Source organism: Pinus tabuliformis, chromosome 8 (genome assembly GCF_031772625.1).
Source record: "Pinus tabuliformis cultivar Carrire ecotype Pingquan chromosome 8, CPIR1, whole genome shotgun sequence".
In the NCBI taxonomy this organism is placed as follows: Eukaryota; Viridiplantae; Streptophyta; class Pinopsida; order Pinales; family Pinaceae; genus Pinus; species Pinus tabuliformis.
The window spans coordinates 117096522-117168610 of record NC_142294.1 but is presented as its reverse complement, the minus strand read 5'-3'; the positions used below and the strand labels follow the sequence as shown (position 1 = coordinate 117168610).

At 38.3% G+C, this 72089-nt stretch overlaps 1 protein-coding gene across 1 annotated transcript; it reads right to left on the bottom strand.

The window, feature by feature from the left end:
* Positions 1-13484: 13484 nt before the first annotated feature.
* LOC149234401 (dicarboxylate transporter 2.1, chloroplastic-like) lies at positions 13485-53453 on the bottom strand. The gene is made up of 4 exons (XM_089371834.1): positions 52386-53453; positions 34889-35202; positions 14007-14455; positions 13485-13869 (listed from the first exon to the last, which is right to left on the bottom strand). Exons 1-4 carry the CDS (start codon positions 53211-53213, stop codon positions 13754-13756), a joined length of 1707 nt encoding a protein of 568 aa, XP_089227960.1. The 5' UTR covers positions 53214-53453; the 3' UTR covers positions 13485-13753.
* Between the last annotated feature and the right edge of the window lie 18636 nt (positions 53454-72089).

The window sequence follows — 72089 nt, the reverse complement described above, 5'->3', positions numbered from 1 at the left end:
AAAGGCGGAGAAGGTGCAGAGTCGCAATGTCTGTGAACTTTGGCATAGAAGACTTGGCCATTTTCATCATGGCACTTTGAAGATTATGCAGCAGATAACCGCAGGCCTCCCCAAAGGAGCACTAGAGCAACAGGATACATGCAAAGGGCGTACCTTGGGGAAGTACACAAAATCCATTTTCCATGATAAGGACAACAAGGCACATGTAGTCCTTGAAAAGATCCACTCTGATGTCTGTGGACCTTTCTCGACAACCTCCACTGTTAGGAACAAATATTTTGTCATTTTTATTAATGGCTTCTCAAGAAAGTGTTGGATCTTCTTCATGCACAAGAAGGATCAGACATTCTACAAGTTCGTAGAATTCAAGGAACTGGTTGAGAAAGAAATAGGAAATAAGGTGAAGGCTCTCAAGAGCGATAGTGGAGGTGAGTATGTGTTGAATGAATTTAAAAATTTATGTGCAAAAGAAGGCATTTGATGAGAGTTGATAAAAGTGCACAACCCATACCAGAACGGGGTGGTTGAGAGAAAAAATCATAGCATTATGGGAGCAGCGAGAGAGATGTTGCATGATCAAGGCCTACCTTTGCATTTGTGGGCCAAGGCATGCAACACAATGGTCTATTTGCAAAACTAGAGTCCTCATCCAATTATGGGCATGATTACACCGGAGGATGATTTCTCAGGGAGAAAGTCGAATGTGTCGCACTTCAATATTTTTGGAGCCTTTGTTTATTTCCATGTCTCCAAAGAATCAAGGAAGAAGCTAGAGCCGACAACAAAATTGGGGGTATTTTTGGATTATACAGAAATTCCCCACAACTACCATGTGTACTTTTCATCCCTTAGAATGGCAGTTGTGCGAAGGGATCTAAAAATTGATGAAGACAAATCTATGCGGTTCTCTCTTGAGAGGGAGCTTCAAATCCCACCAGAAGAGCAACTTTTAGCTCCAAAGGAGGAACCTCAAGAAGTTGTGGAGAAACCACAAGTTGAGGAGAAGAGAGTGGAGACAGACACTCAAGCAGAACCATCCAGAGAAGGTAGGAAAAGGACCAAGGAAATTGAGAGACTTGTGCAAGATGCGAGGGAGAATGTGTGTTCTCCTTCAAATTAGCTCAAGCAGAGAAGGTCACCAAATCGGTACACTTGCTACATGGCTCTAATGACTGATCTTGTAGAGACTGAGCCATCCTCTTTCAAGGAAGTAGTAGAGAAACTTGTAGGGGTTGATGCAATAATGGAGGAGTATGAATCCATTGTAAACAATAGAGTTTGAGAAGTGGTCCCAAGACCAGCAGACAAGTCATTTATGGGTTCAAAATGGATCTTCAAAGTAAAGAATGCAACAGACGAAAGCATAGAAAAGTACAAGGCCAGATTCGTGGCCAAGGGGTACTCTCAAAGTGAGGGGATTGAGTATGAGGATACCTTTGCTCCTGTAGCAATGTACTCATCCATCAAATAAATTCTTGCTACGACTGCTCAGATGGGGTGGAAGATCCACTAGATGGATGTGAAAACAACATTCCTCAATGGAGTTATTGAGGAGGAGGTGTATATCGAGCAACCAAAGGGCTTTGAGACTTTTGATCAGGAGTCTCATGTGTTCAAAATCAAGTGAGCATTGTATGGTCTCAAGCAATCACCCTGTGTTTGGTACACCAGGATCAATAGCAATCTCACCAGTTTGGGCTTCACCAAAAGTGAAGCGGATGCAAACCTCTATCATATTTTGGCAAAAGATAAATTGTTGATTATTGTCTTATATGTTTATGACTTAATTTTAACTGGTGATGAGACACTGATTAGATCTTGCAAGGAGGACCTTGCAAGAGAGTTTGAAATGAAAAACATGGGTCTCATGCACTACTTCCTCAAATTGGAAGTATGGCAAGGTGATGGGGAATTGTTTGTCTCTCAAGGAAAGTATGTCGACAAGATACTTCAGAGGTTCAGCATGGAGAGTTGCAAACCCATGGAGACACCTCTAGAGACCAACTCGAGGAAAGAGGATGCCACTCCAAGTGAGGAAGTGGATGCTACTGTTTAACGGTAGTTGGTGGGTTTGCTAATGTATCATGTGAACACACAACCAAATATGTGCTATGCAGTCAACTAGTTGAGCCAAACTATGGTTAGGCCAACCAAACTATTTTGGAGGACAACTAACCATGTTCTACGGTACCTCAGAGGCACTACCCAGTTTGGACGATGGTACAGACAGACAGAAGGAGTTAAGTTGTGTGGCTTCACAGATGCAGATTGGGCGAGGAGTCCATCAGACCGAAAGAGTACATCAGGTGGAATTTTCAGTGGTGGGTCCACAGAGGTTTCTTGGTACAATAGGGAGAAAATATTTGTGGCACTCAGCTCAGCAGAAGAAGAATACATGGTTCCAAGTCAAACAGCATGTGAGGTGATCTAGATGAGAAATATTCATGTGGGACTGTTTGGTCAGATGATGGATCCAACTGTGATAATCATAGTTGCATCAACCTCTTTGAAAATCTTGTTTTTCACAATTGATCCAAGCATATAGATATCTGGTATCACCATTTACGGGATTGTGTGTAGAGGCGGATAATGTTGTTGCAGTACATTCCGACAAAGGAACAAGATGCTGACATTTTGACAAAGGCCTTGTCAAGAGGGAAGTTCGAGTTCCATAGGTGCAGGATAGGGGTGGTTGATAATCCCTTTCTTGTTGAGAGGGATTGTTGAAAATGCAGCAAGAAAATGTCAATTTGACTTTTCTTGGTCAAACTAGTGAAAATTCAAATTTCCATTCAACAAAAATCTTGGAAGTAGTTAACTGAGGTGATATGGCACTTGTCACTCAGTTAACTCAGTTAATTCGAGTTGGGGAAGCTTGAGTTCAGTTCATTATGATTTATTTCTCATTTGTATCAATATATTTCAATTAAATTGAGTTATGGTCAGTTAAACTAGTTCTAAATATTGGAGGAACTAGTGGAGGTCAAGTTGTGGAAGTGTAACTTCAACCACAATCAGTGATCAACCAGTTAACTAATCAATCAGCTCAAAATAATTGATGCATGCAAAGAATTCGAGTTACCTTGATGAGATGGATATTCCAAGGTAGTGTACTATTAGTTGTAGACTATTCCGAAGTGTACAGGTGATGCATGCAGTTAGAAGATGAGCCAATCCAATTGAGGGAATTTCCCAAATAATAGGGGCTAATTTCCTTAACTAACAACGCAATGAAATAGAGTTTGGAGGACTTGAAAATTGACTAAGTGTTGGCCAGAGTCAATCAATTAGGCAGAGGGATAGACTATACACTTGCAGGTTGTGCTCAGGCTTGAGAAGCATATGTATTTCATCTATATTCTTTGATTAATGCAATACATATAGGAAGGGGTTTTGAGTAGTGGTTTTCCCCTAGATAAATCTTTGTGCATGTGTGATAATTATTCTTGCATGTTTATGATTTTTGTTCTCGATCGTGAATTGAATTCCGAAGAATACTAGAGTAGATTTGAGTCTTGTTTGTTAGTAAATTTCATAAGTAGTTTTAGATATAGACAATAATTTCTACAAATACCATGTAGAAATTCGAGCTCTGATACCATGTAGAAATTATTGCATAGATCTAAAACTGCTCATAAAATTGACTAAAACACAAGACTCAAATCTACTTTGTTATTCTTCGAAATTCAATTCATGATCGAGAACACAAATCATAAACATGCAAGAAGAATTACCACACATGCACAAAGATTTATCTAAGGGAAAGCAACTGCTCAAAACCCCTTCCTATATGTATTGCATTAATCAAAGAATAGAGATGAAATACATATGTTGCTCAAGCTTGAGCACAACCTACAAGTGTATAGTCTATCCCTCTACCTCACTGACTGACTCTGGCCAACACTTAGCCAATTTTCAAGCCCTCCAAGCTCCTATTTCCTTGCGTTGTTCCTTGAGGAAATTAGCCCCTATTGTTTAGGAGATTATCTCAATTGGATTGCACTATTCCTCTAGGCTCATCCTCTGACTGCATACACCACCTATACACTTCGGAATAGTCTACAACTGATAGTACACTTCCTTGGAATCTCCATCTCAATTGGGTAACTCGAATTCTCTGCATGCATTAGTTATTTTGGGTTGATTGATTAGTTAACTAGTTGATCATTGAGTGTGGTTGAAGTTACACTTCCACAACTTGACCTCCACTAGTTCCTCCAACAGTTAGAACTAGTTTAACTAACCATAACTCGATTTAACTGAAATTGATTTCTACAAATTAGCAATCAATCATAATGAATTGAACTCAAGCTTCCCCAACTCGAATTAACTGAGTGACAAGTGCCATGTCACCTCAATTAACTACCTCCAATATTTCTGCTGAAATGGAAATTTGAATATTCTCTAGTTTGACCAAGGGCTTCATCCTTCTTCCTTTCTAACGAAATTTGAAACTTTTATTCATAGTATCTGGTAATTTTCTAAAGGGTTTATAGAGTGGGGTTTTGGAAGTTAAAACCCTTAACTCAAATGTAATAAATTGATTCTATCATTTTATTTTGCCTTGGCTTCTAATAGTCCACTGTTGAAAACAAAGTTTCTTATATAAAAATTTATTGAATTCTTTAGGGTTTTAACCCTACAGGAATACATGTACTTTTTATTTCTTATTATTTACTTTTATCCAGCTTAGGGTCTCGTTTTAGAATTAAATCCCTAACATGTTACAACTTCTTTATCCATAGTGACAGTGGGCTTTCAATCTTAGATTATGTCTTTGTGTTAGTTTTTGTAGCATCAGACAGGTGTTCTACTCTCAACTTTGGTCAGAGAGGCTAAGAAACACAAAATCTCCAAAACCCAGAAAAGGTTTTGGGAGAAAACACCTAGAAACAACTCAATTAAATTAATTGACCAATAATTAAAAATTGCCCAAGTCTAACTGAGGGAAATCAATTAATTAGAGGGAATTAATTGAGAAAAGTGAGAATGTTCTAGAAACTCACACGGATTAAGTTCGAGATGATCTTAGTTGTTGATGGGGATCTAATCATGGTCGTTGGTTCACCAACGAGAGATTATAAGAGTAGGTTGATGGGGATGGAGATAGACACATCGAGTGAGTGGGTGATCTAGGCAGATTGAATTTCCCAAAGTGCAAAGATTCAATCGGAAAGAGAATTTGAGTCAGAGATCAGTAACAGAGATTGAGGAACGACAACAGGGTGTTCCAGTGGAGATTCCCAGTGCCAGAAGAGTCAGTTGAGAGAGGTAAAGTTATTCCATAGGAGGTTGAGTAGGGGCTTGAGCAGAGCCTCAAGGAGGCAGTTTGATTCAACCATAGGATAGATCGATTCAGTAGCTTAGTGTTAGGAAAAATCTTCCAAAGGGCTAGTGCATGTTTCTCAGTGGCAGAGACAGTCAGCAAAGGTAGGGAGAAGTTATTCCAGGTAGTGTGAGTTTCAACGTGCGTAGTGCCTTCACAGAGGTTTATGCAAAGGCAGATTGGGAGTTGATTGTGAGGTTAGATTAGGCCAGAATTGCTTGTGGAGAGAGAGAGAGAGAGAGAGAGAGAAAATTGTCTCAAATATTTTCCGATGATTTCTTAGTAGAGGATTGCCAGTTTGGTATCCAGTTTATTGTACTCGTATTTTGTTGTTGAATAATAATAATAAAACCCTCATATGTTGCATCAGTTTTCCCACATTAGGTTTTTCCAGGGACATTTGTCCAAAAATAACGGTGTCAATTTTATTGTATGTATGCTCTATTTTCTCAGTTCTAGTTTTATTTCCGCAATGCATTTTAATTTTGGTGAAAATTGCAGTTGTGATTTTATTCATTGTTTGTCGTAGTAGCAAATAAACTAAACATAATAATATTCAGTTAAAATAACAATTTCTAGTAGTTGCAATAGATCGAAAATTTCACATGGTATCAGAGCAGAGTTAAACAAATCGAAGGCTCAGTGACGAGGGAAAAAAATTGCAGCGTCTTAGGGAGTCTCTAGGGAAAATTTCAAGATCTACGTAGAGACTAGCCAGGGGTGCGTATTAGCAGAGGCAGGGGTTTGATTTTCAGTTTGCAGGAAGCAGAAAATTCAAAAGGCCTCAGTTGCGGTAATTTGCAGGCAATGATGTTGCCAAAAAGTAGTTTTTGCGAGCAAATCAATAATTTCGTTGAGCAGATCTAGGCGCAGTTGGTTTGCAACAGGATTCAACAGTAGTAAATCAACATTGGGTGGAAGAGAAAAGCACACACAAACAGGAATTTCAAACTTTTCCTTGAGGGTTTCCAGATTCAAATTTCTAGAGGAAATATGAGATTTCCATAGAAGAAGGCAGTAGCAACAGACATATTTGCACATTCTAGAAGGGAGTGTGTGTAGCAGTGCAGGAAGCCAAGCAAGAAAGGGAGGAGATTCCTGTTTATTTTCCTAGATTTGAGCTTTGCATAAATGGCCTCAACAGGGCTTCGAGATCAAGATAGGCTAGATGAAGCCTTTAACTATTGTATCTGGAAAGCCAAAATGACTTTCATGCTAGATGAGCATGGTCTGAAGATGTATGCCAAAAGAGTTATAGCCATACCTATAGATCCATAGTAGCTAGAGAACTTCAATAAGGAGATGGCCAAGGTGAAGTGAATGATCCTCGATGGAGTTCAAGATCATATAGTCTCACATCTAGCTGGCAAGAATACTGCCAAAGAAATGTGAGATGCAGTGGCAACACTTTTTAGAATCCTTCCCAAAATCAGAAGATGTTTTTGAAATAGAACTTGAGGACCACCGAGATGCATAGGGTGAGGGAGTCACTCCTTATCTCACTAGAAACCAGAATTTCTAAGATGAGCTTGCAACAATTGAAGAGATATCTCTTGAGAGAGCTACTGCTTACAGCTCTCAACGGTTTAACCAAGGAAAGGGAAACTTTCATCGAATCCTATTACTTGACGAGGTCAACTACCTAGATGGGATCAATTGTCGGCCAATTTCACTCACGAACAAAGGAGACTTGCTCTGGTCGAGAGTAATATCAGCAGTAGCAATAGCAAAGAACCAAAGAGTGTGAAGGGCGAGAAGAATGTAGCCCTTGCATTGAAGGGGAAGGCAAAGAAAGGTCCTAGTCAGAAACAAAGCTCAATGGGAGAAGAAAAAAGGAAGAAACATTTGTCGAAGATCAAGTGCTTCAGAGGTGTTGAGTTTGGTCACTATAGTACCTAGTGTCCCAAGAAAAAGGAAAAGGAGGGAGAAGAAGGAATAGGCAGCAGCTTCAGCAGAGATCAATAATTTTTCCAACAGGTTGGAGGACAAATTCGCTTTGCTATCTTGAACTCTACTTCTTGGGCAAGATCGATGGAGGATAGCATCAGACAGATGTTTCTTCACGGATCATTACCCTCGCTACAGGGGCCCACAGTTTTTAGTAACATATGGATCAATGTCAGCATGGCCCAATCAGATCTTGAGGGGCAGAGCAGAGCTATTAGTCGTAAGTTATTGAGGAGTGCAAAGAGTTAATCAATAGATAATGCAGAAGCTAGTTGCAGTGAGAGACTCAGGAGATAGTTGCAGTGAGAGACTCAGGAGATAGTTGCAGAGCTAGTCCAGGGATACAATTGATTCAGAGTTTGGTTCTCAATTGCAGTAGTTGCAGCAGCAGCAACAGCATGAGATTAGTTGCGGTGCAAAGCAAAGTTGGCAGCAATGGAGGCACAAAGCAGTGCCAACACAACATAGATGCAAGGTGGTTGAGCTATAGAGTGGAAGATGAATTAGAGGATGCGCAGTGGCTTGGTGGGCAGTGGCAAACTATCACAATTGCTAGACATCGGCAACGTTAGAGAGAGGTTAAGGGTAAAAGACAGTAGAAAACTTTCCTCGCTAATAAGGAGTGTTAGTTTTTTAAAGCATCGGACAGGTGTTATGGTCTCGACATTGGTAAAAGGGGCTAAGAAACGCAAGATCTCCAAAACCCATAAAGGTTTTGGGAGAAAACACCTAGAGACAACTCAATTGAATTAATTGATCGATAATTAAAAATTGTCGAACTTAGAGAAATCGATTAATTAAAGGGAATTAATTGAGAAAATTGAGAATGCTTTAAAAAATTACATGGATTGAGTTTTAGATGATCTTAGCCATTGATGGGGATCTAATCATAGTCGTTGGTTCACTAACAAGAGATTATAAGAGCGGGACGATCGGGGTGGAGATAGACACATCGAGTGGGAGGTCTAGGCAAATCGAATTTCCCAGAGTGCAGAGATTTAGTTGGGGAGAGAATTTGAGCCAAAGATCAGTAGCAGAGATTGATGAGCAAGGGTGATCTGGTGGATATTTCTAGTGCTGGAAGAGTCCGCTGAGAGAGGTCAAGTTATTCGACGGGAGGTTGAACAAGGGCTTGTGCAGAGCCTCAAGGAGGGAGTTCAATTCAACTAGAGAGATCGATTTAGTAGTTGAGTGCCAGGAAAATTCTTCCAGAGGGCCAACAAATCTTTCTCAATCACAGAGACAAACATCAAAGGCATAGAGAATCTATTCTAGCTAGTGCAAGTTTCAGCGTGCGCATTGTCTGTGCAGAGGTAGATTGGGAGCTAATTATGAGGCTGGAATTGCTTATGGAGAGAGAGAGAAAATTCTCTCAAATATTTTGCTAGTGATTTCTTATGAGAGGATTGCCAATTTGCCATCCAATTTATTGTCCTCAAATTTTGTTGCTTAATAATAATAATAAAACCCTCATCTATTGCAATGGTTTTGCCACATTGGGTTTTCCCGGTGACATTTGTCCAAAAATAATGGTGTCAATTTTATTGTATGCTCTATTTTCTCAGTTCCAGTGTTATTTTTGCAGTGCATTTTAATTTTGGTGAAAATTGCAATTGTGATTTTATTTGTTGTTTGTCGTAATAGTAAATAAATTGCACAATAATATTCAGTTAGAAAAATAATTTCCAATTGCTGCAATAGATTGAAATTTTCACACTATGGGTATAAAATCAATTTTTTGTAGGGTTTATATTTCCCAAATAAATTTTATCATAGTGATTACTCTTTTCACTGCAACTTGTTTTAATTACAAATTTTCAGTTGTTTGCAAAGATACAACATGGTATCCTAACTATAATTCCTCTTTTAAGTAACTTGGTAATTAATCTTTTGCTTATTTATTCCCTCAGTTTTTTATTTCTTATTGTATTACAAGATCTTAATTAAATTTTGTTTTTATTGAACATTTGTAGGTATAATAAAACCCTAACAAATTTTGAAAAAACTTCCTTCAATAATATAACTTGGAGCTTTCCGAGCACTTTATGGATTTATGACTTCCTCTCTTCAGGGCAAGTGTCCTTACTCCTAGTTACTACTTTAAGTGTTCAAGAATTTTTCGTCAAAGACAAGATACTAGGGTTCTAATTTTTTGTATTTAATTTTGGTGAAAATTGCACTTGTGATTTTATTTGTTGTTTGTCATAAAAGTAAATAAATTGCACAATAATATTCAATTAGAAAATTAATTTCCAGTAGCTGCAATAGATTGAAATTTTCACATTGTGGATATAAAATCAATTTTTTGTACGGTTTATATTTCCCAAATAAATTTTATAATTTTCACATTGTAGATATAAAATCATTTTTTGTAGGGTTTATATTTCCCAAATAAATTTTATCACAATGATTACTCTTTTCACTGCAACTTGTTTTAATCACAAATTTTCATTTGTTTGCAGAGATACGACATGGTATCCTAAGTATAATTCCTCTTTTAAGTAACTTGGTAATTAATCTTTTACTTATTTAGTCCCTCAGTTTATGTATAATTCCTCTTTAAGTAACTTGGTAATTAATCTTTTACTTATTTATTCCCTCAGTTTTTTATTTCTTATTGTATTACCAGATCTTAATTAAATTTTGTTTTTATTGAAGATTCGTAGGTATAATAAAACCCTAACAAATTTTTATTCTTATTGTATTACCAGATCTTAATTAAATTTTGTTTTTAATGAACATTCGTAGGTATAATAAAACCCTAACAAATTTTGAAAAAACTTCCTTCGATAATATAACCAGAGCTTTCTGAGTGCTCTATGGATTTATGACTTCCTCTCTTCAAGGCAAGTATCCTTAGTCTAGTTACTACTCGCTTTATGGATTTATGACTTCCTCTCTTCAAGGCAAGTATCCTTACTCTAGTTACTACTCGCTTTATGGATTTATGACTTCCTCTCTTCAAGGCAAGTATCCTTACTCCTAGTTACTACTCGCTTTATGGATTTATGACTTCTATGACTTCCTATAATTCCTCTTTTAAGTAACTTGGTAATTAATCTTTTACTTATTTATTCCCTTAGTTTTTCATTTCTTATTGTATTACCACATCTTAATTAAATTTTGTTTTTATTGAACATTCGTAGGTATAATAAAACCCTAACAAATTTTGAAAAAAAATCCTTCGATAATGTAACCGAATCTTTCTTAGCGCTTTATGGATTTATGACTTGCTCTCTTTAAGGCAAGTATCCTTACTCGGCAAGTAGCCTTACTCCTAGTTACTACTCACTTTATGGATTTATGACTTCTATGACTTCCTCTCTTTAAGGCAAGTGTCCTTACTCTTAGTTATTTTTTCGTGAAAGACAAGAAACTAGGGTTCTAATTTTTTTGTATTTAGTTATTAGAATATTTTTCAGAATGCTTCTAGGGTTCTAATTTTTTTGTATTTAGTTATTAGAATATTTTTCAAAAAGCTTCCTAGAAAGAAGTTCATAACTTAAAGGCTTATATGCTTTACATGTAATCGTTAAACATGGGAAAAAATAAAGTAAAAATTGATTAAAAAACAAGAGTAAATAATATCAACAAGGATATAGGGAAGAAATCAATTTTAAAATTAAAAAATAAAAGAATAAATAAATAAAAAGTGAAATAATAATAATAATGTAACAAATATATTCACAATATAAAATATTAATAATAAGTTATATAATAAAGATTCATAATATAAAATAAAATTTAAATAAGTAAACAATTTCATAATATAAAATAAAATTTAAATAAGTAAACAATATTTCAAATGGGTTATAAGTTATATAATAAAGATTCATAATATAAAATAAAATTTAAATAAGTAAACAATTTCATAATATAAAATAAAATTTAAATAAGTAAACAATATTTCAAATGGGTTTATTTCTTGTGGTAAGGAGAAATGATTATTATCTTCCTCATTTAAGTTTATTTTCCTCGTGTTGAGCTCATATTAAGCTCATATTGTGTACGCTCATTTAAGTTTATTTTCCTCGTGTTGAGCTCATATTAAGCTCATATTGTGTACGCTCATATTTTGTACAATATTGTGTACATTCATATTAAGCTCATATTTTGTACATTATTGTAACGGTTTTGAAACTTGTTTTTGTACATTTCTTAAGAGAATATTTTACCTCTTAAAAAAATTAAGACAATTAAGTTAATAATAAATCAATTATAAAAAATAAAATTAAAAATCCATAAAAAACACCAACAAACATAAATCTCGAAAATCTAAAATGACAAGCATAATGTTTCTATAAGAGACTTACCCCACACAAAAAAACTTACTTGGGATGCCATTTCAATGGTTTTGAGTAATTGGGAGTCACACCTTGCTAAGATAAAGGCCATCATACTTGTAATACAGTGGTTGGCCTTCATGACTTCGCTTCCCTATCACGCCTTTCAAAGAAGTGGTCAAATCTGGTTAACACCGTAGTCTGTTTAATGCAACTATCATGCTTTGATTTCTTGGAACATTATCCTGAAGTCCAGGACGAGTACGATTGATAATAATAGCTGTCTTGTGCTCCTTAACTGACTTGTATGGGCCTCCTAGTGTCTCGTCAATATGGGCAAGGCCAAAATAACTAGGACTGCAACAGACCCTTTTGCAATTGAGTCTCAAGGTCCTTTAACTAATTTTAGGAGACACGGGGAAAAATCGTTCTGATACACTTCTTGCTGGAATCTATCAATCTTCACAGAAGTCCCACGAACATATGGGAGCGAAACTTTATGCCCAGCCTTGGTTTCACTACCTTGCTCAGACCCCAAGAGTTTTCCGAGCCTTCCAAAAGGTCTTTTTAACGTGCCATTCCTCTTACCCCTATTCAAACATCAGGCGTTGTTTCCCTTGGTTTAAATGCTCATTACCTAAGATTCTTACGACGAGTTGCAAGGGTCTTGATTATCTGGAACGGGTACTAATGGAAATCTGCATGAAAGCGTTACACTGTATGGGTTTTCATATGGTATCCTTGATAGGTTAAACAACCATCTGATTTCTTGGAGATAAGAACATCTAAAAATGGAAGGAATTGTTGTACTCTAATTTCATAGGAAATGGAATATGATCTGACTGGCCATTCAAATACTCAACAAATTTGCTGAGGTCATCTAGCCTAAAAATCAAGGTTAAGGGTAGGGGATTCAAGGGCCTTGCCCTCAAAATGTACCAGGAAAAGATTTGCCGTCTTGAAAATTAAAAAAAATGTTGATCTAAGACAAATCTCAATTAATTTGGTTGTCTCAAATTCTGTTAAGTGTTCAATCCTAAAATCCAATATGCCTTAGAAGATAAGCATATTAAAATCAATGACAAAATGGCATATTTTTACACGAGAACTCCCGTAAGTTTAAAAGACCAAAGCAAGCTCGTTTGATCTCCATACCAGTTTTAACAAAATATAGAACGTTATAAATAAAGAATCCAACCATGTTAAAGCCAGGAAGAAATCCTGGCAGAGAGAATGGTGCCAATATGCTAGGCGAAGTTACCACCAAGCATGTATTACAACCAAGCTACCACGAAACTGATATTGGATCTCAACCAACAGAAAATAGACACATGGTAAACAGGAGTAATGAATGGATGTTGAACATGGCAAACAACAAGAGTTGATTGCAATTGGTAGTTATGTTGACACTTGGAAAGTAGTTCTGCTTTTCATTATGAAATTATGAAAATATAAACAAACGATGGGTAACCTTAAGTGGTTGTGTTGTAAATTACAGGCAGGAAGTCTTCGAGTCAACTCCACGGACTGGCTGCATCTGTGTTATTATGGACCTCAATCGATATCCCTGCTGGGTTAGGTGTACTAAATCTATGCTGCCCGCTTTACACTGGGTAAGCATCCTCAGAAAGAGTGAAGTATCCAGAGGCTTCCCAGGGATATTTTCCATGAAAATAGAAATAAACAAAAAAAGGATATGGTTGAGAACTGACTCTTGTAGTTAGTGGCTATCCAAAAGTAATATATAACATCAATCAACCTCTGAATAAGAGAGAAGATGATTGGTCTACAATTCCGTGTTGGTGTTTGTTTGTGATGCCATTCTTTTAAATAGTTATTCTTTCATTCCCTTCACTTATTCTTGTAAGATTGGAATACAAACTATAGTTAACAACAACATAACAATACCCTTAACAATCGAGCACGCGTATAAGAATGCTTCATCGTTTCGAATGTAACATGCCTCTCCCATTTGTCTTTACATGATATTGAGAAACAAAATTGCCATCTGCTTTAGATAAATGCTGTGAAAACTCGCATGGAGCTCTTCAAGAAATAAATGTATATAAAAAGCGTAAGTATTGAGACTTTCAGTCAATTAATATAATTGAACTTGTTTAAAAATAAATAATCTGGATTCTGAACCATGCCTTAGAGAAAGCCTACAAGTGCTATCCTCCCCCAATCTCTCCTGTGGTTAATAGAGGCCTAAAAATTTCCACCAGAAAATTCCAACAACGGACCATATTATAGCATTGATTATAGCACCAATAAATCCCATTTTGAAAACATCCGGTAGTTCAACAAATCCCGCTGCAAACAACATAAAATATTTGTATCAGTACAGACAAGAAAATAATGAGAGAATTGTAAATTGTTGAGTAAAAGAAAGGGAAAAGAGAGAAGTATAAGAGGACACTTTTATATAAAAGGACTAAAAGGAACATTACCTCCATAGTAGACAGCTGCCTGACCACTGCTGTAGTGTGTAAGAGCCCCAAAGAGATTTGTGTTATAAGCCAAAGCAAGTGCTGCAAGAACCCCAGGCACCCCAGCTGCTAAATGCATAGCTAGAAAGGCAGAATACAAAGCTCCAACATGCCCTGTCTGGCTTGCAAACAGATAATGTATCAAGAAGTACGATGCCTGAAGGATGCCAAATGCTGCTGGCCAGCTTAAGGAGAATGATGCAAGAGATTTAGCAACACAACCTGACATCCACTGCACAATGCCGAGGTTTGTGAGCTGGCTCGCCATGCCTACAAGAACTGCAAACCATGCTAGAGTGTCCCAAGCAGACTTCTCACTCAAACAGTCATCCCAATCCAAAACACCCAAAAGTAATAGAATAGAGAGACCAAGCATTGCTGCCACAACGCTTGCAATCCCAAGTGCATCCCTGCAAAATATGATAATTTATTAGCACTCAGACGGGCGCACAGCTTTCCAAGGGCATAACAACTAGTGTGTTGCATTGCATTATTTGGAACATGCATTACATCCAAAATTATCTACTCGCCAAGGAGAACAAAAACCCGGCAGCCAGCATTAGATTAGGAAGATGGAAGAAACCCAGTTGCCAACAGGCGAGGTTGAGCCAAGTTCCCCATCATAGCCCATGTTTCAGAAAAAATTTATCTTCAATGGTTTTGGAGATTCTAATTTTGACCAATTTCCTAATTGTTTGACCAAGGAGTAGATCCTGGAATTGGAGTTTTTTTTGTAGAGTATTCTACACTAGTGTGAGTGGGATAGTTCCACCGCCAACTTCTCACTCATTCTTAGTCCTCAAAATGGAGTTGACTTAAAGAGGGTTGTGATCGCAATCCAACGGATCAGTAAGTTTTAGAGCAAATGTAAAGTCTCTCATCTCAACTATTTCATTTATAAAAATTCTTAAAAAACTCTCCTCCTTTTCCAATGTTTTTATTTCTGTTTTATTTATACTAGTTTGCTATAATTTCCATATCATTTTAGCTAGTAAAGCCTTAGAGAGAAAGTTCATAAATTTAAATCTTCACCAAGGAATAGATATATTTGGTTTTTCTTGAGTTACTTTGCATATTTTACATCAGCATATTTAGTTTTAACTTTTATGTATGCAAATCTACAAATACATATTGTTCTAAATTTCCAGATTGCAGATTTCACCAAAAAGGTACTTTGCAAGTCTCCAAATACCAAGTAAGTATCTTATTGCACCTTGTTGTAGCTCAAATTAATTTATATTGATTATTTTTTGCATCTAAAACTAAATTTCAAGTAATTTCTGTCCTAAAATTCATTATTAACAGCTGAAATAACTGTTTGGCTTATTTACCCAATGGGTTTTGACCCCAGGACCTCCAAAAGAGAATTTCTAGCTAGCTAGAAATTTAATTTTATTGTTGTACAAGACTTAAATTCGCCTTAACGGGCCAAATTTTAGTTTTTCAAAATTCCCACTCTTAGATCTGACATCCAGGAGTGTTCTTGCACTTTTGGGCAACAATTCAGGGGTTTTGCTTGCTGATTTCTGCATTTTTGCACAAATTACAGACTTGTCAAAAAAGGGCAACAAGCAAATTTTATGAGGAAACTCCCCTAACTAATCATTTAAACTCGGAAATATTTATATATTTGGTTAAGATATTTTAGATAGAACAAAATCCATTACTCATACGCTATATTTAACAAGTATTTTGAGTCTCAACTTGCTAATAGGAGTTATATATGTGAATTTACAAACCTGTTAAAACAGGGCAGCAAGCATTCCTATTCAAAAACTTGTCTAACTAGGTATTCATTTATAGAATAAACATTTTTTTCTGGTAAGCATAGTTTTGGTACACTAATTTCCATCATTTAATTTCTCAGTTCTATTGATTTTCAGTGTACTTGTGCGCTAGTTTAGCTAATATTGTGTTGTAAATTTATATATCAAGCTTGTTATTGCTTGAAATGTACACCTAAGGCGCAACGCTCAGAATAGGGGCTGGCACTCTAATCCCTATTCTGAGCGTTGCACCTAAGGTGCAACGCTCAGAATAGGGGCTGTCACTCTAATCCCTATTCTGAGCGTTGCACCTTAGGCGTACACTTTAGGCAACAACAAAGCCAACAAGACAACAAGTACAAAATCCCTACCCATCCAGTCCTAAAGGAAGAGCTGACAAAGAGAGGCTTGCCATCGTGACCCTGCCTACAGCACTTGAATATTGGCATTATTCTTTGTATTCTTCGCCTTCATTTCTTTTCCTAGTTGAAAAAATCATTTCAATTCCTAGGGTTATTTGTGACATCACCTTGCTTCGTATTGTCTAAACTTTTAACCCTAGTGATCTGTAGGGGAGCCCCACTAGAAGTTGGAGAAGAGTTGGCCTAAAGAGGTAAGGTAGGCTGTTGAGGTGACGGTGGGTGATCTATCCAGTATCCACTCAGATTATGGCGTGGTTTGGAGCTTTTTCCATTTTAACGCACAATTCATAAAGAAAACATTGACCTAACTATCCTTAACATAAGTGAGGTAACTTGGTTATATGTCCTCATCTAGTTAGACATTTAAAGGTGAGTTTTATGAGAAGTATTATTGTGCCCCAAACATTAGGTATGGTCCGCTATAGTAGGAAGATACAAAAATAAACTAAATTTCTTGAGAATATTCTTTTAATGAATTCCCATGGAACATTGTCCCAAATGATTGTTGATTTCACTTGATCTTGAGAGGATTTGTCAGCTGGTGTTATCACAGCAGCGGAGGCCCCTTGGGAGTTGAACTTCATTCCATTCAGCAACACTCCAAGAGGTCATTATACACAATCCAAAGAGCAGTTTTGACCTTCATGATGCAGTGTTGCCCCTCCAAAGATGAGTGTTGGACTATGAGATGGTTCCACATGGTACTTTCCTTTTGTGAGTACCCCCAGATGATGAAACCCTCATCCACTGAAGGCTTGGTGTTGAATTTATTAATGATGTGCCTAGATGGACCCAAGACGCCCCCAAGTTGCCCTTGACACTGTTTGATAGGGTTGCTTGTTTTGGAGCCTGGATGATGACGGTTATCCTTGAGATGATAAGGGTGGCTTACGCACAACTGATGAACCCCAATGCTTGAGCATGATGATGCCATGTCACCCCCTTTGCCCTTAAAAGGGTGACGTCGGGCACCTTGGTGATGATGTCATGGTTTTTGAGGCACTTTTGGAGGCATCCCATGGAATTTGAGATATTTCTTGGAGTATGGAGCACTCATTGACCTATTAGTCATTTTCTTGTGGCATTTAGAGCACTTATGGAGGATGATATTATAGTGGAAGTGTTAATTTTAGGTATGTTCTATGCTTAGAGCAATTTATTTTAATTTTCATAGTTAGCTCAATAGCTTTTCTAGATTAGCAATCACATCAGCATTAAAGTAAATTGCAGATAGAACATAAACATAAATCGCAGAAGACAAGCCAAGACAAGAGGACACAAGATGTGGGTCTAGCCATGGACAAACCCCAATGTGGGGAAACCCTTGATCAATTCTTATATGTTCTTCAATAGTTCAGCACAGAGAGAGAGAGAGAAAGATAGTACATTTACAACAAAAGTCAACACTTTGACTTATCTAGATAATAGCATAGATCATCTCTAAGAAGATGATACATGAGATCAATTGAACACATGTTGCTTCAACTGATTCTCCAAGGTGTCCAAGGTGACTCCTTCACCTATCATCGTGCTGCATCTCATCATCATGCTACACCTCACCGTGTTGCACCATGTTGCACCCATCATCACAATGTTGGACCTCGTGACTGTTGCACCTAATGCCGCACTGTTGTCCCATGTGCCATGGTTGAACCATGTTGTCATACAGCATGTCTCAGGTGCTTGCCACAGCTATCCATGTTGTCCATGCTTGCCATACTGCACCATGCTTGCCATGCTGTCCAAGCTTGCCATGTTGCACCATGTTGTTCATGCTTGTCCCATTGTGCCACTACTGCACAATGACATGGAAGTCCCATCATTGTTCTGTCTCATCATGTTGTTGTCCCATTGAACATTGTGGCACAATATCATTGTTGCTAGTATTGTTGTCCCATCACGGCTTGTTATCTCAATATACTTACAGCAACCCAGCATTGTTGTTGTCCCTACAGCAACATAACATACTTACGCTGCTCCAAATATGTATGTACCATTGCCTAGCTGTCCTAGTTGTACTGTTGCGCTGTTGTACCTAACAGTGTTGCCCAAAATACTGTTGTTTTGGGCATATGGCAGCCTTGCTATCTTGTTGTCCATGCAGCATGGTTCCACCACGCTCCATTGCCTAGTTGTCCACAACACTGTTGTTTCAATGCTACCTTCACTACTGCTTGTGTGGTGACTGGTTAGGGCATCTGGCAGCGCTTACACACCCAGCCAAACAGCCCCTAAAATCTGCCCAAATTTTCCCTTAATTAATGCAATTGTCCTCCAAGGGAAGGTTGTCCCCTTCGCTATAATTTTGGGCAGCCTTCTAGCCCTTAATAATGGCTTTGCCCTCCTCTCATTACAGTGGCATCCTACAGCCCTTAGAACAGGCCTGCGGCAGCCTTTCTAGAGGACTATTCCACCCTCTACAAGCCCTCAAACAACTCCCTTTCTCCTTGGCCTTCTAGCAAGATACTCGGCCTCCTTTCATCCCTTCAGTCTTCCTAAAATGGCTTCAGAACAGCCCTATTTCACCCATGCTGAATTGCCTCTTCTTGCTGCGGCCCTAAGCTTCAAACTTCGGCCTTTCTCCCTACTAGAGCACCCAAACAGCCTCTCTTTCCCACGCTGTCTAGGGCAGCCTCTTTCTTGGCTACATAGAGGCCAGCGGATAGGCTAGGGCTTCTTCTTGATAGCGTAGATACTAGGGTTCTCCTTGTAGCGTTAGGGCTTCTCACTTGACTGCGTCCTCTAGATTAGGGCTTCTCACTTGACTGCGTCCTCTAGATTAGGGCAGCGTTCTTCTTCTTGACTGTTGCTAGGGCAGCCTCAATCCTCCAACGTCTAGGGCTTCCACTCCTAGATTTCCATTCCACTAAAACCCAAGACAAGTGGACAGAAATCAAGATAGAAGTGTGTGAAGAAATGACTATCAAGTCATCTCCTTTTATACTAAAACGTTGAGCACATGTGGGTATATTTGGTTGTTGGCCGACCTTGAAGAATTGTCTTATAACACAAATAAATTCATAACTCCATGAATACTTATCGGAATCAGATGATCTTTAGATCAATCCTACACCTCTCAATGAGAGGGATCATAGAAAAATATCAGCTGCCATAAATAAGATGACCCACATGGAGTTTGGCCCTAGTTTCCAATTTTAACACTCCCTCTCAACTAGGGAGAACTCCATCCGTTGATTGATATGTCCGACTGTACTATCTCTGCCAGCAGTGCCATGCACTGCTCTGCTGAGCTCTGTTTTGCTCTGCTCTGTTGAACCATGAAGAAGAAGAATTAATAGAGAATGTCTCATACCATTCTCTATTGACCCAAAGTCAGTTTCATTAATCCTAAATCAATATCACAAGAGAGTGTCTCAAACCACTCATACTGATCCCAGATCAGTTACATTGATCCCAGATCAATGGAGGTCATCCTAGCATAGGGAGTACAGTAGATACAACGATGCATCCATCGATAGTACTACTATGGTCCTTAACCCCATTTCCCTGCTCATTGGCCAAATGAGAGGTACTTCCCATGAGTCCCAGACTACATGGGTAGGATGCCTCGACAGGAGAACCATTCATCATGTCCCTAAGTTGCCTCGAGGTATCACAGGGGAAGGTTGAGCCATTCACCCTATACAGCACACCATTAGGGGAGGGTGAGTCGCCCTATGGTCGCGTGTTGCTCCAGTAGTACCCCAAGCCCCCCGGAGCTCCCAGAGCTCAATGCATGCAACATGCAAAACCCTCATAAGAAGGTCTCTCAACGAATCCAACTCGTTCGGGAAAGTCACAAATTTGACCTTTCCCCAGGGCTTTGACAGAATGTTTATGACCTGTACATCAGTCTCAATGCGATAGAGCCTCCTCGCTCATCGACGTACCATATCCCAGATAAGGTAGTATCTGATGTCTATATACTGGAGCAATCATAGAATACGGGATTCCTCAACAATCGAATCCCCCCATGGTTGACACAGAAGATCACGGTGGTATCCATCATGTGTACAAACAGCTCACTGAAGAGCTCCCGCAACCAGGCAGCTTCACACGAGGTCATACTCGTAGCTATGTATTCAGTCTCAGCGGTGCTCAAAGCAACCGTCTTCTGCTTCCTGCTCATCCAGGATATCGAGCAGAACCCACCATATCCGAGATAAGGTAGTATCTGATGTCTATATACTGGAGCAATCATAGAATACGGGATTCCTCAACAATCGAATCCCCCCCTGGTTGACACAGAAGATCACGGTGGTATCCATCATGTGTACAAACAGCTCACTGAAGAGCTCCCGCAACCAGGCAGCTTCACACGAGGTCATACTCGTAGCTATGTATTCAGTCTCAGCGGTGCTCAAAGCAACCGTCTTCTGCTTCCTGCTCATCTAGGATATCGAGCAGAACCCACCATATCCGAGATAAGGTAGTATCTGATGTTTATATACTGGAGCAATCATAGAATACGGGATTCCTCAACAATCAAATCCCCCCCTGGTTGACACAGAAGATCACGGTGGTATCCATAATGTGTACAAACAGCTCACTGAAGAGCTCCCGCAACCAGGCAGCTTCACACGAGGTCATACTCGTAGCTATGTATTCAGTCTCAGTGGTGCTCAAAGCAACCGTCTTCTGCTTCCTGCTCATCCAGGATATCGAGCAGAACCCACCATATCCGAGATAAGGTAGTATCTGATGTCTATATACTGGAGCAATCATAGAATACGGGATTCCTCAACAATCGAATCCCCCCCTGGTTGACACAGAAGATCACGATGGTATCCATCATGTGTACAAACAGCTCACTGAAGAGCTCCCGCAACCAGGCAGCTTCACACGAGGTCATACTCGTAGCTATGTATTCAGTCTCAGCGGTGCTCAAAGCAACCGTCTTCTGCTTCCTGCTCATCCAGGATATCGAGCAGAACCCACCATATCCGAGATAAGGTAGTATCTGATGTCTATATACTGGAGCAATCATAGAATACGGGATTCCTCAACAATCAAATCCCCCCTGGTTGACACAGAAGATCACGGTGGTATCCATCATGTGTACAAACAGCTCACTGAAGAGCTCCCGCAACCAGGCAGCTTCACACGAGGTCATACTCGTAGCTATGTATTCAGTCTCAGCGGTGCTCAAAGCAACCGTCTTCTGCTTCCTGCTCATCCAGGATATCGAGCAGAACCCAAAGAGAATCAGCACTCAGAAGTGCTCTTGAGATCCTCCACACTGCCTGCCTAGTCAACATTTGAATAATCATGCAGCTTCACATTTCCGGCAGTGTATCTCAATTCATGAGAGATTGTGCCCCGAAGATATCTCAGAAGATTCTTGGCACCAATCTAGTGAGGCTCAACCATATATGAGCTCATCATGCTAATTGCAAAACATATGTCCAGACAAAAGTTCACCAAGAACATCAATGCGAATGAGTTTATGAAACTCAGAGGCATTTCCCAAATCTGGTCTGGCATCACTACCATATAACTTCTGAAAGTTAAGATCCTCGAGGTAGTCACGGGCTTGCAGTTTACCATTTCACATCCGGAATCCAACTCCCTCTTACTTCTGCAAATGAGAGGGTCTGCACCTGTCAGAAATAGGTCGTCCTCAGAAGGTGCCAGTATGAGAGGTCTATCATCCACAACCTTCAAGCAATGGTTTGGATCGGCTTCACTCCTAGTGAATCTCAGCTTCATCAAACAACTATCAATCCTCTCATACTAAGCCCAGGGTGTTTTGCTTCAAGCCATAGAGGGCTTTCTTCCACCTGCACACATGAGATTCTCGATCATGAATCTCAAACCCCTCGGGTTGTTCCAAACCTGTGGACCTGCTACATGAGGGGAATGGTCCCCTTGTAATATTTTCCTTCGGTACATCTCGGACATGTACCTTCATGCTCTTCTTGAATTCAGGCATTCCTATCACCATCTGACTCACATCAGGTAGGGCCCCATAATAAGTAGACCTCCAGTGCTATAGATGAGATGTGACAACTGACATGGTCCCCAATGGACCATCCTACAACTTGATACAAATTTCCAACCCTAAACCCATGAGTAAAAGCATCTTAGAAAATTCTATTTTCAAACATCTACCTTTCCATCAATGAATGCCACCCTGAAACCTTTGACTTCCATTGTCGAAATGGAAACCAGATTCTTCTTGCGATCAGGTACATAGAAGAGATTTTGTAAATGAATCGGGTTACCCTTATTCAATTGAGGAGTAATATTCCCTACACCCTTTCCGGGATAGGTGGCATCGACTCCAAGTATAATCCCACGATTGTTTCCATCTCTACTAAATTAGAGAGATCACCCTTCTATCCGATGAAGTGACTTGAAGCACTATAATCAATAAGCTAGATTCCCACAGAATCTGAAGGAGAGGGCCAATACAAGATAACGCTTCTTTATCTTATCAGAAACAACATTTGATTCTTCATACCCGAGGTTCCTTGCTTTCTATGAAGAGTCGGCCATTTCCTTGATGACCTCCACTGTCATTCCTCTGATCATTGAAGATGTCCCTGGAATGGTTGTTATCATCATCAAGTGATGTGTCCCTGCCATTCGGACACTCCTTCGCATAATGGCCGAACTTATTGCAACCAAGGCATCTGCCTTTTCTTCCACCCTTAGATCCAAACTTCCCATTGAAGTGATCTTTAGGTAGGCCATCAGAAGCTTCCGCTGCGCCATTCTGATAATGTTCTCTGCTTCGATTTCACCCTTGATGAATTTGAAGAGGGATGAGGAATCCACTGATCCTTTTGTTCTTTCCCAACTACCTTCGGTGATTGCTCTTTCACTCTCGCTTGGGCTTTGTCTTAACCTCACCTCTGATACCATGTTAATTTTAGGTATGTTCTATGCTTAGAGCAATTTATTTCAATTTTCACAGTTAGCTCAATATCTTTTCTAGATTAGCAATCACATCAGCATTAAAGTAAACTGCAGATAGAACATAAACATAAATCACAGAAGACAAGCCAAGACAAGAGGACACAAGATGTGGCGCTAGCCAGGGACAAACCCTAATGTGGGGAAACCCTTGATCAATTCTTCTTATATGTTCTTCAATAGTTCAGCAGAGAGAGAGAGAGATAGTACATTTACAACGGAAGTCAACACTTTGACTTACCTAGATAAGAGCATAGATCATCTCTAAGAAGATGATACATGAGATTAGTTGAACACATGTTGCTTCAACTGATTCTCCAAGGTGACTCCTTCACCTATCATCGTGCTGCATCTCGTCATCATGTTGCACCTCACCATGCTGCACCCATCATCACAATGTTGGACCTCATGACTACTGCACCTAATGCTGCACTGTTGTCCCATGTGCCATGGTTGAACCATGTTGTCATACAGCATGTCTCATGTGCTTGCCACAGCTATCCATGTTGTCCATGCTTGCCATATTGCACCATGCTTGCCATGCTGTCCAAGCTTGCCATGTTGCACCATGCTGTCCATGCTTGCTGTCCCATTGTGCCACTACTGCACAATGACATGGCAGTCCCATCATTGTTCTGTCTCATCATGTTGTTGTCCCATTGAACATTGTGGCACAATATCATTGCTGCTAGTACTGCTGTCCCATCACGGCTTGTTATCTCAATATACTTACAGCAACCCAGCATTGCTGCTGTCCCTACAGCAACATAACATACTTACGCTGCTCCAAATATGTATGTACCATTGCCTAGCTGTCCTAGTTGTACTGCTGCACTGCTGTACCTAACAGTCATGCCCAAAACACTGTTGTTCTAGGCATATGGCAGCCTTGCTGTCTTGCTGTCCATGCATCATGGTTCCACCATGCTCCATTGCCTAGCTGTCCACAACACTGTTGTTCCAATGCTGCCTTCACTGCTGCTTATGTGGTGACTGGTTAGGGCATCTGGCAGCCCTTACACACCCAGCCAAACAGCCCCTAAAATCTGCCCAAATTTGCCCTTAATTAATGCGGTTGTCCTCCAAGGGAAGGCTGTCCCCTTCGCTATAATTCTGGGCAGCCTTCTAGCCCTTAATAATGGCTCTGCCCTCCTCTCATTACAGTGGCATCCTACAGCCCTTAGAACAGGCCTGCGGCAGCCTTTCTAGAGGACTGTTCCACCCTCTACAAGCCCTCAAACGGCTTCCTTTGTCCTCGGCCTTCTAGCAAGATACTCGGCTTCCTTTCATCCCTTCAGTCTTCCTGAAATGGCTTCAGAACAGCCCTATTTCACCCATGCTGAATTGCCTCTTCTTGCTGCGGCCCTAAGCTTCAAACTTCGGCCTTTCTCCCTACAAGAGCACCCAAACAGCCTCTCTTTCCCACGCTGTCTAGGGCAGCCTCTTTCTTGGCTGCGTAGAGGCCAGTGTATAGGCTAGGGCTTCTTCTTGATAGCGTAGATACTAGGGTTGTCCTCCTTGTAGTGTTAGGGCTTCTCACTTGACTGTGTCCTCTAGATTAGGGCAGCGTTCTTCTTCTTGACTGCAGCTAGGGCAGCCTCAATCCTCCAACGTCTAGGGCTTCCACTCCTAGATTTCTCTTCCACTAAAACCCAAGACAAGTGGAGAGAAATCAATCAAAATAAAAGTGTGTGAAGAAATGACTATCAAATCATCTCCTTTTATACTAAAACGTTGAGCACATGTGGGGTATATTTGGTTGTTGGCCGACCTTGATGAATTGTCTTATAACACAAATAAATTCATAACTCCATGAATACTTATTGGAATCGGATGATCTTTAGATCAATCCTACACCTCTCAATGAGAGGGATCCAAGAAAAATATCAGCTGCCATAAATAAGATGACCCACATGGAGTTTGGCCCTAGTTGCCAATTTTAACAGGAAAAGCCTCTTTTCCCACACGTGTGGGCTCATTTGGTCTTATTTGATATGTTTTTGAGCTATTATGAGGTTGGCTTGTAACCTTTCACTTGTTTAACACTTAAGCAAACCTGTATTAGGAATTTACTTGTATATTAATGAAAATAAGGGTTGTTAAGCCTCATATAAATAAAGGCTCCCTTATTTCACATATTATCATCACACATTTACCATTATTCTTGTGCAAAAGAGTGTGAATTAGTCATTTTCTGCTACTTGGGCCGCAATGTGACTTTTTCTATGATGTGAATTCTCTTGGAGATGGAACTTTGTGTGGAGATGTTTTCCTGGGATTGAATAAAGTGTTTCTTTGGAGAATTTTGTAAGTTTCATACTTTATCTTCTATAATTTGCATATTGTATTTGTGTAGTAAGGTTTCTACCCTCTCCATGATTAATTCTAAATCTATGTTGAAATCTGGCTCCATTATAGCATGCAAAATTGTTCTCTTTGAAACCTATAAGGAAACTCTAATTGTGCATTCCTTATATTTAAATTCCCCCCTCACAAGGAAAATAGCTAGGGTTTAAAAGTGGATACCCCAATCATCTCCCCTTACTCCATCAAAATCATTCTCTTTGAATTTAGCCCTAAAAGACTACATTATTCCCATTTAGGATACGGCATTAATCATAAGTTGTGTTGATCATCCAATGAATTAATTATTTTCCCTCTCCTTTACCTTTTTCCTAGACGTCTATGGTTAGCAACTAGAGTTTCATGTGGAAAATTGCATAAAAGTGAATTTGTATTTGATGATAATGGATCATAGAGTAGGAATTGCACCAATAAATTATATAAAAGTAGAATAAATCATTGTTGCATTGGAAAAACCCTTCTTTTCAGGGGTAGCACCATCCTTGTTGTTTAACCGTGTTTTCAACCAGAAAATCCCATTACTAAACCATAATCCTTTGTGTGTATTAGAAGGCCTCACTTCCTTTTGTTGATTATCCCTGAAAGGCCTTTTCTTTGGCTGCTATATGACATTGTGTACCCTATCATTGCAAATCAGCAAAACCTTAACTTATAACAGCCATATTTTTGGAAGACTCCTCAACAAATGGAAGAACCTACCAGTGAAAGAAGTGACATGGGAAGATGAGTGTTTCATGCAAAAACACCCACAAATAGTCAAGTGTTGAGGACAACACTTCTTCGAAGGGGAGGGGCATGTTAAACCATATATAAGCCCCATGTTAACCCAAAAACACCTTCTCAATCGATAGATATTGAGCGATTATATTTCTATTATTATATTGTTATGTAGGCTAGAACCGCTCAAGGTCCCATTTTATTATAATTGTATCCTTTGTCTCCTATATATATATATATGCACTAAGGAAACCTAGTCTTAGGATCACCCAATATTGTCTTGTTCATTGCATTATTTGTAAAAGGAGGTTTCCCCTTCGAAGTGGACTATTGTTAAATTTGGACAACTAGGTCCAAACTCCATGTTCTGATGCTCAGATTAAGAGGCTAATATTTTTGTTGGATTCCTCTTTCTGAGAGGTGTAAAATCCATATAAAAATAGTCTTAATCCGATGAGCAGAACTTATATTGTGAATTTATTATTCTTAATAAATTATATGTGCAAGGTCAGCCAGTTTTGTAATGTAGGCTCACATGCCCAACAGATGTGTCACACACCCTCATTGATGGATATATATACAGGAAAAGTTGGAAAGAATTTCATCACACTCAAATCACATCTTCCTCTCTCATCTTAGAGAGTACGCTACCTGGAGGACGAATTTCAGCCACACGTGGGAAGGACGAAGAGGACAGACCGTACGGATTTTCTGCTAGGGTTTCTGCTGCTAGGGTTTCGCAGAAAGTTTGACCAGCGTTGACTTTGGTCAACGCTTGGTCCAATCAAGCTGAAAATTGGTGGAAAGTTCGATTTTTGAAGGCCGTACTATCTGGCACAAAAATCGAGGTCAAAGGGTTGACCGTTTTGCTGCTGCGTTGACTTTTGTAGAATTGACTTGGGTTGACTCATCTACTAGTTGGAGGGATCTTGTGACACATCTGGGCTGACTGACCAATGGAGACTTTGCTGGTTAAAGCATCCTGTTGACCACCGAAACGAACACACATTTTTCCTGTTTCTTATTTGTCTTCTAGATCTGCTTATATGTTCTATCTGCATTTTGCTTAACTACTTGTATGATCGCTGTGAGAAAAGTGAAATTGCTCTTAGCATAGAACATCTACAAAACTTAACATGGTATCGGAGCTGAGGTGAAGACAAACTCTATCTATAGCAATCATCATCGATGTCAATGGATACCTTTGTGTCGCTGTACATAAAGGATTATATACGCTATCAATGATATACATGTTGTAACGGAAAGATATACAGCGCAGCTGTAGAGGATATGTTTAGGCAGTAAAGGAAGCCGCAGTCATAAGGACATGAGGCTGCAGTCATGAAGAGTCAAGTCGTAGTGATGGAGAGGTATCCGCAGGCTTAAGAGCTCTGGCCAAAGTGCGAAGAGGAGTATTTCTGTGTCTTTTGTTTATGATCTGACTGGCCGAGTAAGGAAGGAGGCTAGCCGAGCTTGTAAAGAGGAGTTCTGGGCATAAAGACAAGGGTTATTCTCTATGCACAGGCCGCTGAGTGTTTTTGAGTTTTACAATGGGACAAAAGTCTGTTTTGAGAGGGCCGAGAGGCCCAACAAGGAGCAGGAAGAAGGCCGCAGTACCCTTGACCATCAACGCAGTAATTAAAGAAGTTTGAAGGCTGTATAGTAGGGCTGTCGTAGCAGCCACAGAAAGCCCTAACCAGGGCCGAAATTTCAGGGTCTGTGCATTGGTCGAAATGTATTTGTGGACAGAAATATGACGTCTATCACAGGTATGTGCTTGTCTTTTATAATGATGAATTTGCCAGATATTATGGTCCAGATTAGACAGTTTGCAATTCTGGTATAATGGGCTGTAAGAAGATGCTTGGTAAAGCTCCAAGTATAGTCTCTTGAGAGGGACAACAAGGGCTGTTACAAGGCAGATGCTTTGGAGTCTTAAAAATGGATATATGGAAGAGCTTAAGGGAAGTCAAGTGGGCTTATTATCAGACCCCATCTTCTGTAGTGAAACATGACAATATGACATAGTTTTCTGACAGTGATCTTCTGCACTTATTGTAGTGTCACTTACTCTCATGACAGTTATGCCTAGCAGTGATATTTCAATTTTCACAAGTCCTCCATCTACAAGATGTACTCTATGTACCCAAATTGAAGAAGAACCTTGTGTCTGTATCTGCCATGGAAGACAAAGGATTCAATGTAACTTTCTCTGATGGAAAGGTACTCATGTGGAAGAAGAGATTCAAGGAAGCTATCTCAATTGGTTTTAGAGTTGGTACACTCTACCAGGTTGGAGGGAGTCCGTTGGGAGCTATGACTTGTGATACTATCCGTCAAACCAAACTATGGCACCGAAGATTTGGACACCCTCATTACAAGGCTCTTCCCGAAGCAAGGAAGGTGGTGACAGGGATGCCTGATTTTGGAAATAATCATGAAGGTGTATGTAAGGGCTGTGCTGAAGGAAAACATTCAAGGGGACCTTTCCCCTCAAGTGTCACAAAGACATCTGAGATATTGCAACTGGTCCATTCTGATCTTTCCGGTATGTTGCCTGTAACATCCCTAGGGGGATGTTCTTACTATATGACATTTACTGATGACTTCTCTCGCAAAACCTGGATATACTTCTTGAAGAAGAAGGATGAGGCTTTCATGTGGTTTCGTACCTTCAAAGCCTTGGTGGAAAATATGACCGGAAAGAAGATCAAGATTTTGAGGACTGACAATGGCACTGAATATGAGTCAAATGAGTTCAAAGACTTTTGCAGAGAAGCTGGCATTAAGAGGGAGACTACCACTGCATATACTCCTGAGCAGAATGGTGTTGCTGAACGCAAGAATAGGACTATTGTGGAAGCTGCCCGTGCCATGCTATGTGACCAGGGTCTACCAAAGTTTCTGTGGGGAGAAGCTGCAAATACTGTTGTGTACATTCAAAACCGATGCCCTCATTCCGCTTTGGACTCCAAAACTCCCGAAGAGGTTTTCTCTGGTAAGAAACCTGATGTCTCACATTTTAGAATTTTTGGATGTCCTGTCTATTTTCATGTGCCGAAAGAAAAGAGAAGTAAGCTGGATGCTACTGGAAAGAAAGGAATGTTTGTGGGCTACAGTGAGACTTCTAAGGCATATAGAGTCTATGTACCTGGTCAAAGGGAAGTAGAGATAAGCCATGATGTCACTTTTGACGAAGATGCTTCCCTGAAGAAAGTAGTAGATCTTCCTAGATCTAAAGAAAATCATGAAGAAAGATCTGGAAATCTGGAAGAACCCCACGATGAGACTATGCCTGATGATGAAGGGTCTATGGACCCTATTGACCCTTCCCCTTCTCTAGGAAAGAGGCCATCATGGCTCAGGGACACCCTCGAAGATGCTAAGGGTCATGCTGCCCCAAGGGGGACATTCCGAGAAAGCAAGAAGCCGTGTAGATACCAAGGGTATCTAGCTGCCATGAGTTCTATTATACAATCTGAACCTGGATCTTTTGAGGAAGCCATCAAGCATCAAGTCTGGAAGGATGCTATGCATGAAGAATATGAGGCTATTATGAAGAATGATGTCCGAGATGTGGTCCCGAGACCGAAGGACAAATCTGTTGTCACCTCTAAATGGCTCTACAAGATTAATCATGGACCTGATGGGAGTGCTGAAAAGTTTAAGGCAAGATTTGTTGCCCGTGGCTTCTCTCAAAAGGAAGGAATTGACTATGACGATATATTTGCACCTGTGGCACGATATACCACCATCCGATCCATCATAGCCCTTGCTGCTACGCAAGGATGGAGTCTTCATCAGATGGATGTCAAGACCGCTTTTCTGCATGGTGCAATAAAGGAAGAGGTGTATGTAGAACAACCTCTGGGATTTGAAGTTCAAGATCGAGACACTTATGTCTGCAGGTTGAAGAAAGCCCTCTATGGGTTGAAGCAAGCACCCAGAGCTTGGTATGAGAGGATGGATAGTTACTTGATGAAGCTGGGCTTCACTCGAAGCAATGCTGATCCAAACCTTTACTTTAAGGTTGTGGAAGGAAAGCCTCTCATTCTAGTGCTGTATGTGGACGACCTCTTCCTGACAGGTGATGACCCTCTCATTCATCAATGTAAGAGGGAGCTTGCTGCTGAGTTCGAGATGAAAAACCTAGGACTGATGCACTATTTCCTAGGCCTGGAGGTCTGGCAGAGACCTGGAGAGATTTTCCTTTCTCAAGGAAAATATATTGTGAAGCTTCTGGAAAGATTTGGGATGGTGGATTGTAAGTCCATGTCGACACCAATGGAACTCAACTTTAAGAAGTTGAGTGGCAGCGCTGCAGGGCCTATCTTGGCCAATCCTACTGAGTATCGTCAACTCATAGGAGCTTTGATGTTCTTAGTGAACACCCGTCCGGACATATGTTTTGCAGTGAATACTTTGAGTCAACATATGGTTGAGCCTCATCATTTTCACTGGGTTGGTGCCAAGAATCTTTTGAGATATCTTCGGGGCACGATAAACCATGGGCTGAGATACACTGCCGGGAGTGTGATACTCCGTGGATATACTGATGCCGATTGGGCTGGCAGTGTGGTGGATCGTAAGAGCACATCTGGATGCTGTTTCAATCTTGGTTCTGCTTCGATCTCATGGATGAGCAGGAAGCAGAAGTCGGTGGCTTTGAGCACCGCGGAGGCCGAATACATTGCTGCTAGTATGGCCTGTTGTGAAGCAGTTTGGTTGAGGAAGCTCTTTAGTGAGCTGTTCCAACATGTGCTAGATACCACTGTGATACTCTGTGATAATCAGAGTGGGATTCGTATGACTGAGAATCCTGTGTTCCACGACTGATCCAAGCATATTGATATCAGGTACCACTTTATCCGGGATATGGTACAGCGAGGCGCCGTAAGGCTCAATCATATAGGAACTGATGAGCAGGTCGCGGATATTCTCACTAAGCCCCTGGGGAAGGTCAAGTTCCTAACCTTCCGTGAGAATCTTGGTGTCATGGAAAGACCCTATGATGTGGGTCCTGTTGGACGATGAGCTCTGGGAGCTCTGGGGGGCTTTGGGGATAGCTTCTCGGAGCTATAAGCACTCATAATGCTTTTGCCCCACCCTTGTGATTCGCCACTCATTTATCTGTGCCCCGTATGCATCCTACCCATTGAGTTCAGGGCTCATGGGAAGTACCTCTCATTTGGCCAATGAGGTGTGGAAAAGTTAGAGACTATTAGCAAAGACTGATGGACGCATCAGAGATTGCCGTACTCTCTATCTAGGATGGCATGGTCCAACCACTTGATCTGGGATCAAGATTTGTGAGGTCTGGGACCTCTGGACTGACTATGTCAGTCGGGGAATGATGTCTTTGTGACTGACCCACTTCTGTTCTGAAATAAAGAAGCCAGCAAAGCAAGTTTCGGCGGGATGACTCACGATGTTGATTGCACTAATAAATGGAGTTCTCCCTAGTTGAGAGGGAGTGTTAAATTTGGACAACTAGGTCCAAACTCCATGTTCTGATGCTCAGATTAAGAGGCTAATATTTTTGTTGGATTCCTCTTTCTGAGAGGTGTAAAATCCATATAAAAATAGTCTTAATCCGATGAGCAGAACTTATATTGTGAATTTATTATTCTTAATAAATTATATGTGCAAGGTCAGCCAGTTTTGTAATGTAGGCTCACATGCCCAACAGATGTGTCACACACCCTCATTGATGGATATATATACAGGAAAAGTTGGAAAGAATTTCATCACAACTCAAATCACATCTTCCTCTCTCATCTTAGAGAGTACGCTACCTGGAGGACGAATTTCAGCCACACGTGGGAAGGACGAAGAGGACAGACCGTACGGATTTTCTGCTAGGGTTTCTGCTGCTAGGGTTTCGCAGAAAGTTTGACCAGCGTTGACTTTGGTCAACGCTTGGTCCAATCAAGCTGAAAATTGGTGGAAAGTTCGATTTTTGAAGGCCGTACTATCTGGCACAAAAATCGAGGTCAAAGGGTTGACCGTTTTGCTGCTGCGTTGACTTTTGTAGAATTGACTTGGGTTGACTCATCTACTAGTTGGAGGGATCTTGTGACACATCTGGGCTGGCTGACCAATGGAGACTTTGCTGGTTAAAGCATCCTGTTGACCGCCGAAACGAACACACACATTTTTCCTGTTTCTGATTTGTCTTCTAGATCTGCTTATATGTTCTATCTGCATTTTGCTTAACTACTTGTATGATTGCTGTGAGAAAAGTGAAATTGCTCTTAGCATAGAACATCTACAAAACTTAACAACTATATTATTGGTTTCTTATCATTTTTAAGGTGCAAGGATCATAACAGCATCAAAGAACTCTCTTACAAACTTACATTTCTACTATCAAGGGATAGAGATACAGATCACCAAAGCTTACACTTATCTGGGAGTATAATTCAAGGCCTCTTTTTGGTCTACGACAGGCCCTCCAACCTCTACTCATTAGAGAGTATGGTTCCTTGATCCTCATTGAAAAACAGTGCTTCCAAGGGCAATTTCAAGACATCTCGACCAAACTCTATCTCATGGAGGCAATTATCAGACCCACAACTCTCTATGCCTCTAAAATACGGGTATCGAGTTTGTTGCAAACAAATAGGACTACACTAAAGAGAATACAGACCTTGCTTCTCAGGCACGTCATCCGATGTAAACGCGCAATTCCACAGGCCATCATTCAAGTAAAGTTTGACGTTCACCCTTTCTGCCTCGAGGCCAATTTTCTATCTAGTTTCTTTCCCTCATAGAGTCTGATCTCTCAAAGACTCAACTAGTGGGAAGTAGAGGTATTCCTTCATATCTTTCCTTATGTCGAGCATGAGGTTGGTTCTCAAAGGTGTCTCATCTTCTTCAGTCAATTACTATCTCCACGAAGTGCTTTCCCCATTCATATTCTCCCTTGATGCTCACACCATCGCTTGCCAACTAGATTGAACCAGGCTATCAAAGAGAACATACACAAACTATACATACATTCAGAGTGCTTGGACCTAACCTTGGACAAGCCATGGCTTGAAGATGTCTTTCTACCCAGGGCACTTTTTGCAGCTGCGAGATGGCATCATTTTCCACCCCCCTTGTACGTGCAAGCATTGGATGCACTCACTTAGGATCCCTTTGGGACAACTCTGCATCAACTCCCATCGACTCTCGATAGGGACAAATCACTATATACCACGATTTGATAAGATCTACTAGGTGTGCCATCCTCATGAGCCAAAGATGGAGATGCATCTAATTTTTCAATGTCCCCTATAATATGAGACAACAAGACCTTGTCACTACCTCTACAGGGCTCAAGAGGCTCCCTCCCTACTTTCTTCTAATACCAAGACCAGAGATTCTTAACCCCTTCATCGAGGAGATCTTTAGCCACAGATCTCAACTCCTACACGCCATGCCCCACCCTAGGATGACCACGCCAATTACCTCATACTTCTCTATTGATCCATCAGATCAAAGCAACAAACAACAGGGAGAGTTACAGAGTGCATTGGGCAGCAAAATGGTGAGACCCTAGGTTTCTCCTTAACCTCCCCCTTTGGGAGACTACCCGATATTATCGAGATTGATACAAAGGTGTCAGTCAATACATCAATGCACATGTTCTCAGAGCATTGGAGAGACCAACTCTCCAAATAGATCTAGATTAGAGCACCTATTGCCCATCAAACTGCCTCCCAAATCCAGAGGAGCAACTAGAGATCTATTCAAAGTTTCCTTTCTTCGACCTTGAATGCTAGGAGTATCCCTCACTCACACATCCCCCCTCCCCCCCACCCCCAACAAAATAAAAATAAAAAAATCATATAGTCGAGCTCCCTGATTGTTCCAAAGGACTCCAACAGCAAGTCGATGCCTAGTTCACCCCCTCACCCTCAGACATCAGACTCGAGACCTTGACATCATCAACCTCCTTGTCCAATCTCTCTCATTCTCTCAATAGGTTCTTGGGTTGGGTTGTCCACCTTTCCAACAAATTCACTTTGTGTTTGGTATCATTGTACCTTTGTCATAGTATTATACATATGTTTATATTGTTATACTTCTGTGGGTTTCTTTCTTTGTACTTTTTTTGGTATTTTCTAGGAGTTATTCTTGCACTCCCACATTGTCTTCATATTGGTTGCACTCTTTAGTCCCATTAACCTACTTTTGTGGTCATTTGTTAGACATTAATAAAATTATCCTATCTTATCTAGATATGAACGTATGACCTCTTACAATGAAACACATGGCCTTAACCATTGCTCAAGTATTGCCAATACCAAGCCATATGGTGGAAAAAGCGTTGTATTCATGTCAAAAAAGTTTATAATGGAAGCTTTAATAACTAAGCAAAGCAATCCTATTGATTATTATCGTAGGAAATCGTTCCACTATTGATCCTATAAAGAGAGAAATTTTAAAACCCCATAATCTATCGTTTGAGGTATTGACTATTAAGAAAAGGAAACCCTCCATTTTACAAGTATGCTTTCACCAGAGATGTAAAAGCTGGATAATCAGGTAACATACACACTTCCATGTAGATGTAAGTTTAACTAGAAAAAGATAATGAAGGACAATAAGATGGCATATACAAGTTATGCATTTTCTGATTATCAAGGTGAAAAAGAATAATGCATACCCAAAAACCCAAAGCGAAACTGCAAGAAGCATCGTTCCAACCATAGCCCATTCATTTCTTGACACAGATCCCATTTCCTGCAGCCTTTTTGCTGCCAAGGCAGGTGCCTCTGGAGTATCTTTGATTTCTGGGGGATAGATCTTATACATGAGATAGGGCATTGCCAGAAGAGCAATAATAGCTGGCAAACTTGCAGCTTTAAACCAAGAAACCCATGGGCTTCCAACTATGACCCCTAATTCTTCTGCCAACTTGAGGCATAAAAGATTCTGTGCCGCTGCAGTGAGGAAAAGGGCACTGGAGTTGCCACTTGCCTGCAATAAGAGCAATTTTTTAAATTAAAACCATTCTAAAATGACTGTATGGACAGACAATGCAGCACTTTCCCATATTTTTAGAAAACACCTTGATCGCAAAAAGCTGTCTAGATGATTACAAAATAAGTAGAGAATCAAGGAATTAATGACAAAGCATATATTTAACCAAGGAAAAAATAACAATAGAACAAGAAAGCCATGAGGAGGATATAGTTATTTATTCCCTTACTGCAAGCGATGTTGACCAATGAAAAAAGTTGGGTATAGTCGTGGACCATCAATCAACTTGTGCTAGAATTCAGCCATGTAGCTGACTAAGAACTAAACATATTATAATGGGAAAGACAATCAAAGAAAGAAGCTAAAGCAAACAGTTTTGAAAGGTTTTAAATCACAACTTCGATAAAATTACCCCATTATGGACTCGAGATATTTCCTGCTTCCAGACTAATGTTTCACTGAGTTTCCATGCTCTTTTTAAATGTAAAAACCCAGGACCACAAGCGTTCACACTCTAGACAAGTTAACCTCAAATGAGTTAATAAGGTTTTTTGCTCCTACTGCTACTCTTCGATACAAATGAGGATAAATCAATGTTATCAATCTAGACTGCAAATGGCAGAACCAGCCAGTTCGACTGGTTTTGGGAGGTTTCTGATCAGAAACAGTCTCTCAAACCGGAATTGCCCTGTTTTGCTCTGAACAGGTCCTGAACTGGTCATACCAGCTGGTTCAGGATAAACCAGACAATTTACTGTTTCTATACCAGTACGTCTGCCTACCCCCAAAAAAATCAAAAAAAATAATAAATAGAACAACAACAATAAAAAATTAACTAAAACCCTACAATTACCCTAAAAACTATTTTTGATCTGTTTAATGATGCCCTCCTCTAGCATAAATTGACTTATCATGAATGACTTGCAATTGCTTCCACCATCACAACAAACAGGCAATAGTGTGACCTTTAAGAGCATCGATTGAAGATGTCGAGGATATCCATGCAGAAAATGTAGAAGATCTAGATATGAATGATTGTGTAGTTTGATTTGATAGCAGACTAGCATGATTGTTTTTGGACTCTACAAGACATTTAGAACCTCACTGCTAGCGTATTTGGTTTAGCTATGTATTGCACTTGGTACCATTTTGTTATATTCATCCTTACAATGCTAATATAAACGAGAAAACATTTATTTGATGTCCAGTGGTTTGGATTTGTATTGTACACGAATTTATATTTTTTAAATCAAAATTTGAATATTTTATTTATTTTTTGGTCAACGGGTTCTTTTACCAGTTCCAGTCCATCTTTGATTTTTGGGGTCAACTGGTTCAATTACTAGTTAGGTTCTGATACATAGGGGATACAAAGCATTGCACAGTTATATAAAAGTTAAAACATTTATGATTTCAACTATGCATTCCATCTGCAAGGGCATTGGAATTTTATGTCAGTTAGAAATACCTAAAACATGTATTTACAAAATAAGCCAAATTTATAAAATCAAAAAAGGGCACAACAGATCACCATTCCTTTCTTAAAATAATGAGAAACATTCTGTAATTATACCAAAAAAGGGCAAAGCTTTGTTTTTAAAATTTTGTAAAGTTTGACACAATGATTAATAGATTAACGTCTTGTATTACATGTCTGGAAAATGAGAGGATGTATCTCAATTAGTATCATACATCTCATACCAATAATGAGAAAATACATCAGAGATAAACAGAGATACCAAAAGAAGCATTGCTCATTCTAAAGTTAAGACTTTTCCTATGTTTACAATTTTCATTTTTCTCATTAACTGGAAGTACTCCTCTCACAGTACTTTGACATGGTTTCAGTAAAAATATCTGAAGTCTTTATACGAGTGTTCCATGGAGATGTGTCACCGACTGTGGAGGCCACAACCCCCTAGTTTTCCATGCTCCTGGGACAGGGGGACACCTAGTGAAACGTTTCCCCAAATACCCCTTTTGGTAAAACATAGGGAATGCAGAGGGACATGTTTCCCCAGTGTGGAGGGCATGTTTCCCCAAAAGGGGGACTTCTGGACATACCCCTTAGAAAAAGGGTGCTATTGGGTGTCCTCCCACAATGACAACACAATAAGTATAACAATACATGCATTTGAAATAATGGTTTCACATGGTTGTGTTGATTAAACACTGAAGGAGAATCTCTATGATATCAGAGTATGGTTTGTTCAAGTTTTTTTGGACTGATTAGGGTATGAGAATTATATTGTACAAAGTCTTCCAGTTGTAGCTGCCTTTTACTAGGAAATTATTGCACATAGATTTCAACATCAGGTGCAAAAACTAAATAAATGTTCAATTGGTTTAGTTTCAACTTTCTATTAAGTACTAGATTGAATAAATAGATAAACAGAGCCATATAGAATCTACACTTGCAACATACTCTACATAGAACCTTATTTTAACTATTTTTTGCAATAGACAGAACCATATAGTATCGATGTCTGAAATAAATTCTAAATTGAATCATACGCTAAATAATTGATGACATTTGACAGATTCAAAATTCTCACTAGTAACATGAAGATATAAGTAATATCTATCTGTAAGCATATTAATAAGACAGAGGTGAAGCAATATCCTTATTTGCAGTGGTGAAAACATTGTTTGTTGATGAAACAATCACATCATGGATGAGTGATGGAAACACTGTATGCTGCTGAAATGAAAGATCACGGTGAACAGAACATTTGAGTTGGAAGGATTCAAAAGTTTCAAGAGTTTAAAAAAGGTTTTCAAGTAAGGATCAAAGGCAAGAAATGGAAACAGATTTGACATTTCTGATCATTGTATAGATATAATTAAAGTTGAGCTTCAGGCTCTGACAATTTTGGCCTGCATAATTGATATATGCACCCAGGAGTCTTTACTTGCATGGAGATGCTTATCTGCTAAGTTACAGGCGATTGCTTGTACCATCGTTGGTAAAAATGCTGGGTTTAAAACATTGTAAGGGAAAGGTTGTGGGTTGAAATCCCGTAGAGGTTATCTTTTTATAAGGGAGCTACAAAGACAGATTTTTGCTTGCTTAGAGTCCATCATTTTTGTTGGGGCTGCGAGAAATTTGTCAATCATTTTTTGACAGTTTCCAAGATTTTGGTTCCAGGTTCTAATTTTGAACCTGCTTGTGGATTCAGCATGAGCAATAGTGTTTTGGACTACCGTTTTCAATTTCCATGGGGTGTAATCTATGACTAGATAGTTTTGATGCTTCCCTAGCTCTCCTCTGAAAGGGGAGATGACAGAAATCAAATTTCAAGCTTAGGAATGCTCACACTTGTATTGTTATGAAGTGCTCACTGGCATACACGTTTTTTAGATGGTTCTTGATTTCACTAAATGCTCCAATTTTAGGTTGCAAGATATGGCACATAGTAGTCATCTTACAAGTTTTGATTTTGCCATGGTTGGGTTGTAACTTGTAACTTGTCATCATACATGTTCCAAACACTTTTCAGGGTTGACTTTCTTTTGAAGAAATCACTGCAGGTTTGAATAGGATGTATGACTGGGGTATCTACACTCACACAACATGAGACCAAAGAGCAAGAGGTGACAGGAGCTTCAAAGTTCAACAACACTTCACCTGCTTTAGCACCTTTTCTGGAGTCTGGACGCCTTTTAGATCAGGAGAGGGATTGTCAGCCACAGTGATCCAAGAAAGATTAGATCATTGTAATATTAATAATAAATTCAAAAAATAAAGATGTTAATAGTTTAACACTTAATTAAGTTATGAGGTAGTTTAGGTAAGATAAGTAAATTAATGTCCAAAAAATGACCACAAAAGCAGGGTAATATCACTAAAAGTGTACATCAGACATAAAAGTGTACTCATTATTCTCGCGCATTGATTTCCTAACAAAATCAAGGGGTGAGGATTGTAGAGTCGAGGTGCACATGACCACTCCTTATTAAGGTAGTGTCACTACACCTCATTTCCTTCAGTGCATGCAAGGAGAAATTACTATCAATGTGATTGCTACTGGAAATAATTGGAAATTATCATTGGGTTGCTAAAGGAACATTGAAGTAAATTGTGCTAAGCATAAAACATACCATTGTTATCTAAAATTAACATGGTATCAGAGCTCAAGTGAAGACAAAGCCCAAGCAAGAGTGAGGAAAAGCAATCACTAAGGGAAGTTGTTAGACAAGAACTTGGAACTAGTCTCAATGACGACGACATCTTACTTCAAATCCGACGACAAGCTTAAGGACAAATCTGACTATCATGCATGGATGATGTCTCTGGTTTTGACTTTGGAAGAGAATGATGTTATGGACTATGTCATAGGAAGAGTAGCGGAGCCTCCTTCAAGTGCACCAGCTGCTGCAAAAACAAAATACAAGAAAGGTGAGGTAAAATCTAAGAAAATTATTGTTGATTCTATTCACAAGCCTTTGGTTGCCTATATTTTTTATTTGGAAGAAACATTTAAGGAGATGTATGACACGCTAGTTGGGATGTTCAAAGTAAATAATGCAAATCAAGTTCTCTTTCTCAAGAACAAGTTGAAAGACATCAAGATGGATAGAGGAGGGTCCATTCAATCTTACTTCATGAGGATTACCGAAATCAAGAATGACCCCCTATCTATTGGAGAAGTTTTTGGTGACAGGGAACTCACTCTTATTGCACTTAGAGGCCTTACAATAGAATGGAGTGTGTTAACACTTCCATCCTCAACAATGACAAGATTCTGGGATTTGATGAATTATTGGCTAGATGAACTCGAGAAGAAATAAGGATGATGGAAAGAGACAAGCCCTCAAATGGAAATAATCCTATCGCCTTCTCCGCTCATGCTAAAAGGAAGAACAATGCTGGTCCAAGAAGACAAGGTCAAGGGTTCAAGTCGGGATTCAAAGAAGGAAGAAAAGGAAGATGCTTCAATTGTAACAGGTTTGCCCACTTTGCTAGAGAGTGTCCTCACAAAAAGGATACTCTAAGGGATGATGACAACAATAACCACAACAATTACAAAGGCAATGGCAATCAAAGGAACAACAGATTCAACAACAAAGGAAAAAGGAATGCTCCCACTGCTCGATATGGAAATGGTCGTCTTCCCAAGAAGTCGAGAAACTTCGGGTATGAAGAAACTACTGTTGTAGAAAAGCAAAAAGAATTTTTATCTTATTTTTGCCCTCACCACCGCCTCTCCTTCAGATACATTGGATCATTGGTTGATTGATAGTGATGCCTCAAGGCACTTCACTGGGTACAAGGAGGTCCTCTCAAACTTAGTTGAAAAGAAGACAAATATGGAGATTATACTTGGGGATAATGCCACCTACACCGTGAAAGGGATTGGAACTGTCACTCTTCACTTAAATCAAGGTCAAACCCTTCATTTACAAGAAGTGTTGTATGTACCTGATCTGAAAAAAAACCTTGTCTCTATTTCTACGATGGAAGATAAAGGTTTCAAGATGGCATTCGTTGATGGGAAGGTACGTGTTTCGCAAAAGAACCCGAAAGATGCATTTACACTTGGATTTAGGGTTGAAGGTCTCTGTTGTCGCACAGATTGTCACGACAACGCTCAGACCGAGGACTGTCACCCTGATCCCCGATCTCTCCGTTTAAGCCTGTCTCCCGCGGCTAAGGGGGGTAGACCCTATGAGGTGATGAAAACCAACTGTTGACCAGTTGGGTTGGGAGACACGAAGAAACAAGCACTAGATTGATTTTGTTAAGTTAAAAGACCAGTGCCTTGTGGAGTTAATGTTTAATCAATTAATTATCAGACGCTGCAGAAATATAAACCATGTAGAGCAATCATTTATCATCAAATCTTAACTTTTACCAGATACAAGATAATCAATAAAGGCTCAATAGCTTAATGAAACTCCAGCAATTAAAAATTTTAAAAGGTAAATGCTTTAAAAAACCACCAAAAATGCTAACCAGAGATCACATTTATGCAGTTAATCTTCGAATGAACATTTAAGCATGATAAACATTAATTCCCACGTCAAAATTTTAGCCTTAGCATAAAAGATGAAACCTAAGAAATTCCCTAGCCAAGATTGAAATTGGCAAAAAGCTTCCAAAAAAATATTTTTTTATATTTTTTAAATGAAAATGAAACTTTAAATCCAAAAAAAAGAACTAAACCAAAAAGGAACCTTTTATCAAATTTTATATTTTATATTTTTTATGATTTTTTATTTTTATAATTTTAAAACAAAACTTAAAATTAAAATCTAAACTAAAACTAAAACTATGAAAATCAAAACTAAGTCTAAAGCCTAAAGAAATCCTATGAATGAAATCTCTTTTTCTTTTTCTTTTTTTTTAATAAAATAAAATAAAATTTAATTAAACTATACAAAAAACTGAATCTAAGTCCTAAAATAAAACTTAACTCACATAAAAAATAAAAAAATGAAACTATTTTTTTTATTAAAAGAAACCTAAACCTAAACCAAAGGCTAACTGAGCTATACCTAAAAGAAAAGACGTAACCTACTCCTAATAAAATAAACTTAGCAAAAACAAACCAAAAAAAAAAAGTGATTACCTTACGTTTCAAAAAAAAGAAACTCAAGTCTTCATTACTGCCTTGTTTTACCCGGTGAGCATAGCGTATAGTATAGGCTGCTTATCGAGATTCAAGCAGGATTGATGGACCAAGGTCGATCCTGTCAATTCTTGTAACCGCGTTGATCGAACTGAACAAGTTTATGTCAGGGCGGGCCCCTAGGCCAACACGATAAAGGCTCTGGTCTCGTAATAGGAATCTCGGATTTGATAGAGCAAAAAAAAAATCCCTCAATCACGTAGAGCCAGTTGAACTGGAAGTGATCTATTTTCACCCTTTTCTGAGCGTAGCGAAGGGAGGATACTTCGAATAACACGTTGTGCGTAAAGAAAAAACTAACCCGTAAAACATAAACAGATTCACCTGCGTTTAATGTTTCATTTTACCACATTCTCCCTTGTTTGTACGCAGATGTGGCGTGATTGATGGGCAGAGGGAATTGACGGATGGTCGTAGCAGGCTCTGACGGCAGCAAAAGCAGGTATACAGCAGCGAGGGGACATGAGGGATGTGTGTGGTCTTGAATGAATGAAAGCGCAGGCAGCTATGTAACGTTTGGGGGGGTGATATGACTGGCCCGTGTAAATAAAAACGATTTCTTATTGACCAACAGAGGAATGGTTCCAACGGCAGATGGGGGAAAAAGATTTTTTGAATGCTTGCAGCTGGACAAAGTTGGACACTGGTTGCTTGAGAGAGAGGGCTCAAAATCGAGTGCCGTGGTGACTGTAGATCTTAATGTGGAAACAATGAAACGTGGGCAGCAGCAAATGAACGGTAGCGTTTTGCCAATGTATTTTGTTGCTGACTGCAGGTTTGCAAGCAATGAAGAAACGAGATGGAAGGCGTGGGATGGGCTGCGATGATGAGGAAGGTTTGCAGGCGGAAAGGATATGGCAGCACGTAGGAGAAAGGGAGCTGGAGCAGCAAAGGAGAAGAAGAAGGAGCTGCGTTTTTATTTTTATTTTTATGCAGATTTCTGGCAGCTGAGGATAGCTGGGGAATTTGAAAAACGATTTTGCAGTCCTTGGAAAAATATTCCAAACCCCAGAAGCTGATATCAATGAAACCGATGTAAAATTTCTTCCGGACCTGAAAACAATTGAAATTGAAACCCTTGGACAGCGAAACAGCGCAGATAAACCTTGGAAATCTTCAGAAACCCTGCAACCTGGAATGAAAAATCACCCAAAAATGATATGTGCATAAAACAAAAACTGAAAACCCTAAACCCAGCGAAAAAAAAATATTTACAGTATTTACAAATTTTCGACTCTTTATCAGCCAGATTTGTCAATAATCCACGGTAATATTTTCAGAGTATAAGTTTAATGCAAAACGCTTCAGAAAACCCTGCATGCATTCATAAAAAATATTTCGAATGATAAGCCCGGGATCAAGAACTGGCTGGGCTCTTTCAGAAAACACAACCTGAGAGTTGGCTGGTTCAGCCGAGAACTTCCCCTAACGCCCGGTAATCTGAAAAAAAAGGATTTCTTGCACAGCTTAAAATCAACCATCAACATAGAAGGAGAAAACAATAGTAAAACCCCGATCAAATGGAGATACCTGCCACTATATTTCAGAATCTAAACTATCATTCAAACCCCAAAGATCAGACAAGATACCTGTGCCTAGATCAATCTTCATTAAGCTATCATTAATGGCTGAAAATAAAATTATGCAGAAAAAATAGAACAATCTTACAGCATTTTCAGAAGAGTAACACCAGCAAGATTTTTAACCCCAAAGTCTTCTTTATTGCACAAAAATGACTACAAGAGAGCTTTCTTTAACACCAGACTCTCAGATCCAATCTTTGTGTCAAATGACCCCTAACACCCTATTTAAAGGAAAAATTCCCAACAGCTAGTTCGAGTGATCCATGTCAAAATGATCTTGACCGTCGATGAGGATCAAGATATCTCTTAATCTCATCCGTCGAATTTTTAATGCATTAAAAAATTGAAATTCTGCATTTATTTACTCAAAATATTATTATTTTATTAATTTTTAAGGTTTTACTTTATTTTATTATTTTATTATTTTTATTTATTATTTTTATTTTATTTTTTTATTTTTTTTTTTCAATTTTTTTTTATTTTTTTAATTTTTTTTTAAATGGATCCTCGAACTTAGCCTTTGGAAAAATCACCTAGGACCTAGGACTTAGGACTTATGAGGGGATTAAAAACATTTTCCAACCCTCAAGACACTTTACATCATGACTTTTACAACTTTACATCTCAAGGGGGAGAACCCATTTGACACAGACCCTCATAAACCACCCAGTTCTGCGACACAACTATAATCTAGCAGATTAACACACTAGGATTCTCTTAAGATTCTAGTGACAAAATCCATTCCGGCTTTGGGGTTAGGCTGAAGGAAAGCTCTGCCGATCATGGATCGATGAGACGAAAGACCTTCCGGACCGTAGATTATCACTTAGAAAATTAGGTCCGCCTAGGCAATTTACATACATGACTCATATCTGCTAAGATTATTTACAATTTATACATACAGACTGGGTTTACAACATAAATTGATCAAGTTGTCGATCACTGTAGAATGGCACGGACATGTCGATCAAGTGCTACCCTTTTTGCAAAGAGAAGGAGGTGTACTGCTATGGGTAGTTGACCGGTAGTGGTCAACAGTCTCTATCAAGTTGGAGGAAGTCATTTAGGAGCACTGACTTGTGATACTTCTCTTCAATCCAAATTATGGCACCGAAGATTTGCTCACCTTCATTATAAAGCCTCATTTGATGTAAGGAAGATGGTCACAGGTATGCCCGAATTCAACATAGATCATGAAGGAGTTTGTCAGGGTTGTGCAACTGGAAAACATACAAGGGGACCATTCCCTTCAAGTGAAAGTCAAACTACCGACATTCTTCAATTAGTCCATTTTGATCTATCAAGTATGTTGCCCATAACAGCTTTAGGAGAATACTTGTACTATGCAAATTTTGTGGATGACTTCTCTCGCAAAACATGAATCTATTTCTTAAAGAAGAAGGACGAAGTGTTCAAATGGTTCCGCTCTTTCAAAGCCTTGGTCGAGAATCAAACAAGGAAGAAGATCAAAATATTGAAGACCGATAATGGAACCAAATATGAGTCAAATGAATTCAATGACTATTATAGAGAAGCTGGCATTAAGAGGGAGATCACTATTGCATATACTCCTGAACAAAATGGTGTTGTCGAAAGGAAGAATCGAACAATCATAGAAGCCACATGTTCCATGCTTCATGACCAAGGTCTACCGAAGTTCTTATGGGAAGAAGTTGTCAACATCGATGTGTATGTTCAAAATAGATGCTCGCATCAAGCATTGGAATCAAGACACCCGAAGAAATTTTCACCGGTAAGAAACCTGATGTTTCTCATTTTAGAATTTTTGGTTGTCCCGTATATTTTCATGTGTCGAAAGAGAAAAGAAACAAGCTAGATGCATCTGGGAAGAAAGGAATGTTTGTGGACTACATTGAAACTTCAAAGGCATATAGAATTTATGTGCCTGGTCAAAGAGAAGGGGAAATAAGTCAAGATCACTTTCGATGAAGATTTTGCCCTTGGGAAAGTTCGAGATCTTCCTATCCCTAAGAAGGACAATGATGATGATGCAAGAAAGCAGGATGAATCTCCGACTGATGATCTGAAGCCCAATGTTGAAGGTCCGATGGATCCCATTGATCCACCTCCTAGTGAGCCCTCTACTTCAAGAAAAAGACCTTTGTGGCTCAAAGATACTCTTGAAAAAACCGAGAGACATGTTTCACCAAGGGGGACATTTCGTGAAAGCAAGAAGTTGAACAAGTACCAAGGGTTCTTAGCTGCTACGAGTACTATAGTAATCTGAGCCATGTACATTCGAAGAAGCCGTGAAGCACAAAGTTTGGAAGGATGCGATGAACGAGGAATATGAGTCGATCATGAAAAATGATGTCTGGGATGTGGTTTGTAGACCCAAGGACAAGTCAATGGTCACTTCAAAATGGCTTTACAAAATCAAGCATGGATCTAATGGGAGTGTTGAAAAGTTTAAAGCCAGGTTCGTTGCTTGAGGCTTCTCTCAAAAGGAAGGAGTGGACTATGATGAGATATTTGCACTAGTTGCCCGATATACCACTATCCATTCGATCATAGCCCTTGCTACCTCTCAAGGATGGAGCCTACACCAAATGGATGTCAAAACTGCCTTCTTGCATGACTCACTTAAGGAGGAACTCTATGTAGAATAACCCGAGGGGTTCGAAGTTCAAGATCGTAAGACACATGTATGCAGGTTGAAGAAAGCCCTTTATGGATTGATAGTTATCTTATGAAGCTAGGATTTACAAGAAGCGATGTTGACCCGAACCTACACTTCAAGGTTGAAAAGGAGAAGCCTCTCATTCTGGTCCTTTATGTGGATGTTCTCTTTCTAACAGGTGATGACCCTCTCATTCATCAATACAAGAGGGAGTTGGCGTCCGAATTCAAGATGAAGGACCTAGGACTGATGCACTACTTCCTAGGGCTAGAGGTCTGGCAAAATCCAAGTGAAATTTTCCTTTCTCAAGGAAAATACATTGTGAAGCTACTTGAGAGATGTGGGATGGTGGATTGCAATTTCGTGTCTACTCCGATGGAACTCAACTTCAAGAAGCTATGTGGAAGTGTTGTTGGGCCCGGATTAGCGAACCCTTCTGAGTATTATCAACTTGTGGGGGCCCTGATGTTCTTGGTAAACTCCCGTCCTGACATATGCTTCGTTGTGAACACGTTGAGTCAATTTATGGTTGAGCCTCATCACATTCATTGGATTGCTACTAAGAATCTCTTGAGATATCTTCGGGGCACAATCCATTATGGACTGAGATACACTGTCGAGAATTTGAGGCTACATGGATATACTAATGCTGACTAGGTTGGCAATGTGGTGGATCGTAAGAGCACGTCTGGGTGTTGCTTCTCTTTGGGGTCTGCTTCAATATCATAGATAAGCAGGAAGCAAAAATCGGTTGCTTTAAGTACCGCCAAGGCCAAATACATTGCTGCGAATATGGCCCGTTGTGAAGCTATTTAGTTGAGGAAGCTCTTCAGTGAGCTATTTTAGCACATGTTGGATACCTTCGTGATCTTCTGTGACTACCAGAGTGGGATTCGCCTTTCAGAGAATCTCGTGTTCCACGACCACTCCAAGCACATTGATATCAGGTACCACTTTATCTGGGATATGGTACAACGGGGAGCAATAAGGCTCCAACACATCAGGATGGATGAGCAGGTCGCAGATATTCTCACGAAACCCTTAGGGAAGGTTAAATTCTTAACCTTTCGAGAGAGACTTGGGAGTCATGGAAAGACCTTCCTATGAGGGCCCTGCATGAGTTGGACACTGAGCTTTAGGAGCTCCTGGGGGCTTGGGGTACTTCTTGGAGCTATTAGCAACCATAAGGTGAGTGGTTTACCTTCCCCTAGTGGTGCACTATGTACAGGGTGAGTGGTTCACCTTCCCCTGTGATACTCCATGATAGTTGACATGTGTGTAGGGTGAGTGGCTCACCTTCCCCTACGATTGCAGACACATGTATGTAGGGTGAGTGGTTCACCTTCCCCTACGATTGACATATGCATAAGATGAGTGGTTCACCTTCTCCTATGACATATGAGCAAGATGAGTGGTTCACCTTCTCCTGCCAATGCCCCAGCATACATCCTACCCATGGAGTCTGAGACTCATGGGAAGTACCTCTCATCTGGCAAATGCGTTTGGAAAAGTGGTTAGGGACCATAACACTATCGATGGACGCATCGTGTACAGTCGTACTCCGTATGACTAGGATGCATGGTGTTCAACAACTTGATCTGGGATCAAGGACTGATTTTTGTCAGTGGAGAGTGATAAGGTCTTGCGACTCACTCTCGATCACTTCTTCATTATTACTTCATGGTTCAACAGTGCATAGCAAAACAGTGATGACAGAGATGGTACATGATGGCAGGATGGCATGATGATGACAGATGGATTGGCATGTGGAATTCTCCCTAGTTGAGAGGGAGTGTTAAAATTGGCAACTAGGGCCAAATTCCACCTTGGGACTGCATTGGATTCCTCTGTTCGAGAGGTCCAAGTTTGATATAAAGATCATCTCATTCGGACAAGCAAAAGTGTGATTTTGAATTTATTCTCTCACATGTACAAATTGTTAAGGTCAGCCTCAGCTCAAAGTAAGCTCAAGAAGCCCAATAGATGTTGAGCAAATGGACAAGGTACTAGCCATGGACATCAAAATCCCAGAGATAAAATCTTACTTTGTTGATCTACAAACTAAGGCATTAATATGTTGGTTTAACAATTTTTGGCCGAAACCAAAAGACTTATATGAATGGGTGTACTCTTCTTGGACAACAAATTATGATCTCTACTTGTGCTCTAAAGGTTTCTTCATAGTACAATTTGATACACAGCAAGATATGGAAAAAGTTTTAAATGAAGGACCATGGTTTTGGGGTAGAGTCGGGCTTTTTGTTACCCCATGGTTCCCAGAGTTTGATGCAACAAACATGGTGGTAACAACAATGTCGATCTGGATGAGGCTGCCAAACCCCCCCTTACTTTCTAGCACCATCAGGTCTTGTAGGATATCGGAAATATTTTGGGCAAATTAAAAAAAGGGGACCTAGACAGAACATCAAAATGTAACTTTACTTTTGTTAGGATATGTGTAGAGATCCGACCTTAGCAATGGTCTTCATGATCGTCTTCTTATATAAACATGAAAACTTTCAGTGGACACAGGTGTTAGACTATAAGAATACAGCTTTTAGATGCCAAACTTGTTTCCAAACAGGACATTTGCAGAATCCTTGCCCACAAGCAAAAAAGGCTTCAAAAAAGCAGAAGAGGCAAGCCCATAAGCCAAGGGGATGGCAATTTCTGTAGGCTTTAACCCTATACAGAAATTACCTGCAAACGAATTCTTAAAACAAAAAAATAAACAATGGCGGGAATAGAAAACAAATATACACAGAGATTTTCCCCTGGGTCCCAAAACCAGGACTACCAGATTGATTTTTCATTATTTTCCTTTCAATGTTACAATACATATATATACATGCCAAAGCATTCATAAACACCAATCCATTAACCTGGATTAGAACATAATCGTAGTTCCCTTGACCAGATCTACAAAATACCATGGGTAAAAAACCATCATGTGCAAAACCATGGGTAGGTCCACCCACCATCCTTGGGTCCGCCCAACTATTATTGGGTCCGCATAAAAAAAAAATCCCGGGGCACTGCCACCCCTCCGTGACCCTCCTTGGGTCCAGCACGTGGGGCTAGTCGTAGAAAGAGTATAACACACACCCAACAGTTTTTTGATAGCTCAGAAAATGAGAAGAAGAGCCCGATGAAAACCGTCTAAATTTAGAAGCACAGACTCAACCTGGCAACCAATCAAATGGCGGTGAGGGGGATAGGTCCAGATCAGTGGATCCTAACCAAAAGGTCACTAAATCAACAAAGATCCTAGTACCAAAGTAGTAGAAAGTGAAATTACCCACAGAAAAGTATTCGGGAGGCATAAAGAGATCTCATGTATCTGAGAGCTCAGACTCAGACAAAAAATCCCCTCAAAGACAGATGACAATCAACTGGCAATAGTAGCAGCTGCTCCCAATCAAGGAGCATGGCGACAGGTGGAGAAAAAGAAAGGAAAAAAGGGGAAGTTAAGTGATTTTTATCACACTTAGCCCCGTAAAATTTATGTATTTTTATATAGTTTCTTTTTCTTATTGTGCATCAGACATCAGGCTGATATTATCGAATGCTTTTGAGCATTTGCAGAATGTAATTATGTTCCCGGTTTTCAGATTGAATAAAATTATGATTTTTTCTTCAGATAAAACAAAAAAAATCAATGGTGTGATCATTGATGAGACACACAATTTTGGATGTATAATTATCCTTTTTGTATGACGCATTATACATCATGATTTCAGTCATCAGATTTATAAAATTATCTAATGATTTCAGTTCTAATATTGTGATCCATGAGTTGTTTTGATTCTTGCTTTGAATATGTTTTTTAAAATTTTAAAAATATTTTATACTTTTTGTACATGGCATTTCCTGCCATATCTGCATCTGGCTTTCAAAAATCTAGTAGATCCATACCTGGATCTAGATCTGTATTTGTATCCGTATCCATTTCCTGGTACCTTAGTTTATAGACACTCTTGTGCAGAAGAGGAGGCAAATCCAAGTTTTGGAAGCTGAATGCTCCACGTTAGGAATATGGTTTGTGACCTCAACAAGTGATTGAAGAGATGGACTTCGATAATCAGGAATCTCACCCAACTAATACCGGTCAAGATGAAGCTCTCAGCAAGCATGTTTTTCATTAGTATTTCATATTATGTAAAACAATATCAATTTTAGGTGTCTTTTATAGAGTTCATCCTAGCAAAACCTTTTTCAAATACTCTGTGAAATGTTGATTTGGATCTTTCTATACCCAACACATACAGCTAGATAGATATGGTGGTTTTTGTTAACAGCATCTTTTTTTTGTATTGCTAAGCTGCCCAGCTCAGCTGTGGCTTTTTTCTAATACAAATATTACCCATTTCTGTTTTATATCTCCATGTGTAACATTCCTGTCATTGAAACTGCGTTAAGGTCAGAGCTATAATTGAAACAAACCTGGAATTGTGATTGAAACAAAACAAAAAGCCTATTCTCCCAGAATCAAATATTGTGTTTAATAAAAAATATTTAAATATGGCTTTTCACCAAAAATTACTCAAAAGCATCAGGATTTTAGGTTTTCTTCTCTGTGATTGAAAGAACACATGGAGCTCATTATGATCAAAGTGTCCGAAGGTAATTGAAATAAACCTCAGATTGCAATTATATCAAAATTCCTATTCTCCCAGATTAAAAAATCAAAATGCAATAAAGAACATGAGGTTTTTATCAAAATCTAATAAAAAAGTTAAAAACAATGTGTTTTCAAGATTTTGTTTCTATGATTGAAAATGTCATACCTGAGCTCATTAGGGTCAAAATCAAATCAATCAAAAGCCTAGTGTTCCTAGGATTCCGTATCTGACAACATAATTAAGTTCATTGAGATAAAATCAAAATTTAACCAAAAGCATGGGGATTTTGAGATTTCGTTTCTGTGGTTGAAAACTCCGTAATTAAGCTCATTAAAATCAAAATAATTTTAAACAAAACGTCAGGTCTTTTAAATCTCTTCTGTGATTGAAAGAAACATAACTGAACTCATTAAGAACGAAGCCTCAAAGGTAATTGAACTAAAAATTACATTGCAACTGTTTCAAAAGAGCCTATTCCAAAATAATTTTAAACAAAATGCCGGGTCTTTTAAATCTCTTCTGTGATTGAAAGCAACATAACGGAACTCATTAAGAACGAAGCCTCAAAGGTAATTGAAATAAAACTTACATTGCAACTGTTTCAAAAGAGCCTATTCTCCCAGAATCAAATATCAAATTTAATACAAATAAAAATATATGGTTGTTATAATAAAAAATAATCGGGTTTTAAGATTTTCTTTCTATGATGCTGATGCAGAAGGGAGTAGATGTGCATGTCGTGTGTCCACATTGAAATCAAAAGCATCAGGTTCTTAGATTTCGTTTCTCTGATTTCAAACACTATAAATAAGCTCATTAAGATCATAACAAAAATTTCATCAAAGACACGAGGTTCTTGATGTTCCGTTTTTGTGACTGACAATGCCATAATGAAGCTCACTAAGATAAAAATCAAACTCGGGCGTTCTTGAGATTTGGTTTCTGTGATCAAAAACACCGTAATTAAACTCATTAAGATCAAGATTAAAATTCAGATTCTTGAAATTTAGTTTCTATGCCTGTAATCGCCATAACTAATCTCATTAAGATCAAAAATTAGAGTTTAATAAAAAACGTGAGATTCTTAAAGTTTCATTCCTGTGATTGAAAACGCCATAATGAAGCTCATTAAGATCAAAATCAAAACTGAAACAACAGCAGGCGTTTGATTCCGTTTCTGTGGTTGGAAATGCCATAATTAAGCTCATTGGAATCAAAATCAAAGCTTGATCAAAAGCGTGGGGTTCTTAAGGTTTCGTTTCTGTGATTGAAAATGCCATAATTAACTTTGTTACAAACAAAATCAAACTTTAATAGAAAATATTTTGTTTCTGTCATTAAAAACGCCATAATTAAGCTCAATAAGATCAAAATCAAAATTTAATCAAAAGTAGGGGTTTTGAAATTCTGTTTCTGTGATTGAAAATGGTATAACTAAGCTCGTTAAGATCAAAACCATACTTTAATCAAACGCAAGATTTGGTTTCTGTTACTGAAAACGCTACAATTAAGTTAATTATGACCAAAATCAAAAGCATGGAGATGTTGAGATTTCGTTGCTGTGATTGAAAACACCATAATAAAGCTCATTAAAATCAAAATCAAAATTTAATCGAAAGCATCCCGTTTTAAACAGTGTGTTTCTGTGATTGAAAATGCCATCATTATGCTCCAAAAGATCATAGGCAACGAAAATAATTACCTGGAATTGCGACTGAATGAGATAGGAACCGAGTTTCTTCGACGACTTATCGTTGGGCAAACTACCTCCGGAGAGAGACAAGGACTTGATAATGGGCAAGAACACTCCCCCGGCTCTAGCAGTCGTACTGGGCATTGCTGGGGCAATGAGAGCTTCGCTTATAGTCAACCCGTAGGAAAGCCCTAGAGTGCTCTTCCCCAGCCATTTGACAAAATATGTGGCGATTCGATCGCCTAACCCTGTCTTCACAAAGCCTCGCGCAAAGAAAAAAGAAATGACGATCAGCCAGATGACCTCGTTCGTGAAGGCGCTGAATGCCGCGGAGAACGTGAGGGTTCGAGTTATAACTGCGGTAGTGAGGCCAAGGAATGCCCACGCCCCCACCGGTAGAGGGCTAAGAACGAGCCCCGCAATAGTAGAGAGAAAAATGGAGAGCAACTGCCAGGCCTGGGGGGTCACCTCCACCGGCTTGGGGACCAGGTACCGGACAATGAGACCGATCGCTAGTGATATCGCTAAGGGCACGGGCTTTGCTCCTTGCCACACCGCGGGGGGCGAAGCGGGCTTGTCCGCTGCGACCGTGGGCTTATTGACCGCCCTCGTGGGCTCCGGGAGCCGGGGCCGAGAAGAAACCCTGTGACAAAAGAAATTTGATTGCAGTGAAATCGCCGACGACAGAAGAGATATATTAGCATTGCGGTTGGTTGCGGGTTCGAATCGCAGAGCGGAAGCCCAGGGCTTCGACGACAGAATGGATCTGCGCCTCCATGTTAAGGAGTTTTGTGAAGGACTGAATGTCCTTGTGGCCTGCAGCGTCAAGCCTTCCATTCCAATCGAAAATTCAAATCAATTTCTTCTACAGAAATGAGACAAAAAACAAATAGAAAACAAATCCCCTCTCTCAGAGGATTGTAGAAATCAGTAATCTCTCCGCCGCATCGTCTCCTCTGTAACTGAAACTGACTGTAACTGGATCTCTGCAATCATGGGTGCGCCATTAATTTCATTTTATTAATATTATTATTATTACTTCAACAATTTTTTCATAACATGCCACGTGTTTCTTTCATCCCTTGTAATATCTCCCATTGATTGACTCCGTTCTTGATGTTGAGCACGAGAATCAAATAGATTGCTAAATGACAAAATTTATGAGATATAAAATAGATAATTAAATTACAAAACTTATGAAATGTAAATTATATTTTAATATTTTAATTCTACACTTTTTAACAATTTAATATTTTAATTTGAATTTAATTTTTAATAGAACTGTCTAATTCTAACACATCCAAAATTTTTGAAAAAAATAATTCTATTTTAATTCGCTTTAATTATATTTTAATATTTTATTATTATTTAATTTGACTGATATTCTTCATTATTAATTTAACCCAATAAAGTTACGTATTCTTTTTCTCAATAATCCCTTTAATTATAGGATCATCATGATAAACTCTTTGTTTCAAAAGCTATTTTTAAGCATGCTAGAAAATAAAATTAGCAAGTGGGCAGAAGAAAGAGATAAGCGTGCTAAAGGGCAAGCGGGTGTTAGACCTAAATATTCCACAGTTGATCATTGTATAACTTTAAGGCACATCATTGAAAAGGTTTGGGAGAAAAAGGAAGAAGTTTTTTGTTGTTTTGTTGATTTCAGAAAAGCGTTTGACTCGGTTCCTAAGGATAAGTTTTGGCACAGAATGGATGAACTTGGGGTTCCTACACATTTGAGAGCAGTTGTGCATAAGTTGTATGAAGAGGTGGAAGTCAAAATTAGAACTTCAACATGCATTTCTGAAAGTTTTAGAAGCGATATCGAGGTCAAGCAAGGTTGCCCACTGTCTCCTACCCTTTTTAGTTTATATATCGACAAGTTTGAGGAGTGGTTAAATTCGCAAGGGGGTGATGGTATCTATTTGGGCAAGTTTGTTATAATGCTTCTTTTGTATGCAGATGACCTTATTCTGATTGCTAAATCGGCTCTTGGTTTGCAAGAGCACTTACTATCCCTTGAGAATTTTTGTAGAAGTGTGGGGATGCAAGTCAATATTAACAAAACGAAAGTAGTGGTTTTCTCTAAGAAAAGAAAACATAGCCAACATAAGTTCTACTTTGAAGGCAACATTTTGGAAAAAGTTGCAGATTACAAACGCCTCGGACTTGACTTCAACAAAAATCTAAGCTGGGATGGTTGTAGAAAGAAAAGAACTTTAGCGGGTTGGAAAGCATTTTATGCTTTTCAAAATAGGTGTAGAGAGGCAGAGTTATGGGACTGGAAAACCACTCAAACTTTTTTTGGGTTTCTAGTGATTCCGGTGATTCTCTATGGTTGTGAACTATGGGCCAGCAGTACATCCGACATGCAGTGGAGACAAATTGAGGAAATTCAGAAGCGTTTGATTACAAACAAATTCAAGATTAAAAGTGTGGATCCTTATGCTATCTTGTTAAGTGAAACAGGGGTTGCTCCTATTGAAGCAATTGCTATGGTGCGAGTCATAAGGTATTTAAAAAAATTTGAGCAAATGGAAGAGGGTAGATGGCCTAAAGTTGTCTTTAATGACAGATTGTGCAAAACAAAAACAAAACAAAAAACAACTTGGATGCAGCAAAATAACAAATGGTTTAGTAAATGGGGTATTTGCTTGAACGTGTGTCCCATAAATAGCAAAGAGATGAAAGCTTTTGTTATGGAAAAGTTCCACAAGCGTATTTGGGATAATGAACTAGGAAGAAAGAAAAAGTACTATATTGAAGTGTTTAATCTCACTCATAGTCATCAACCAAAAGCATACATAGAGGCCAATATCTATTGGAGAGTCAAAATTCTTATTGCTCAGTTAAGGACTAATTCTCATCAACTCTGTTGTGAAACAAGGTGCTCGAAAAGGCCAAAAGAAGTGTGGGAGGAAAGAGTATGCATTTTTTGTTCTTCCGGAAAAGTGGAAACATAAGAACATTTCATTTTAGAATGTGAGGTCTTCAAAGACAATAGGGAAAGTTATGCAGATATGATGGCAGCTAGCTCTTGGGATAATCTATTTAGCAAGGGGTTTGTTGAGAAACTGGGAGCAGTTATTATGAAGCTTTACAGAAAAGGGGCCGAATACATCAAGGAAAGGAAGAAGCAATCTGTTCCATAGGTTATTTTTAGCCTCGTGGACATTAAAATAATTTATTTCTTTCTCCTTTTCTTATTTATTAATTATAATTAATTTAATTTAATCGACTACTTTTTTTATTAATTAATTAAAAAGTAAGAATATTTTCGGTAAAAATCATATTATCACAGTTTTGTTGTATCCTAAGGGCAAGAGTTCATCGTGAGGGCAAGATGAAGAACCAATCTTAGCATCAAGTTAAATGGAAAAGAGAATTTATTTATTTTAGCCATTATAATATAATTATTATTATTATTATTATTATATAACAATTAGATTTGACTAAATAAATAATATTTATTAATAATAATATTTTAATATAAGGAAATAATTGTTAGAATATAGTTATTAATATTGAATTAAGGAAAATAATTAATCAAAAATATTATTATTATTATTATCTAATTTTAAGGTCACGACACCAAATTGGTGTATGAGACCCCCTTGTTTGTGGGACAAGGGACCCACCTCCGCGCAGCGATTTGCTGCTAAGTCTACTAAGGGATATATACTCTACCCCTCTAGTTTTGAACATGTGACCTCTTAGGAGGAAACACATGGTCTTAACCATTAAAAGGAAAATTTTAATGAAAAAAAATATCTAAAAATAAAAATAATATTTAGTTCAAACCTAAATAACCAAAACAATAAAACAAATAATAAAATCAATATAATAATATAATAAAATTAAATTAATATTTAGGTCAAACTTAAATAATCAAAACAATTAATTCTAAACGAAGTTGTCTTTAGTGCAACTTTTTGGACTTTCCGGTGCCGGAATCCGGCGGAAAATTTGAGTTGAAACCTTGATTTGTGTTATCTAAACTGATCTTTTGACTATATATATGGATTCAACACTGTGAAAAACCCCTAGGGTAGTTCGATTATGCAAGGGTTACCCATCAAGCTTGTGATTTCAATAAATTCTTGTCGGATTTTAAAGAAATTAAATTAGAAAAACCTACCAGAAACGCTTTCAAAAAGTCTTACTAAAGATAACTTGATTCTAAACACTAAAAAATAAATAAAAATAATAAATGGTCAAACTTAAATAAAAATGTTTGGGTCAAACCTAAATAATCAAAACACTAAAATAAAAATAATCTTATTTTTTTCATCTTTCTATATTTGGTCTTCACACTCTTGGATTTATCATTTCAGTTTTTGAGGATGGGTGAAGTGTTCATCTAAAATGTCACACCTAAATGAGATGACACAGTGTTCCACAAGTTTTCAACATAATTATAAAAGCCACAAATAAGGATATTATATTTTAAATAAAATTTGTTTTAAGGGGTTAGAATTAATGGTGAAAAGTATCCTTGCTAGGGGTGAGGAACGAAGAATGTACGAGAGTAGGAGGGCTTATTAATGCCCCACATGGCAACAATTATGCAAAAACGTGGTAAATAGCGGGCATTAGGAAGTTGTCAGGAGAACAAACTTGAGGCTCCTCTTGGTATAACAATGATGGTGTTGGTCGGGACATGCAGTTGTAACTGTAGGGAAATGAAATTCGGTGCAATCGAGGGTGGTGTTGGTTCTGACTTTGTGAGTCTCCTAGGAGCCATGAGCCATCTCTCTAATGGGTGGGAGGCTCATATTGCAACCTAAAGGCCAGGCAATGGCAGAGTGTTGGAGTGGTTTAACGTTGCACTTATAGTTTGGGACCTGGACTCGAATCTCTCATGGGGCCACTAGGTGAAGGAATTCCATTTGCATTCTACTTCCATCCCTCTGCATGGTTTCCTATGGGATGTAAGTAGGTTGTATGTATGGGTGGTTGTTTAGACTTCTTCCGCTCTTTCATAGGTAATTCTCCCCCCATTTTCCTTCCCTATAAGGCCAGTCTGCCTTTTTTATTGATGCATGGGTTGCTTCTCCCTCAAGGCTAGTTGAATTGTTTTGTTGTGCTTGTTGTCAAAGTCCTCGAGGGGTTATTTGCCTTATTGTTTTTCTTCTTTAAGAGAATTATGTTGTTTTATGGCAAGAAGATAGTGGGAAAGTTATGGTTTTTGTTGTGATTTTCATTAGTATCCAAGAGATCCTAGCCCCAACCTTTGCGGTGCCTGAGGAGGGAGTTCAAGGGAAAAATCATTATGCCAAACATCTTCAATCATGTGTAGGGTAGTTCAATTCCCTTGGCAAGCCTTGGTGGGGCCATATAGGTGTTGCTATATGCTCTTGTTTGGAGGGCTTAGTCAGTTCAAGTCAGAGTTGTGTTATCTGTGAGATGCCAAGGTTGAGACAATGAGGTCATCCCCACCAGGGGGGTAGCCAATAGGGCAGGGGAGAAAGAAGACCAGGGGATCAGTCGATGGATGAAGGTGAGCTCGTCATGCCGCAAGGAAGCTCACATGTGCGTGTTGATTTTCCAAACCTCAATGGACCAGCTAGCTCAAGACTACCATGCAGACCACAACGAAATGATTAGTTTCTTTTCTAATATTTTGCACAATCAGGGGTGCATTTTGGATCACCAAGCATCACTTCAGCGCAATCAACAAAGGTTGCATGATCAAATGGATGTTTTGAAGGGTGAATGGTGCATATGAAATCACACATCCATGATGCCTTTCATCACCCAGCTGAACGATGTTCAAGCCCCGAATGAAGAAAATATACAATCAAGCGAGTGGGATATTTTATAGTTTTTGCTCAGTTTTGTGTCTAGTGGGCTCTTGATATAAAGTTATCTAGTTTTAAACATTTACTCTCAATTCTTTTTTGTGTGTATCTAGTGGCCAACAAATTCGATAGGAGGCCTTGTTTTCACGGATCTTGTGTTTATCACGATGTATCCATCTCTTGAATTAATAGAAAAATGTTGACTTACAAAAACAAAAATTGGTGAAAAGTAAAAAAAATTTAACTATTGGGCAAAGTTTATTTCTCATTAGAGTTCCTTGAAGGTTATCGAGACACCTTAAAGTAATGGTTGAACATATGGTTACATGAACAATTTTCGAAATTACTAATTCACTGTGAAAAAGAAATTAATTAATTTTTATTAATTTTAATTGAATAATTTAATTTAAAAATAATAATTAAATAAGGAAATTATTTTGTAAAAAAAAATTAGAAACATTACTTAAATATTGTTAAATAATAATAATATTAAACAATTTTACGAAAAAATTAGAGGGGAAAATATATAGGGAGATAAATAATGTGATAATATGATAAAGGTAAATTTGGTAGTGGATTTTTTTGCTAAAATAAATTATTGTTGATAGAGAAATAAAAATATTATATTTTTAAGATTATTTTAAATCAAGTTGTTTGAAGGATTTAGATTTAATGGTGAAAAGTAAGGAGCTTTTAACCATTGGGCAAAGTTCAATTTTTGTTAGGGTTCCTTACTGTGGAAATCATGGAGACACCTTCATCTAATGGTTGAATGTGGTTGCACCTAGAGAGATTATATTAATGATCTCATGACCTATGTACACATAACTGAGTGAAAGCCTACCCCAAGGTCCTTTAAAAATGGCCTAATGGGGTTAGATCTAATGGTGAAAATCGAGGAGACTATTGGGCAAGATTCAATTCTTGTGAGGTCCACTTACCCAGAAAGCCATGTGGACACCTTGAGGTAGTGATCAAACATGTGGTTGCACCCATAAAGATTATATTAATGGTCTCATGACTTGTGCACATATAAGTGGATCAAAGCTCGCCCCCATGTCCTTATGTTTGAAAGAATGGATGGCAAGTGCAAGGAGCAGGTGGGGTTGTGGGGTGTGTGAGTTATCACCCCAAATGAATAATAGATACAACCTTCTCTTAGAGTCTTTGACATGCCTCCAACAACACAGAGAAGGCTTATGCCTTGCTCCAAGGAATCTCTATAGCGGGCTCACTTCATATGAATAATCTAATTATAATAGGGGACTCCAAAAAAACCACAAGGCACCTGCATGATGGCACTTTCCCCCTCGACTGTCAAATCTAGTCAACATTCCAGTGTATATGATTAGGACTGGAATCCTTCCTAAAGGTAACTTATTTTAATGTTCTATGTTGCAACAACTTTGTGGTGAATGAATTAGTTGCCTAAGTAGGGGGTCACCACCAAAACCTTATGAATCAACTTGACAGTTTTCAATCTGTTCCTCAAAGACCAATTGGTAACCTAATCAGCAGTCACATTGGAAATTTTGATTGATCGCAAACTTCAACTTCAACTTCAGTGCACTGAAGACAAATCGGGTTTCCTTCAGTTTGGTTAAACCTACATGCAAGTAAATTTCTATCTCATTTTAGAGGTGTTTTACAAAATGTATATAGTATCATTTCACTAGTTTGATAAAGTATAATTATAGAGTTGATGATCTAGATTTGTACTAAAACGATACTTTACCTAAAATTGATATAACATCAATAAATTAATCTCTATGTAACTTTTTGTACCTCCCTACACATATTTTGCTTAATATAAGTTTCTGGTTTTTATTAAAAAAATTAAGAAAAGTAAATTAATCTTGTAATAAATAAATCTTTATTTTAATAATAACTATAATAAGATTATTGTAAGTATACATAAAGTTTAACCATTATAAATTGAATTCTCATGTCTCAATTTCTAACCCCTTTTATTTAGTGACAGTGACTCCTAACAACTATATCCACAAACAATAAGGTTTAGTTCATAAATTGAATTCTCATGTCCCAATTTCTAACCCCTTTTATTTAGTGACAGTGACTCATAACAACTATATCCATAAACAAGAAGGTTTAGTTCACATATGAGTTGTATATGAGAAATGGAGATGGGTGACATGATATGATTGTGGGTGGTTGTTCTTTTAATTAATTTTTTTCTTATCATAACTTGAAAATGACTAGTAAAGTGTTTGTTTTTTTATAGTTGCAAATGAGGTGTCTTTTTGATAGGGTTATCTCATTCGCCAATAAAAATTTGGATATTGTTATTTTAGATATTGTTTCGTTATTGATGTTTACAAACAAAAGGTTTAGTTATTCAAACTTGTTTACCAACAAAAATTTAATTTTCATGTAAGTCATATTTGAGAATTTTATAAAGAGTATGGAAAGGAAATAGAGATCAGTGGTATAATGTGATGCAAGTTTGGTTTTTGTTGGAAAAAGTTTCTTGGCTGAAGAAATTTTGAAAATGATTGATTAATTGTTTTTTATAGGGTTATTTTATTTATTAATAAGGTTTTGGATAATGTTTATGTGGAAAAAGAAATATTTGATCAATTGTATAATTAGAAGGATACTTTTCTATAAGTTTTTGTTTTTTATAGTTTTGTTTATAATTTTTTATTTGTGTGAAGTTAAATATTTCAATTTCTAAGTTTTGATGTTGAGTTAAAGTGAGTGATTAAAAAAAATGTTCATTGAATTGCATGTATTGATTCCAATATTGTACATCAATTTTATGTGCTTGAAATAGTACAAATTATAGTTATGACCATACATTTGAATATATAAAAGATCACACTACTTATTTTGTGTTTTTTCTTAGTATTTTTTGTAACCTTTGTCCATACAACCTCCAAATTCAACATTAGTGAAATTCTCATTATTATTAATTTCTTTCTTGCTTTGATTGAACAATTGAACATGATGCCTTTCTTGGTAATCTCAAGATTACGATCCATGTATCCTATTTCTCAATTCAAAAATATGTTTGTGCATGACAAATAATGGGAGGGGACATTGCTCTTGAGATGTTGAGGTAAAAGGGGAAGCAGAAATGAGAGGGGTTATCATCAACCCTGACGGAACAAAGAATCTAGAATGTGCTTGGCATTTAGGGCACACCACAAACAATCAAGTTGAATCATTTACTCTTTTCATTGTTCATTGTTTAGCTTCTTCATACAAGATCAATAAGCTCATAATTCTTGGAGACTTAGAATTAATCATCAATTCTATAAGAAATATATAGGTGAAAGATTTTTCCCTCTTGGAAAGAACCATGGTAAGAATTTAGTAAGAAACCAACAAATTTGAGGAGGTATATTACTTTCATATTCTCAAAAAAACCAATGAAAATATGGATACATTTGAAAAAGAGGCTTTATTTGTTCACCAAGGAACTCTATTCACAACTTTTGGGATTAAAGAGTTTTATGTCCCCTAGAAAGTTAATTATGTATATTTATATTAAAAATTGTTTTGATCTTTATTATTCTCCACTCCATTGAATTAAAACCATCAATATTTTGGCATGACAAATCTTGCTTCAGTTCATTACATGCATCCCCGTTCAAAGATAATATGTGCTCTGTCCTTCATGAGATAGGGCAACTATAACGACCACTAGTCGTATACGCAGCGGAAATATTAAAATACTTCGTAGACAAAGACATCCATCATAGGATAGTAATTGTAAATTGTATATTGCATAAAAAATTGATGTAGGATGATTACAAATGAGAATGAGGGTCTTGTATATATAGCTAGGTAAGTACCCTTTCACGAACAGGCATGCCTCTAAGACATGCCTTTTCATTACTTAACTAACTAACCATTAGTTAATTTACTTATTACTTATTATTATATTTATATTATTATGATTATTATTTATTATCTATTTATTATCTATTTTTACATAATTTATGTTCATAACATTGCCTTATCCTTCAAAAAGCTTTGTCCTCAAAGCTTACTGATGAAGGGTTGGATCTCTTCTGTCGTTCGGAATATTTTTTTGTTTTTGAGCTTTTATATTTGTTGATACAAGATGATATGATGTTCTGAGCGATAGACATAATTGTCGTACTGAAAACGGATCGGACCATCCTAAATTAATCTTCTAATCCTTGGAGATGTATGGTGAATAGTTATCGTATAACCGGATTGAGCTCACTTCAATATTCTTCAAAACATAAGTTTGTTTATGTTCTACGTGATATATATTTGTAGATTGATTAAGGTGTCTACTCTTGTGATTCAGATGTAGATAAGGAATTTTTCTTATTTGAACTTCCTTAAACGTTTTTATGGCAGTTTCATGATATCCTTCAGGCATTGTTGTTGTTGACTTGACTATTGAATCCTCATTTTTGGTGTCCTCTGTTTGAACGACAACCTCTGAGTACGTTTTTACTTCAATAGGGTTTGGATTTGCCTAAACTGCGAGATTAGTGGTATTGATGTTTGTTTCTTCACTTTGGACTACTACATCTGGAGAATTTTGTTGATTTGTGGTAGCATCAGATGTGCTCTAGCCATGAAAATTGGTGGAGAGGCTAAGGCACATAATATCTCTAAGACACAGAAATGGTTTGGGGAAATTCCACCTGGTTAGAGAGATATTGAAATAATTAATATTTTTAAAGGGGTTCCTAAGTCTAAACTTCAGAAAAATAAAATATTAATGAGTATTAATATAAAACTGGGTGAGAATGTTCTAAATGGCATGGATCAATCCAAATATAATCTTAGTCCTTTATTAGAGACTTAATCTCAGTCATTGAAGACTCAACAGGAAAAGTATAAGAGGAGGCTTGAGGGTCAATTGGAGACACACCAAATTGATCAATCAGTTCGATTTTCTAGAGTCGGGTTTTGCTGAGAGAATCAAGCTAGTGATCTATTGCAACGAGGGGCAGTTCGACATGAGGCTGAGAATACATAGTAGAGAGGCAGAGATAGTGCCAGAGAGATAGCGCAGAGCCTAGAGAGGCTGAAGCAGAGGAAGCTGGGAGTTACGCAGAGGCTGAAGAGGCCAGTGTGGGTGATGCAAAGGGTTTGAGAGCTGACGCAGAGAGCCAAGGGGTTGACGCAGAGGCTTTAGTAGTTGCACATAGGTTAGCAAAGTTGAAGCAAGGCCAAGAGGCAGCGCCAGAAGAATTTTCGTGGGGCAGTCTGAGTGCTGGTGAACCGGGAAGGATGATGCAATCCCTACAGAGTGACACAGAGCAGTGGAAGCTGCCATAGTTGTTGTGGGATCGTTCATCCCGTGATTGATCACCCAAAATATCTGTCTTCGAGGAGAGGTACCACTGCTGAGGGAATTCTCTGTTGGGTGAGCCATTTCTGGCACCCTAATTGTATTCAGAAACTGCACAATAATAAAACCCTCATATCTCCAACACCGATTTTCCGGCATTGGGTTTTTCCGGGGACGATTGTCCAAAAATAATGGTGTCCCTTGTGTGATTATCTCAGTTATTTCAGTTGCTGATCTATATATGAGTTAAGGTTGCATTTGTGTTTATTTTAATATTTATATTTATAAATAACTTGTTAATGAAATAAACAAGTAGGAGAAATTAAACCAGATAATGTAGTAGGGATTTCTAACGTGTCAGAATTAGAAATTTCAACATGGTATCAGAGCATTGTAGATCACAGTAGAACTGAAGGCACCAGCAGTAATCTGGAGAATTTACAACAGTAGCAACTGTCTTGAGAGACAACGTTGTTACAAAGCAGAAGCGGCAGAAAAGAAGTGACGTAGAGGGAATGCGTCATCATTTCGAGCCAGGAGGAGGGTCGTCACAGAGGCAGAGAGGGGAAGAACAGACCTACACGTGCCCAGTCATCTTTCTCAGCCAGGAAGAATCGACGTTGTGGTCAAGAGGAGTAGATTTTGTCGTTGTCAGGATTGCACAGGGCCTGAAAGACTTAGTTTCTTCAGTTGCTGGGGCTTGGGAGTTGTGGGCAGATTGTGGTTGAGAAGCTAGTGGGGTGTTTTTTATGTCAGTGTAGAACAATACTTAAGGGGGACAAAACCAAGGTAGAGGGAGTCACTACCTTGACAGATTTCTAGCCAAGAAATCTAAATTGGAGTTGCAGTTGCAAGGAGGATTGGAGAGGAGTGGTTCGACATTTGGCGGGAGGATTTCCAACAATGAAATCAGGACTTAGAGGGAGATTTCTAGGAGGGAAGTCGAAACTCAGAGGGAGTCCAAAAGAGGAGTTGAAATGGCAGTGAACGGACTGAGGGATCAGGACAGGTTGGACGGGGCTTCCAACTTTGTCATCTGGAAGGCCAAGATCCTGGCAGTCCTAGATCGACATCGCATCAAGGACTTTGCCTTGAGAACCGTGGCTATCCCGGTCAACCTGGCTGAAAATGAGAAGTATGAGGATGCAATGGCGAGGGCGAAGTGCATGATCCTAGACGAGGTCAAAGATCATGTCATACCACATATTGCTGAAAAGAACACAACAAAGGAGATGTGGGATACTTTGACGACCTTGTATCAGGGCACTTCCATGTAGCAGAAGATGCTATTGGAGATTCAATTGTGGTCATATCAGATGCAAAAGGGAGAACAGATAGATTCATTCCTCCTCAGATTGCAAGAGATTCGTGACCAACTTACTTCCGTGGGGTCTACACCGGATCCAGAGTTCATGGCGATGATCGCCCTAAATGCAGTCTCCGAGGAGTGGGAGACATTTGTCCAAAGTATTTTTTGCAGGGCTACTCTTCTAGGTTAAGAGGAGATGTGGGCAGCGCTTTGCCAAGAAGAGATCAAGAGATTGACCAAGGTGGGCAGTAGTGGCAAGGGAATTCGAATCAAGAAAGAGGAGGAGGAGGATGAGGCTCTAGCATCTGTGGGACAACAAGGAAAGAGGAAGAAGAAGGACATCTCCAAGGTGAAGTGCTCCCATTGTGGGGAATTTAGACATTATCAATCCAAGTGTCCAAGGAAGAAAAACAAGGGAGAGGCTTCTGACTACAAGGCAACTCCAACTAAGGCAGAGAAAGAGGTCGAGACTGATGACGATTATGCCATGAGTGCTCATGTACCTCTAGAGAAGAGGTGGGGAGACATTAAGTTTTAGTCAGGAGGACTACAAACTAGGGGCAAGATCCTTGACGTGCCCCAACTCTTGGATCATATTCGGCTACGGGAGCCCTTAACGAAAGTAGCATAATGACAAATGTCGGGTGGAGCAAAGTGTAGTGGAGCAGCAAGGCAGTGCTTGGGTGCAAAAATCTGAGGTAGCACAGTGGAGGATGCAACAGTATGAGAGGCACAGAGGTGTATGCAGCAGCACAACAGCAACAGAGGGAGCACAGAATTGCAGCAGAGGAAGCTTCAGTTTCACGAGGCTTCCATACTGACTGGGATGTCAGTATTTAGGAGAATTCAGGTACTGTCTTCTAGGTAATTGAGTAGAAGTGGCAGTGTTAGAGGCAACATGGGCAGCATATTGAGAGGGAGATACAGTACATATGTAGCAGTGGTAGTAGCAGTGGGAGTGGCAGTGGTAGTGTCATGGGAAGTAGTATAAGAAGCAGTAGTGCATTTGATGTGAGGCAACAAGCCAAGCATCAACACAGGTACTGGTGCGGGGGATCAATGTGATGTTTCCATGGTGAAGCATTACTAGAGCACATTCCTCGCTAAGAGGGAATGTTTATTTGTGGTAGCATCGGATGTGATCTAGCCATTGAAATTGGTAGAGAGGCTAAGGCACATAAGATCTCCAAGACCCGTAAATGGTTTGGGGAAATTCCACCCGATTGGAGAGATATTAAATAATTAGTATTTTTAATTGGTTTCTTAAGTCTAAACTTAGGAAAATTAAAATATTAATGGGTATTAATATAAATCTGGGTGACAATGTTCTAAATGACATGGATCAAGCCAAATCTAATCTTAGCCGTTGATTAGGGACTTAATATCGGTCGTTGAAGACTCAACAGGAAAGTATAAGAGGAAGCTTGAGGGTCAGATGGAGATACACTAAATTGATTAGTCAGTTCAATTTTCTGGAGCGGGGTTTTGCTAAGAGAATCGAGCTAGTGATCTGTTGCAGCAAGGGACAGTTTGGTACGAGGCCGAGAATCCATAGCAGAGAGGCAGAGATAGTGCTAGAGAGACATCACAAAGCCTAGAGAGGTTGACGCAAAGGCAGTTAGGAGCTATGCAGAGGCTGAAGAGGCCAGTGTGGGTGACACAAAGGGTTTGAGAGTTGACGTAGAGAGCCAAGGGGTTAACGCAAAAGGCTTCAGTAGTTGCGCAGAGGATCACAGAGTTGACATAGGGCCAAGAGGCAGTGATGGAAGAATTTTCATGGGGCAGACTGAGTGCTGGTGTGCCTGGAAGGGTGACGCAGAGTAGTGGAAGCTGCCATAGTTGTTATGGGAACGTTCATCCGGTGATTGATCAGCCAAAATATCTGTCTTCGAGGAGAGGTATTACTGGCGATGGAATTCTCTTTTGGGTGAGCCATTTCTGGCACCCTAGTTGTATTCAGAAACTGCATAATAATAAAACCCTCATATTTGCTACACTAGTTTTCCCGCATTGGGTTTTTCCGAGGACGATTGTCCAAAAATAATGGTGTCCCTTATGTGATTGTCTTAGTTATTTCAGTTGTTAATTTATATATGAGTTAAGGCTGCATTTGTATTTATTTTAGTATTTATATTTATAAATAACTTGTTAATGGAATAAACAAGTAGGAGAAATTAAACCAGATAATGCAGTAGGGGTTTCTAACGTGTCAGAATTATAAATTTCAACTATTTTGATGCTTCCTTTGCGACAAGTTCTTTGAACCTATTCGTCATTGATTTCCTTTCGTCCTTAAGTTTTTTAATCTGATTGAGCATATTTTGATTATGATTTTTGAGACGTAAGCATTCCTCATTCTTTGAGTCAACTCTATTTTGGCCTTCACGCTTCTCGTCTTTAAACACTTGATCTGTTCTACTAATGTTTGGTTAAGGCTCTTTAAACACAAATTTTCTTCTTCTTGTTCTAATAAATTCTCCTTGAGTTCCTTCTTTATTACTTTAGCTTCCTTGACTTGTTTGAGTAGTTTTTCTTGGTGATCTCTGAGGCACAAAATTTATTTGTCTTTGCTGCAGATGACTTCTTCAAGTTCTTTTTGCTTCTTTGATATAGTTTTTTCGTTATCTTGAAACATCAAGTTTGAGATATCTTTAAGGTCTTATAATGAAGATTTTATTGATTTTGATTTACTTGTTATGTCTCGAAACGTGACCATCTTCCCTTTATAAGGAAACGTCAAAACTTGTTTCTCTATGTTTAACATGAATGTACCCAACTCCTTAAACCGGGGTTGACCGAGTATGACATCAGTGTTTTTATCCGTCCTTACAACATGAAATTGATATATGTACTCATAATGACATATTGTCACTTGTATATCACTAATTTTATACTCTTTTTGGTCAAAAATATTTTTCTTTACACCAATGCTTAGCTCTGGAATTAATAGTTTATTTGCCAAGTTGATGTTGATATAATTTTTATCGTTATTTGGGTTGATGACGACATTAACTTCTCTTCCTTTTATACTTCCTTTTAATGTAATTACCCTGTGATTTGTAGCTGAAAGACCATTATAGGAAAACATTTCTTCTTTCGTCATCTTAAAATTGAGGTCCATCATTTTTTTTCAATGATTGATCCCATTTGTTTTGTCGCAATGAAATTAGGGTTGATAATTTTTTATTTTTTTTTAAACCTTTAAAACTTTTAATTTTATTTCTCTCTTCTTCCTTTTTTAACAATAATTCTTTTGCTTCCTTTTACTTTAAAATATTAGAAGTCTCTTTTAATTACCCTTTTAACATACATAATATTATCTTATAACTCTTCAATTAATAATGTATCCCTTTTATTGCCTTTTTGTTTATTTCTAATAACTATCATTTATAACTTTAATATATGGATCTTTCAAGTAACCTTTTATAATAATACCCGCTTTGTACCTATATATATTTTCATGAACTTTTATTTAAAATACCCCTTTATAATATAATACTTCTCTTTATATATCTTTTATTTATAATTTCTTTTTCTTTTTCTTTTTCTTTTTGAAAAATTACAACCCTAGTGAAACACGACTATTCACCTCTTTGAGGTATAATATAAAATATATGTCCACTTATGTGCTTTTAACTCCGTTAATTTTCTCCACGTAAAAACTTACCATTCACATAAAGAGATTTTGTATTCCTTTTGTTTTTCTTTTACCTTGAAAATACCATGGGTTGCTAAAACCACGAGCTTGTAAACCACTTAATGAAGAATCAAGATAATAGTATCTACTCTTCATTCCCTTACTTATAGTTCTATAGATATTTGGAAAGATTCCCTTTTAACTTTATCATGCACTTTTTATCAATAATGTAGAATATTTTTTATATATATGAATATTCTCCTTCAAAATTTACACAAGACTATATATATCTTTCTATTTTTAATAGTATTTTTTTTTTTAATCTTATATGTACTCTTCTTTTTTTTTTAAATCTTTATATGTACTCTTTTTTCTTTCTTTCTTTCTTCTTTTTTTTGACTATCTTCTTTTTTTCTTTATTTTTTTTGTTTAATGGTCAAAGGCCTCTGACGAATCAGCGATGGAGAAACTCCCAAAAGTGTAGCAAAACACTTCAATCTCGACGATAACAATGTTGACAAAACCTGGATGGCCAAGGGCCTGGATCGGAGAGCGTGGCTCTGTGCAGCGGTGGAACGGCCAAAGGATCGAACTGCTCTGATACCAATGTAATGACCAAAAGTCGTATACGCAATGGAAATATTAAAATACTTCATAGACAAATACATCCATCGTAGGATAGTAATTGTAAATTGTATATTGTATAAAAAAATTGATGTAGGATGATTAAAAATGAGAATGAGGGTCATGTATATATAGCCAGGTAAGTACCCTTTCACAAACAGGCATGTCTCTAAGACATGCCTTTTCATTATTAACTAACTAACCATTAGTTAATTTACTTATTATTTATTATTATATTTATATTATTATGATTATTATTTATTATCTATTATTATCTATTTTCACATAATTTATGTTCATAACAACAACCTATTAAACTCCATGATTTATATTGTGATTTCGCAAGGCGGGATAAGTTTGGCACACTCAATCATAATCTACATTGTTGTATAAATTGCTTTCATCTCTTATATTTCAACATGATTTTTTAGGTGAGATTGGATACTCAAGGGGCTCTCTACTGTGGAATTTATGTCAGACAGGGTCTTTCCCTTTTGCTATTGTGCTCTAGAGCTTGTATTTCTTAGGTACCCTATCCCCTTTTTATTTCGGCTATCTCTTAATTGTTTAGTTTCTTTTGACTTGTTTTGGGGTTTTAAAGCTAAAAGGAGATACCTTGATTTCCCTTTGTCACCTCCTTTCATCTCATTTACATCCCTTACTCTATAATCACTTTGTGCCATTATTTGACCATAATATTTAGCCTATGTTTTTTCTCACCCTTTGTTCACCGTCTCTCCTCTTTGTTTTTTCCATCTCTACCTTCATGCTCTCCATATCTAATTTGCACTGATTTATCTTCTCCTTTCCTTAGGCTTTGTGATTCGAACCCTAGTCTCCCCCTCGCATTGTATTTTTCCCTATTCATTCTAATGAAGCACAATGTCTCTCCCACCCCGATTTCATATTTTTTTGTTGGTTCTAATTCTCTTAAATTGGATGGAAATAACCTGGAGAACATCATGGAGGATAACAGTTGTCATCGATGTAATCAAAATCCATCAATTAATGATGATATCAAACTTATTCTCAACACTTTGTTAACTCGCGAGGTTAAAATTTTTATCTTGAAAAAGGAGAACAATGAGCTGAAGAAGAAATTGGCCCCTTTAATTCAATGGGTTTCCAATCTTAGTCATGCATCTATCATATATAATGCTCCAGTGGAGGAACCCTCGGCCAATTAAAATCAAGGAACACAAAATCAAGAAGAGTTGGCTCAAGAGTAATTCAAGGAAAATCATCATATGGTATCTAGAACTTCACTTGCAATAAACATAGTCATTGATGTTTTGCAAAATCAATTATTTGCTATATATAAGAATTTATACTAGTAGAAATTACACGAAGACTAAAGCCTATGGTTCTCTTCGTTGCATAAAAAATGTTATAAATTCATAAATTTGTGTGTCGCAAAGTTGTTATAGACTAAATGTACTTGTTGCTCAACAACCTTTTCATATAATATAAATATAATATAAGCTTTTATAAAAACTAGAAGATGTGGTGGTAACAATGGCTTTTCCACTACCCTCTATCCCCAAGGGATTTATATTTTTTAAGGTGCAAGCAAAAAATCATAGGTGGTCTCTATTAGAATTACCTAATGGTCTTCTATTTGTATATCTTTCTGTTGTCCTTTGTAGAAATTTCCAGGCTAGAGAACTGTGTCAAAACATATATGTGAGGGATGTATTTTGAAATTGGATGATTCAAGGATACAAACCCTTCTATATGTTAATAACCCTTAATACTTTGAAGAATATTCAAAGTGTTGATGTTCAGTAGTAACAACATACAATCTTTGAAGGTGAATGGAAGAGAATTTAGAAAATCAAATATCCTCCCTGAATATCCAATCATCTAAAATGAGTAGAAGCGTATACGAGGACCTATAAAGCGAAACACCAATACATATAAGAATTATTATAGAAGCAACAATATAATGATGCAGAGTATTCATATCAAACACATTGTTCAACTAATTTACTTAGTAAAGAACATAACTTTGCAGTGGGATGTCAGGGAGGTTAACACTCAACCTTTCCTTTCCCTGATATGTATACAACCTCAAATGTATGCAAAAAAAGATTATGATATCACACGAAAGTACCCAAGAAAGAAGATAAATGGAGAATTTGTGTCAACTACTGAGAATTGAATAAGACCACCTTAAAAGACTACTTTCCACTTCCCTTTATCGATCAAGTACTCGATACTCTAGTAGGAAAATAATACTTATACTTCTTGGACGGTTTTAGTGGATATAATCAAATCCAAATTGCACCCGAGGACCAAGAAAAAACCACCTTTACTTGTCCTCGGGGGAAATTTGCATATAGGGTTGTACCATTTATGCTATGTAAAGCCCTTGCAACCTTCCAACGTGCAGTATTGGGATTTTTTTATGACATGATTCATGAATGCGTTGAAATATACATGGATGATTTTTCGGCCTATGTAACACTTTCAAGGAAGCATTAGAAAATATTGAGAAAGTCTTAATCTATTGCAGGGAAGCCCATCTTGCCTTTAGTAACATAAAATGTCAAATGACGATGACAAAAGGAATTGTCATTAGGAACCATGTTTCTTTTGCACATATTAAAGTGGACCCTGCCAAAATCAAAGTCATTATGGATCTCCAGTACCATACTCTCAACAGGAAGTAAGGAGCTTCCTAGGCCATGTAGGCTATTACAAAAGATTTGTGGAGAATTTTGCACAGATAATTGAACCCATGTATAGATTGTTAGCTAAAGATGTAGATTTCTTATGGGACTCACGATGCCAAAAAGCTTTTAAGACTTTGAAAGTGAAAATGTCTACAACAACAATGTCAAGGGGACCAAATTGGTCCCTTCCCTTCCATATTTGTATAGACACTTCATATATAACTCTAGGGGTTGTTCCAGGACAAAAATATAATGAAGTATCTAGGGAAATATTTTGTTCGTAAGAATCTAGCACTAATAGACGTTGTTCATGTACTATATATATTTAGAAATTATATTATAGGCTATGAAGTTTTTATACACAC

Excerpts from the sequence above, each read along its gene's own strand:
- LOC149234401 (XM_089371834.1), bottom strand. The coding sequence starts at position 53,213 with ATGGAAGGCTTGACGCTGCAGGCCACAAGGACATTCAGTCCTTCACAA. Across the intron at positions 35,203-52,385 it reads TCATTCAGTCGCAATTCCAG|GCAAGTGGCAACTCCAGTGC; the intron begins GTAATTATTTTC and ends CTCTTATTGCAG. Across the intron at positions 14,456-34,888 it reads GTTTCGCTTTGGGTTTTTGG|GGATGCACTTGGGATTGCAA; the intron begins GTATGCATTATT and ends CATATTTTGCAG.